Source organism: Grammomys surdaster, unplaced genomic scaffold (genome assembly GCF_004785775.1).
Source record: "Grammomys surdaster isolate TR1022 unplaced genomic scaffold, NIH_TR_1.0 126219, whole genome shotgun sequence".
Lineage (NCBI taxonomy): Eukaryota > Metazoa > Chordata > Mammalia > Rodentia > Muridae > Grammomys > Grammomys surdaster.
The window spans coordinates 8,207,060-8,279,148 of NW_021621022.1; the positions used below are offsets into that span (position 1 = coordinate 8,207,060).

The window sequence follows — 72,089 nt, forward strand, 5'->3', positions numbered from 1 at the left end:
TCTTGCTGGCTCTAGATTAAAAAGATCAGGAAAATGAGCAAGTTGTTGGCCTTGATCAAAGTTCACAAGGCGGCCTAACAAGGCTAGGCACCTCTGGATTCTGTTACCTTTAATCCTGGCATAGAGGATAGAAAGCTGGATCAGCTATCTAAGGCCATATGGGGGTTTCCAAGGGAGGGAGAAATGGAGTGAGGGAAGGAAGGAGAGGAAGAGAGACCCTGAAGACCAGCATGTCTCCAACTCCCTCTTTGCCATGTGCCCAGTCACTCACTTCTAAAGAGCTTTTCTTCTGTAAGTTCTCCCAGGACACAAAAGGTATTTTGGAGTACATTACACATATCCCCTTACACTGCTATTCTTCTGGCAAATTCAATCACAGACAAAATACGAAAAAGCATGCCTTCTCTTAACCTTGGCCACATAGTAAAGCAGAGAGGAGGTGCTGAAGGACTCTGTTAGGCTCCACTGGTTGAAAAGTTGTTCTCCCTTTGAAACATAAACAGCAGAGTCCAAGGCCCTGGTTATAAAAATAGATGGGGGAGTGTCAGCATCCAGTGACATGGTCTCCTCCTTGCCCTGTCACTCTCTCATGCAAAGGGTATGGCTGAAGAAAAGACTTAGTGCACCTTCCCTCTCTGTTTCCCACAGGACTTGGCTCAGCACTGGGCAGGGACAGCAATGGACCATTAGCAGCCCTGGACGTTCCCTAAGGACTAGACAGATGAGCAATCTGTTATCAAATTTCTCACTATCCAAGTACCCCAAACTCAGTTATTTCCCTACAGTGGTCCCCATGATGAAAAATTAACATCCCTCCAAAATGACCAAACCTGTAAGGCTTGTTCCACAAATTCAATGGGCTTTTTCTGACTCTTGCCCTGGACCAATGGAGATGATCAAAGCTTTTGAGAAAGCTACAGTACAGCTGGGTTTGACTTTATGCTCCTCATTGAACCTTTGACTTCTGCATAGGAAGTCTCCTGAAAGATGAATTTACAAAGCATCCAGTGGTTGAAATGTATCTTGATTTAGGATGAAACACTTTAACCAAATATAATATAGAGAGCTGGGCCCCACACACCAGGGCCTGAGCTCCATCTCCAGAACTCACATTAAAAAGCTGGACACAGTAATGCATATGAGTAATCCTAGCACCGTGGAGGTGCAAACAGATCCTCTGGGGCAACTTTTGGACTCGTCTGGTCTTGAGAAGCAAAAGAAGACTGGCAGTAAGAGATGCCAGCCAAACCTGTCCTCCAATCACCACACACACACACACACACACACACACACACAAGTGCACTGTATACATTCAAAGACAACATACATGGGGGAGGGTAGAAAGAGGGAGGGGAGGAGGATAGAGAAGGAGATGGGGATGGGGAGAGGAGGAGGGAGAAGGAGAAGGAAAGAGAGTCCTCTGCATGCCCAGCTCAGGCAGCTTCAGTGAGTTCAGCCAAGGGCTAATTTTCTATCACTTGTTCATCATCTATCCGCAGTGCTTCCCCTGCAATGGTAATTTTAAAGCAAACAAAGTAAAGCATGTCATTTTAACCCCCAAAGTACAGAGTGCATCTTGTTTTATCTTTATTTTAAATGACACATGCATGCTCATGACAAGGTACTCCATCACCCAGCCCTCAAGGCTGTTGAACTAAGACAGGCCTGCCTGCCATGTACCTTCACCATCTCAGGAACCCCAAACTCTTGTTTCACAAGCTTCTGAATCACCCCTCATTCCAGGATCCTACTCTCCGGGGGTAATGGTGTCTTAAGAGAGACATAAGCTCAGAAGCCAGACAGGTTAAGAGTGACTCTCAACTTTCCTAGTGCTGTGACCCTTTAGTATAGTTCTTCATGGTGTGGTGGCCCACAAGTATAAAGTTGTTTTGTTGCTACTTCGGAACTGTAATTTTGCTACTGTCATGAATCGTCACATAAGTATCTGAGGAGGGACATGACCCACAGGTTGAGAACTGCTGCATAAGAATCTGTGATCCACACCTTCCTAATTCTGTGATCGTGAGGCAGATGCTTTTTCTCTCTCTATGCTTCAGTGAATCATCATATAAAAGCTGGGCTAGTCAATGGGCTTACCTCACTAGGATACCACAGGGATTAAATATGTTAGGGTATAGTGATACAACCAGAAAATGGAATATTACTCAGAACTAACAAGAAGTGAGCTATCAAGGCTTGAAGAAACACGGAGGAAACCTAAATACACATTTCTAAGTGAAATAGGCTCATCTAAAAGGGACACATATCATATAACTCCAGTTGTGTAACATTCTAGAAAAGTCCAGGCAATAAAGAGATAAAGTGGGTTCAGGGTGGCAGTGATGTCACTGTAAGTTCATCAGCTGTAACAAAGGCGGCACTGGGGAGCGGGAAGTTGAGGTGTCGAATAGGAGACTATGGGATATCTCAGAGCCTTCTGATCCTCTTTATTGAGATACAAATAATTATTCCATTAACAGTGGGAAGCACTTTGAATGATACCAGGCCCATGATAAATGCCACATGTTAGCTCTCGCCACTCTTTCCATAGCACACACACATTTCTCCACGATAGCCACAGCCTCACTGAGGGCCTTAACACTGGGATAAAGTCCATGAAAAAAAAACCTGGGGAGGCAAAGCTTGTAACTCCTGAGTCACACTCCATCACTGAGGAAAATCAGAACAAGAGCTGGAGGCAGGAACCTGGAGGCAGGAGCTGATGCAGGGGCCATGGAGGGGTGCTGCTTACTCTCTTGCTACCAACGGCTTGCTTAGTTTGTTTACTTATACAGTCCTGGACCATAAGCCCAGGAAAAGCATCACCTTCGTATGATGGGCCCATACACATCAATCATTAGTCAAGAAAATGTCCTATAGGCTTGCCTATAGGCCAATCTGGCAGGGGTATTTCCTCAACTGGGGTCTCTCTTCTCAAAGGACTCCAGCCTGTGTCAAGTTGACATAAAAGTAGCAGTACAACCCTGCAAGAGACTTTCATCATAGTCTGGGGTACAGTCTTGCCATAATCTTTAAAGGTAGCAGTGCTGGGGCCTCAGAAGTATTACAGCTGAGCAAGAAAAAAACATCAAGGTTTGGCAACAGCCTTATTTAGGATGGGGGGAAATGAGAGCCAAACTAACCAGCTAAAGACATGAGACTGGCTAAACCAGAGGTAGCACATGTGTATGTTGTCCTATAAAAAGGAGGCTCAGCCTGTGGCTCATGGTGGAGTGCTGGCGTGCCATGCCTAAAGCCCTGGGTTTGAGCTCTAGCAATTTACACACATATACACATTTTGTCTGTCTGTCTGTCTGTCTGTCTGTCTGTCTCACTGCTATAAAAATTGTTTGCACACATGAATACATGAAAGAGGAAAGCTGGGGAAAATACAGAAACATGAGGCTGCATATTATTTGTGTGAGAGCATACTTGCTAAAAGACCAAAGATATGCATCAAAATATTGTTTGTCAGTTCTTGATGGAAATTATTTTGCTTTCTTTCTTGTGTTTTCATGTTCCACTTGTTACAGGATGGGCATGTACTACTCTCCAATAAGAAAAAAAACATGTTTAAAGGCAGGAGACACGATCACACACACGTTGCCATTCAGACACACCAAACATGAAAACAACAAAACATTGAAGAAGAGGATGTCGTTTCTAATTTCCTACTCTCAGAGCTCTGTCTTCACAGGATTATTCAGGTAGGAACCCTGGGCTATGAGGGGTTTTCAGACTGCACAGGGTTAGGTGTTACAGTCACTAAAAATTGAAAGCCACATAGGTCACATAACAACAGAGCCTTTCCTCTCCCTGTTGACTACAGAACAGTAAGAAGCCCCAGGAGAAGAAATGGGGCCCCAGGGACAGGGATGTTCAGCAGCCACCCCCAGCAATCTGTAGGAGCAGGAGGCCAGCCATCAGCTGTGGTCCACAGGTGGCTGGGCCACTCCAGATTTCAGTGTAGCACTGGCCCTCGGCAGTATCGCTGGGTTTCACTAGCTATCTGTTAAGGAAGGGTGAGCCCTGACGGCAGGCATGGGCATAACTGATAGCAACCCAGCTGGGCAGGCCTGATCTACTTCCCTGATGAGTGTGTCTACAACAAAACACAAAGTGGAGGTGGAGAGAGATAAGACAACAGGGTGGGTTGCCAGCCAAGTGTTTTTCTAGGCTTAGCAGATGGATCTGATGAGCAACCAGGAGGCTGACACAGTGAGACATTTCACAGCGCAGTGGATTTAGAAGTCAAGGCCAAGAGCTCTTCTCTCCCAACTTGCCCGTTACTATAGGATCCAAGACACAGTGTCCTCCCTGGCCAGAGCCTTGCTAGGGTGAGAATACTCTTACCCCAAGTATGAGAGTATTCTTCACCTCTGCCAGAACACCATAGAGGACTGTCTAGCTAGGCCTTCCTGTTCATATCTGCTTGGACCAGGCAGTCAGGACAGTAACCTACCATTCGTGCTGGCTGCTTCTGGGTCTATAAATGAAGAGATACCTTCCAGCTCAGTCATGTCAAAGAGTGGGGTTTCGGGCTACATCAGTTTCCAGTGCCTTGTATGTATGAGGAAATGGAAGTTAATCTGCATGTGGGAAAAACCAGCTCCATAACTTGAGAACAGTCAACCCTCTGAGTGACTGTCACCCATGGCCAGTCCTTACACTGGTCTTACATTTGGCCTCAGAGTCAAATGGTCTTTAGGTACTTTTTCTTCCAGATGGAATAGAATTCCACACCCCTCAAACACACACACACACACACACACACACACACACACACACACACTTTAAATTTTTTTCAGGTGAGGCTGGAGAGATAGCTCAGTGGTTAAGAGCACTTGCTGCTCTTGCAGAAGACCCTGATTCTATTCCCAGTAACCGGATGGATTGCAGGACTGGATATACTTCTATGGGCCTAGGAGAGCCCAGTAACAGAAGAATACAGTTCGATCTCATAGATCCAGAGGAGGTGATGGGAGTGAGTCAAAGGACAGATTCTCACTCAACTGATGTCATTCTAAGAGAGTACCATCCCCAAGATCCACTCTAAGCAGCACTCTGTACATCTGCCTTGGCCTGGACTGGGAATGAGTGTGCAGTGGATTCCTTTGCATTAGGATGCAGGAGACTTTGACCCCCCCCCCCCCACTTGATACCAGAATGTTCTTGAGGCAAGAAGCGGCAGCTAGGCCTTTCATAAATGATTCTGGTGATATTCACGGATGTCCTCCCAGAAGGACATGATAGAGGATGTTCACTGGGACCTCAGGCACCTTGAGCCACACTCATGCTGCTCTGGCCTGTCACATGCAGGCCTCTACTTACTTCCAAAGTGCCAGTCCAGATTTGCAGGGTGTTTGCTCTCCAGTGACCTAAGTCTTTTTCAAATGTTAGATCCAAGCCTCATGGAGCCACCGCCCACTGCCCTGCTGACATCACGATTGTGTGAAAACCTGACATCAATGCTTTGCAGTCAGTCTTTTGTTTGTGTGGTGGTTTCACTCCGTAAAAGCTGTGGTTGCAGAGGGAGTGGCAGTTAAGACTCCTGTCTCAACATGGGGTTACAAGAAAACTCTGACATCCGGTCATCAGGAAAATAACCACGAATGGCATGCTGAGTCCACAGCCGTTCTTCTTGTGCTGTCGCTATCCGAGGGCTAAATGAGCTCTTTGGCGGCTTGGCTGGCTGTTCTGGAAAGCAGGTAGCTCTCTCCAGAACAACACCCATAACTTGTATGCTTGACTGTGCAATTAGGTTTAGGGATTATATTGTTCAAACCCATATTTATCCACAAAAGAATTATAGTCCAGTCATTACTATAAATAGCAATTTGTATAGTCAGTGTTCATTCCTATAAGTTAACAGGTGTAACACACATTATCTTTATAAATAATAATTACCCACAAAGCACAATGAAACCCAGGAAATATTTCGAAGCTGAAAGCCACATGACTACTCTTTCTGGGAAAAGAGCAAACACATATAAACAAGCAAACAAAACGTTGTCTTTCAGGTACGTATCTAACTCAGCAGTTGATGTAAGATATTTGCCTTGGTCCAACATGATGCCAGTACTACAATGGCATCAGCCCCCAGAGAGCCAATGAACAACACCAGGGAGGCCAGGAGTACCCAATCCTACCTGGATCCTCACCTTCCTTGCCCTGACTATTTAACCACGAAGTAGCCCATGCCTGCAGCCCTATGCTAGAAGGTGGAAACAGGCTGATTCCAGAGGTTCACTTGCCATCCAGTCCAGCTGAAATGTCGCGCACATCTGGTTCAGTAAGAGAACCTATCTCAAAATATAAAATGGAGAAACCAGAGAGATGGCTCAGTGGGACTGACAACCTGAGTTTGATCCCTGCAATTTACATGGTGTAAGGAGAGAACCAACTCTTTCTGACCCCCACATGCATGCTGTGGTATGTGCATGCACATGTGCACATACAAATAAATAAATAAAATTTAAAAATGAAAAAGAAGCGTATGGGCAATTCTCCATCAGAATGAAAAGACACACAGAGGCAACACGGGGTCACTTTCCTATTTCTTCCTACCTCGCTAATAGTATTAGTCTTTGTTGACTGTACTAAGGAGCATTTCTTCCTAGGTACAGGTAGACTTAGTAGAAGTCTTATAGAGAGCTTTTTAAAAATCACTTTATTGTAAAGAACTTTCAAATAAAAGACTAACTTCTGAAGAATGACACCTAAAATTTATCTCTGTCCTCCATGAAGATGTGCATGTACACACACACACACACACACACACACACACAAATCCACCCCTCCTTTCCCTACCACACAAAACGTAAGGTGAAACACACACCAGGATTAATGTGGATAAGTCTCCAGCCCCTCTCTCTCCTAGGGACCCATTAAAGCCTTGTTGGGTATGAAGTTCTATTCTTAGTAAGAAAACAATTTTCTTTCTTTCAAGGGTGTAAGCTCTGTCTTTTGTTTGTCTGTCTTTTCTGGCTGTGCTCACATACTTCATGGGATATTCCTGACCAGAGGCCTCAGTTCCCCAACCTTTCCACTAAATAAAGCATGTTCAGAAGGCAAGTAGGATTTTTATGAGCATGATCTTGTTGGACAAGTTCCTCGTTTTGCAGATAAGGAAATTGAGGCTCACAGGACACCAAGGATATGGATCGTCTGTGTGCCTTTGGAAGTGGCTAAGCACACAGTGGGCTTTTGTGGACACCAGCCGATAGATGGTATGAGGCTTGTGGTCATACAGATAGCTGTAAGTGGCCTGTAAATTCAACACCATCCCTAAGGAAACATGAGGGGAGGGGACTTCTGGTTCCCATACACAGCTTTCAAAGGCAGGTTATTATTTCAAAAACTTCCAAAGCTTTGGTCAGTGTCTGTGTTGACCTGGCTTCACCTGCTATACCTGTAGATGGGATTTTCTCTAACAACACCTTCCTCTCACAGCTCCCTGCTCCCTGGCAGCTGATTCGGCGTGTCAAGCCTATAACTTCCTTCTATAATTTGCTTCCAGACCCAGAAAGATGCTTAAGGGACTCAGAGGCACTTCAAGGCACAGCTTAACCTGGAGATAAGAACGGCCATGACAGCAGCTGGATGGGCCATTCTGTTGGAAGGGTGGGGAGACCTGGGTGAGAGGTTCAAGTTCAATGATGTTGACTAAGCTATGGGGAGAGAGTTCCCTCTCACCCTGCTGTGGTGTGGCTGCCTGGGTGGAGTGAGCTGATAGAAGCCTCTACTCTAGCTCTCTGAGGTAGTAGACAACCTGAGGAGGGATCTCAGCCCTGAGCAAGACCTCTAGGGCCCAGACTAGATTGTCATCCATGTGTTCCATATGATAAAGGGTGACTTGGGGAGGCCCTGTTCTCGGCTGGGGGTGGGGTCACTGGGACCCTGAAGAACAGCAGCTTATCGTTCTGTCTCCACCCAACCCTAGGAGGTTCTCCAGAGACTGATAAACTCTGCGTGCCGTGTTTTCAAATAATTGTACATTTGTTCCTGTTTACATAAGTGGTTAATGATCATACCTGAAAAATGCTGACAAGAGAAAAGAGCGTTCTAAAGTTCCCTCAAGTCATGCCAATCAAAATAACCTGTATTCCAGGTTCATTCGGTGCATTGCTTTACGCATTTAAAATGGTGTAGTATTAATCAGAATATAAGCATAATCTATATTTTCTTACCTCATAGTACCTCACAAGCTATCTTTGCTGTAAAAAAACTTTATAGACACAATTTTCTTTTGAGACAGTCCCTCACTATGTAGATTAGGCTGTCCTCAAAGACAGATCTGTTTGCTCCTGCCTTCTGAGTGCTGGGATTAAAGGCACGCACCGCCATGCCTGGCACTATAAACACAAGCTTAAGAGTCTTCCTTTGATCTGGAGGAGGTGATATATTTTCTGTCATTTCTACAGTGTTAGATTATTTCAGTTTTACATGGTTACAAATAAGGTCATATTAACATACAATATTTTATACCCTCAATTACTTCCTTAGAGGAAATCTCCAAGGTGGAATTTGTCTACTTAACGCACATAGACATGAATAAGAATGAAATGTTTGGATCTGGACAGATGACTCAGCAGCTAAGAGCACTGACTGCTCCTCCAGAGGACTCAGGTTCAATTCCCAACACCCCTATGGTGGCTCTTAACTCTCTATAATGCCAGCTCAGGGGACCTGACACCCTCAGATAAGCATGTATGCAGGCAAAACACCAATGCACATACAATGAAATAAATCATTAAAAAAGAATGAAATGTTTAATACTATATATAGACATCTCAAGATATCTTCTAGTTTCTAGGGTGTATAGTATATTTTCAATGTAAAATATTAAAATACAAACATAAAAATAATAGAAAATGATTAATAATCCTACCATTGAGAAATAACTCTTTCATATAAAGGCATCCCTTAGATTCAAGATGAGTATGCATAGAGCATTCACAAAACTGACTGCATATTCCATATAGTCTAATGCTCAGATCTCTTACAGAAAATGGTGGCATGTCTGCCATAAGCTAAGCTCACTGTCCTGGGAATGTCAGATCTTAATGTTTAATGCAATGAAAATGCCATTCAAATGCCATAGTGTGCCCTTTAAGAGATAACAAGAAGAGATCAGTACATAGTCAATACAAATACAATCTCCTACCCCTGCATTTTCTATTCAAGATTCATTGATTTTCCACTCAAGGTTCATTGAATCCACAGATATAAAATAGTGACTACAAAAACATGACATGATGGTACCCTCTTCTTCCCCTGCTATCCTGGAATCATCTGGTATGTAAAAAAAAAATTGTATTTGCTTATTTTAATGTATTTCTTCATATCATTAAGAATGCTTCTAAAACATATTCTTCCTGCGTATGTGGTGTGTGTGTGTGTGTGTGTGTGTGTAAGTTTGGATCTATGTGTGTAAGTCAGATTGAAACACAGATCTTCTCATATGGCTCTCTACTAAGGCAAGGTCTTTCACTTAATCTCAAACAGAGCTCACCAACTCGGTTGGTCTAAGTAACCAGCTAGCTCCAGGTATCCCCCACTCCCCCCTCCTGTGTGCTGGGATTATAGGCTTGTGGACACACATGTATATAGGTTCTGAGTGTCTAAACTCCAATATCCATGCTTGTGAAGGAAGAACTTTTACTAGGTAAACCACCTCCCCAGCCCCTTGATGGAGATTTTAATCAGTATAGAATGGCCCATTGTATGTCCCTTCCCCCCCCCCGTAGCTGTTGTTACTTAACTCCTTCTCAACCCACCCCCAATTTCTGTCTACTACACACTACAGCAAATGTTAAAACAGTCCCTACATTCATGATGAAGGGACTGTCTTAGTGACTGTCACAGAATTACAGTTTTCTGAGCGTCTTCAAAGGAGCTGATGTCCTAAAGGTTTAAAAGCCAGATTTCACCCAGAGAAGGAGGTGGACAGAGTATTTAGGTGTGTGTGGGGGGGTGTACAAGAGAGTGTGGTGGTCTCCCAGTAAGCACTCCAAGAGGGCAATGACTTGTCACCCCAGAAGGGAAGGGTGGGGGACTCAAGAGATCCTCTTAGGACCCTCAGGTTCAAATGTCAGAAATGTCACTCAACTAGACTAAGCCAAAGAGAGAAGAATTCATTTGTTTGCAGGTTAACCAGAAGCCAGTGGGCAGCTGGCTTCAGTCTTGTTTAATAGATACAGAACACACACAGATCATGCTCCCAGGAGCTCTCCTGTAGCCTGCCTGCCTGCAGTCCTCTGACTGAGATCCCTTCTCAGGCAGCATCTCCTCAGGTGACAACAGACACCGTCCAGCAGCTCCAGATGGATATGGTCCCCATCCTGCTTTATCCTGGTTCCTATTCATGTATCCCAAGCTGGATTAGCCACACTGGTCCATGTGGGTACATTTGCAAGAGGCAGAGCCCACAAGAACCACATGACGTCCCCTGAGAAAATAGTTCTAAGGAAAACTCCTTTGCTGTCATGAAATGAAGGGCTGGATGCTGGGCAAACATCTGGTGTGTTCATCACCTCACAAAGCAAGATGGGATCAAGGGTCATCATTCTGAATCACTCCAGGAGTTGGTCACTCAAGAACACAGGATTAGTACGCATCAAGGTGGGCTTGCCTAGAGTTGTGGCGCATTGTACAGGGTCTTGCCCATGGCGCCACCTAGTGCTGCATTGTGCTATAGCAGAAAAACAGAAATGAAAGCACGAGCTTGGAGACTCCTCCATTCTGCAACCAGACTGGGTGCTGGCTGAAAAGCAAGGGGTCATTTCTCAGGAGTTTGATGGCAGTAGTGATGATTGAGAACACAAAGCTAAGATGTGAAAGCAGCTGGTAAGTATAGCTGGTATCCTGGAAGAGAGAAGAAACCCAGTCTACATGACTCTGGAATTGCACTAGCTGCCCTGAGCAAAAACTAGGAGAGCTGGTCTTAATATCACTTAGAAGGGCTCAGTGCAGGAGTGGGCCTTTCCTAGGGAGAGAGTTCCCTGACCTTATGGTGTAGTCATTTGATGGCTCTAACTTAGAGACGTAACGTGGAGACCCCTTATACTGAGTGTGGAAAGCAGCCATAACACGTCTGGATTTTAATGATACAATCTTATTCCACCTTGGAAGAAAAAGAAATCAACAGCCAAATGGTGCAGAGACAGTGGTATCTTCCTCCTTAGCATCTCTTTTCTGGAGTTTTCCTGTATCCAGGCACCCCTCCCCACTCCACCTCCAGGCAGCCCAGTACTCTCCCACTACTGTCTAAACCCTCAAATCTTCCTCCCCCACACAGTGTCTGTGCAGAGTTGTCCCCTTCTCTCCAACTTCCAGCATTTGACACAGCTCTCTGTCAGCAAAAGTCCAGACGTAAGCTCACACTGGAGCTCTGCTTTTTAAAAAATGACCAGTTTCATTCTAAATATCCCAAGTTCCACATCTCAGTTACTTTCTGTGTGTTCATTTCTGTGTAACTCTTAGGGTTTATTTTTTTCAGCTATTACTATTGTAAGTATGTACAGTGGGGGAGGGGTTGTGCCAGTGTGTGCATATGTAGACCACAGTACAACTTTGTGAAATACGTTCCCTTCTACTTTTATATGGATCCTGGGAGTGAGACTCAGGTCCCAGGCTTGTGGTAAGGGCCTTTATTACCTGCTGAGGCATTGCACTGGTCCCTTTGACTGCGTTTTAATTTTGTTTCAGTTGGAACATCAGAACTGTAACAGGGCCCCAGGCCTTCATAGGCTCACAGACTTCAGCTGTGACTGTAACTGTGACATGTAACTGACATTCGGCCTGTAAGATTCAGCACACAGACAGCACCACTTGCCTAAAATGAAAGCAAAGACCTAGTCCATCAAAGTCCACAGTTCTGAGAAATCTCTAAATGTATGAACCTTGCTTTTTGGCTTCTGTAGTTCTTCTTCTGGCTAACTTTTCTTGTTAACTTAAGTGGGTCAACCCAAAACATGGTTTTTTTCCTTAAATGTTTACCCTGAGAAAGGCTTCAGTCTACACTGGGATCCCAAAGATCCAGTGTAGTCGCTGACAGGCTAATAAAGACTTTCTATTGGCTTAAACCCAAGTCCCAGCAGTCTTCTCTGGTGGATACGGCAAACAAGAACCACAGTGGAAATCTTATAATATAACCTTCTTTGTCAGGGAAGAAGGTAAGCAAGTTCTTGTGTGTCTTGTAAGCTCAGGTTGGCTTTGTCTCAATATGTAGCTCAGAATAACTTTGAACTCCTGATCCTCTTGGCTCTGTCTACTGAGTGCTGGGACCACACACACACACTACCAAGTTAGCCTAATATAACCTGAATCCTCCGCAAATCTTAGATTTTCATCAATTAAAAAATAGTTGGGCCAGGCAGTGGTGGTGCACACCTTTAGTCCCAGCACTTGGGAGTCAGAGGCAGGTGGATTTCTAAGTTCGAAGACAGGCTGGTCTACAGAGTGAGTTCCAGGACAGCCAGGGCTACACAGAGAAATCCTGTCTCGAAAAACCAAAAAAAAAAAAAAAAAAAAGTTGGTTAAAATCCATGTGCTCTAGCTGTGAACAAGTTTGATTATTTGCTAAAAACACTTAAGGACAGCCACATGGCAAGCCCTGTGATGGTTAACAGGTGACAGCTGTAAATAAACAGCCTGGATCCCTCAGGAATAACAGTGAGAAAGCTTCTACTGAGTGTCACACTGGGCCATGCACACTATGTTAGGTTTTGTGTTGCCCTTAGTCCTCTCAGGTGAGAACTTCTAGTTTCATTTTGGGAAAAAGAATAAAAAAGAACTCTGGGCACCAGATCTGATGCTCAGCAGGTTTGATCCCTGTAGCCCTTGTAAAGTGGCAGAAGAGATTCAACTCCATAAAGATGTCTTCTGATCTCTAGGCACACACCAGAGCATGTCTGCCCCTCCCTAACACGCACACGAGCACAATAGTACATTTTTAAAATAAGAACCTTAGTTCTAGAAAAAAAGTAAAACAAGACCCAAACCTCAAACCCAGGCCAGCCTTCCCTCCTTCTGCCTACAAGCGAATAAGCTATTCACAATTAACGAACAATTGAATTTTCAGTAGAGAAAGAGACACCCTTCCTTTGATGACACATCCCTGCAGGGGGAGGGGGCGTATTTTCCTTACAACTGGATCCAGGACATAGAGCTAAACTTCCTGGCTTAGCCCTGGTGGGTCAAACATCAGGAACATTAGTGGCTAGGTTTTCTCAATACAGACTCAGGCATCTGGGAATAGAAATGAGAGGGGGGTTTGGAATGAATGACATGGAAAATTGTCCAGTGCTGAAGTGGGATTACTTCCAACGGAGTGCACTTGCTATCCCTAAAAACTGTCCTGGTGTTGATTTGGATTCCTCCACTCCGAGATAGTAACCATTGCTGTTGGCTTTCCTTGCTGAGCCGAGGTGCAGAGACACAAACGTCAGCGCCCTCTAGTGGCATATTCCTTGTCTCAGTGTACGGCTCAAAGAAGAGTTAATGGCAACACACCTTAGAGTCAGTTGCGATGGGGTTCTGAATCCCAGCCCCCCGCCCCAGAATCCATCAGAACAACTCGAACGATGTCCATGTCACCAAAAAGTCCAGATCCCAGAGCCTGGAAGCATTCCTCCACCACACGGTCACCTTCCAGGCTTCCAGAAGAGCTTCTGCACGGTCTGGCTTGCTCTCCTCTGTTTTCACTCAGTGTTAGTCAACTAATCAAACACAACTTCTCCAGGTATCTGTCTCTGAATATAGAGGGAGGCTGACAAAATCTCATTATCCCTGGGAGCACAGGAACAAACGCATGAGGACCACAAAGTCCTGTCCGTGCCAACAAAGCCTGGGACACAGGGCACCCTCAGCAACTGCTGGTGTCTGAGGGAGACGACATCTTGAGGGCTCCACTGTGCCCAGATCTCCTCTCCACCTAGAACCACAGTGCATCCCACTTTGACCTTGCCCCAACCTTCTGAAAGCCGCAGGCTGAAGTGCAGGGCTTGTGAGTGGACAAAAAGAAAGGACACAGGTTTTGGTGGAGGATCCTAAGTACAGTTCAGGGCACAGGATCAGAAGCAATAGAAAGCCCACTTGGTATCTCAGAGGAATTATGTGAATCAGCTGGGTGGTGAAGAGTTCTCTGGGGATACAATAGTCAGTAGTCAACCCATTCCTAAGGGTCACCTTTCAAGATCCCTGGAGCCAACCAACCAACCATACATACATATATACTAATATATACCAAGTGGTTTCTCCAAAGCTTATATGCCTACGATAAACCTACAATTGAAATGATGTTTTTCAATTAAAGAATATATACAGCCATTGAACACATAACATTATTCACCCACTTACTTAATGAGTGACCAAATTGTATGAATCAAGTACAAACGCTTTACAAGTAGTCCCTCACCCCCACCGGAGCTTAAATCTGATGTAGTTTTAGTTGTCTGTGGTCAACCACTGCCTGAAAATATCAAATGGTAAGTTCCAAAAACAGTACGAAAGTTTGAAGTTGCACACACTCTGAGGATTGCGAAGAAAACTTGCACCATCCTGCTCTGTCTCACAGGACATGAGTCACCATTTTCTCCAGGGTACTCATGCTGGGTACACTACCTTACTGTCAATATTTAGAGATCATCTCCGTTATCACATTGACCACTGTTGTGCTGCAGTACTTGTGTAAAAGTAATCTTTACTGTACTTGATAACAGCCCCAAAGCCCAGGAGAAGTAATGCTGAAAGCTTTATTCCAGTATACACTTTCATTTTACTTTTAAGTAATGCTAACCTCTTACTGTGCCTAATTCATAAACTTTATCATAGGTATATATGCTTTGGGAAAACACTTAGTATATATTAGTATGTATGTGTATGTATGTATATATGTATGCACGTATTGTCACATGGCAACAGAGAGCTCTGTTATAAAGATCAGAGATGGAAAGAATTTTTGTCATTGATCTTGGACACTCAGGTCCATAAAACTCCACCCTGGTTTTTCTGGATTCCAAAACAGATTAGGAAATCAATTGATCTTAAAACATGAATTCATTTACAGTTTGGATGTATGAGGAGAGACTGTTTCCTCTCTGTGTCTGTAGCAGTCTTAGAATTTATAGAAAGCACAAGACAAAGGCCAGGAGATACTGATGTCGGATCTTTGAGAGCAACAGAGCCTTTCTTGGCACTGGTGAGCTTGACCCAGGGGACTAGGGTATCAGAGCAACACTGAGAAAGTGTCTCTCAAGCTGATGAGGAATAAGGAACTTAGACAAAGAGCTGAACAGAGTGAAAGTTATAAAAATGAGAAAAGCTCCTGAGAGTAGGAGGGTCCCCAGGGAGGGTTGCCACTGAGCTGTGTCATCTGGAGACTTGCTATTGGACTTATGGCAGACACTGAACAAAGACTGCAGTAATTTTATTGAAATTGATTGTTTTCTGGGTATGTCACAGGTGAAGCCAATGTGGGCTCACACATTCCTGTTCGCCCTACTGGTCTTACCAGGGACATATTCGTGTGCTTTTTACCCAATCATGGGCATAGCCACATGCTTTGTCCTTTCTCTCTCCCTTGGCTTCTTTTACTGGTCCTTAATTAAACTATGTTCTCTCTTTGTTCCTAGGTTACATGACTAGCTTATAATTGGCCATGGGCCCTTGCCTTACAAGGAGCTGACTCCTACCCAATACACAGATTTGGCTGTGAGACCGTTTGTCAGCCTTCCGGTCGCCTCCACTGGCTCCATCCTCTACGTGGACAAACACAAGTGTCTCTCTTTAGACCTTAGAAAGTCTCCTCTGTCCCACCATTCTCCTTCAGCATGGGATCACAGTTACATGGTCACCCTCAGTCCTACAGAAAAACTCCTCAGGTTTTGGCGAGAGAGAGAGAGAGAGAGAGAGAGAGAGAGAGAGAGAGAGAGAGAGAGAGAGAGAGAGAGAGAGATCTGACTGCTGCTCGTTCTGAAAATGGAGGAAGGGGCCATGGACGAAACAAGAAATGAACGTGCAGCAGCTATAATTTCTGTAACCTCAACTTATTTCCACCAACGTAGTTGAAATTTACCAAAAAAAAAAAAAGATATTTACCTTGATTTATGGTAGTCTATGTTTTTTTTAAATATATATACCCATACTGCTTCCACACTGGAAGATGGAATTTGGGGTAGCCTGAATCTGTGTTCCTGGGCCATGGTCACATGAGCCTCATATTTGGCTCTAGAATAAACTATTTCTGTATCCCCTTTGAGGTGAAAGCTGTGCTCTTGTGTGACAACAGCAAGCCCCTAATGTTAATACCCATCAAGCTAGACTTGCCCCTGCCCTTATAGGCTGAGGTACGCCATGTTATAACCATAAAGATGGAACTGATCTGTTTGGTGGCAAGCAAAGGGCTAGCAAAGGAAGCTAGTGTCTGTGCTGTTAAACAATCTTAAAGTTTCTACTTAACCTTCTCAAGCCACCTTTCCAGTTATTTGTTAATATAACCATTATTATCTATCTAGTTAATATAATCTTATTATATTATATAGAGATATCTATATAAAGATATCTAGATGGACATGGATAATATATTATCTAGATAATATAATGTTATATTATCTAGTTAATATAATCATTGTAGTAGAAAATCCAGGCAAAGAGCAGGAAGAAACATGAAGCTTCTTGTCCCGATCTTGACAGCAGTACTGGCAGGCAGCAGATTCACTGGAGAGGAAGCAGGACTGTAAGCATTGTTTAGAAACACAACAAACAGCCTGGCAGGTCAGAAGGCCAGCCTCTTCTCCAGCAAGGAGGCAGGAAGCCAGCTGTACACACAGGGCACTTCCCAGAAGGGGTCAGCTTTGGGAGGCCCCACTAGAGACTGAACACATGTTCTCTGGGTATAGAAGAAACTTTTACTCTGTTAAACCTGGCCCAGAAGGACGACCACACCTGTCCCAGATCTGTCTCCCCAGGTTCTATGAGGTTAACTTAAAGCAGATGTGTTCCACTGACCCAGTTTTTATGCTGCTATTCATGAGAAGCCTCAGTTTCCCTATGTGAAGCTTTGAGGGACTGCAGTTGTAGTGTCTATGCTAGATCAAAAGGAAAGAATCTCAATTAAGGACACATCATGAACATTTATGATCTAACAATGAAATCGCTTTAATGATGCTGCAGACACCAGTGTCACTGGACTTAAGGTTACAGCCTGTGTCACAAGCCAGGTTCAGGCACCTATCTTGGATAAGTAGATTAATAGATCTAAATTAATAGCAAAAGCAGAAGAGGGAGATTAATTCAATATGAGTGCACTAGGAAGAGAGACAGAGAGGTCCAGCAACTTTCTAAGTCCATCTTCAGGGTCACAAGGTTACAGTTTAAGTGGAGGACTGGAATGTCGTCTGCGCAGCGGTTTAAAAGTTCCAGGATATAAGTTTCCTCTCTGGTTGGCTCAGGCTTTAATCTTTCTCTCCTTCCAGAACAAGAGTCCTGGGGAAACGGCAGTTTCTTCCGGTCCATTATTTGAACAGTCTGACACAGAAACGGAAGCACACGGTGTCTCTTTAGAACATCTTCATGTCTTCCAGCCTGGATTTACCAAGGACATTTAGACAACCATACAACTTATGAGGCATTTTTTTTTCTTCAAGGAAGTCTTCCTTGACAGCTAGCACGAGAATGTTCTTCTCATGCGTTGGGTCTGTTAGTGCCCCCTCCCAAGCCCATGTGCACCCAGAGCCTGTGAACGTGCTCTCATGGAAAACATGGTCTTTGCAGATGCAAAGTGAGATAGACTCATACTGGAGAAGAGTGAGAACTACATCCCATATGACTGTTGTCTTTATAAAAGGAGGTCAAGGTACAGAGAACAAGAGGCTGCAGAATGTTCAGCTCTAGGAGAACATATACACCATACTCTCTCCTTCAAAGGCTCGGGGATCATCGGAGAAGAGAGGACCGAAAGCTAGTAAGAGCCAGGGATGCTAACTACAAGGAAACATCTGCGCATCAGAGTGGCTGCACATATGAACTCACAGTGATTGTGACAACAAGTACAAGACCTGTGCAAACTCAAGCCAGACCAAATCCCAGTATGGAGGGGTGAGGTGGGCACAGAGGTTGGTCTTTAACAAAGGGGCTATTGGCAATAATTAGCTGCTAGGAAAAGGGTCAATTTGCCCCAAGATTTGCTCTAAGAGTGCAGCACCTAATAAATTGACTCCACTCCAGTGGAAGGCTACTCAATCAAGACTATTTGGGCAGCAAAAAATGACCTTGACAAAATTAGGTGGGAAGGAAAGGGGGTGGAGGCAAAAAGAGTTGAGTAACAGAAGGCAAGTATATTCAAAACACATTGCATGATACTTTAAAGTGTGTGTGTGTGTTATATAAATGTCAAACAAAAGATAAACGGTACCTGAGGAACACCCAAAATTGTCCTTTGACTCCCATAAACACACACACACACACGCACATGCACATGCACATGCACTTGAATCAATCTGCACTTGGACCTCACATGCTCTTGGACCCACACCTACAAACACACGCATAAATATACATATCTACACCCTTAGAGATACCGAGGACTACTAATGGTAAAAGAGACACAAAAGTATCCTTCTTCTCTTACAATCTTTAGCAAATGCACAGTTGTTGGGAGCCGACTCCTAGCCAAAAGCGGCTATCATCTTTGCAGCCATCTTGAGCCATATACCCTGACAAGAGACTTGTTTTCAACAGCCCACAACAGCTGAGCACACTCTGATAAACATCTTGTTTTTCTCACATACCTTGTTTTGCTGTTTAGTGCCGCCAGCAGCTAGGTGCATGTGGTCTCCTCACTGCCAGCTAGGTGCACGTGGTCTCCACACTGCTAGGCGCACATGATATCCACGCTGCAAGGCACATGACATAGTGCCTTCAGCTGTGCTTGTCCACGAGGGCAAGGCACGTGGTAAAGGGTATAAATACCCAGGATTTCCTTTCAATAAGCGAGGGACTTGAACAGACTGTCTTGTCTCCATTCTTCGGGTCTCTTGCCTCTCCATCCCCAGTCTCTCTCTTGCTAGACCCTGACCCTTGGACAGGAGCAGCAGCTCGGGCCGGGACATAGTGGCCCCCAAACATGGGGCAGAACAGGCAGTTACACACAGTCACATTGGCGCCTCGATTTAGAACCACAGCCTATAGCACTGGAAGACCATAGCTCTCTGTGGCTTGAAACTATCCAGTTCAGAGTAAGTGACAGCAACTCTAAGAAATGAACACCTATACGGTGTCATCTTTTCCTATATTTTTCTTCCATCTTTCCAAATAATTGTTACATATGAATGACTGGAAAATAATGTGTTGTATAACGATGCTTACTAGTCTAAACAACTAGTAGAGGTTCCCTTAAAAGATACTACATAATCCCAACCAGTTTATCAAATACAAAATAAGAATTTTAAAGGACAGAATATTTTGAAGTAGCCTGGTCCTGAAGTAAGAGCATCTCAGTGGCCACCTAGGTCAGTGTTTGAATGCCAGCTGGCCTTAGATACATGGTATGGGATTTTCTACTATGTAAATTATCCAAACTGGTGTTTTGTTTTGTTTTTATAGCAACAGAGTGTCAACAAATAGCATCAAACTAGGAACCAAAAATACTCATTTTGGAGTCCCTGAGTTCCCCTTGGGATCTTGCGCAAGTCTTTCCAATCTCCCCAGTTTCTAGGTTCCTTGACTGTTAAAGGAAGTGATAAGGGATGGGGCAGTTTCTTCTTTAGCTCTATTCACCTGTGGTTTTATGATTCTATTATAGATGAATAGTTCAAAGTTGGTGCACACAGATCCCCATTCATGATCCTTGGGTCCAATCAACAATGGACTGGAAATATTTCCTACACAGCACATCAGTAGTAAATATGTACAGATGTTCTTGTTCCTTGTCCTTATCCCCTGAAAATGAAGTATATATAGCAACTATATGCACAGACCTTATATGGTAGTAGGTCTTAGAAGCAGTTGAGAGATGAGTTAAAGTATTCATGAGGAATATACAAATGCTTCTTATGTAAGGGACTTCAGCACCTGTGGATTTTGAAAACTGACGAAGTCCTGGAGCTAATGCTCCCAGATCCTGAGGGACAAGTGTTATTCAACATAAAGCACAAAAGCCTTGGTCACTGCTATGCACAGCAACTCAATCTGCCACTGGCAACAGAAAATGCAATTCGAGGAGGCAGAGAGGGTGTGCTGCTGGGTCCTTAATAGCTTCTATAGAAAGAATTTCAGCATGAGTCAGAGCATTCATGGAGTTAGCAGAAAAGCAAGAGTCAGTTGGAGAGACTCAAGTACAGGCATCAAGACAGGAATGCACCTCAGCATCACAAAAGTAGAAGAAATGACTAGGGTTCAGCTAGGAGGAAATAGAAATCAGAACCAGGAGATGGGGCAGGGGCTTCCTTCTTTGTGACTCCTCTATTTCCTAGCAAGCTATCCTATGTCGATTCTCTCTTGTGGGACTTGGATGACTTAAATTTTAGGGCAGGCCATGGCTGAATATCAGCCTTTCTGAAGCCAGGGTGCTGAACTGGGACACCTACCGTGACTATCTAGGAACTGAAAGTCACCTTCCTGATGGAAGAGAGGCAGGATGTGAGAGGTCAGATCTTGAAGAACAGAAGGTCCTCATTCCATGGGATTCTGGAAGAAACGACACAGTTTTCTGATACGGTGGACTGTATAAACAATGAAGCATACCACAGATTGTTATGCCTACACTCAAAGTCAACAGCCAAAATAAAGGATCTTTTCCCACAAACAGAGCTTGAGAATCATGAACATTAGCCAATCACTAAACCACAAGACAGATGGGGCTGGAGAGATAGCTCAGCAGTTAAGAGTTCTTGCTGCTCTTGCAGAAGAACCAGGTTCAGTCCTGAGCACATACAGTGCCTCACAACTGTCTAGAACTGAAGTTCCAGGGAATCCAACACCCTCTTCTGACCTGCATGGGCACCTTGGTGCATGTGGTACACAGACATGCATGCAGACAAAACACTCATATACACAAAATAATAATTTTACAATTTGTATTTAGTGAGTATGAGTGTGTTGCATGCATGCATGTCTGTGTACCACACTTATGCAGTGACCTCGGAGGATATAAGGGGGCATTGGGTCCCCTGGAACTGTAATTACAAACAGTTGTGAGCAACCACGTGGGTGCTGGGTGGTCCAAACCCAGGTAGTCTGGAGAAATCAGCTCATGATCTTAACCAGTGAGCCATCACGACAGCCCAAAATTCAATCTTTAAAGGAAAAAAAAAAAAAAACAACTCAAGACAGAGTATGTCATAGTTACAGTTTAACATACCAGTCAAGGGTATAGCAGTGCTCATCAACCAGATTATGAAAATTTTATGTACATACACGTGTATGCATGTGTATCTGTCTGTCTGCTTTCTTATTGATTGATTGATGGTTCATTGAGACAAGGTCTCATGTAACCCAGGCTGGCCTTCAACTTGCTATGTAGCCAAGAGGCTGACCTCGATCCCCAATCCTCCTGCTTCCTCCTCCCTTATGCTAGGATGACAAATGTGATTCACAATGTCAAAGATTGTTCCTCTTCCTCCTCCCCCTCCTTTTCTTTCATTGTTTGTTTGTTTGTTTTGAGACAGGATTTCTCCATGTAGCCCTGGCTGTACTAAATTCACTCTGTAGACCAGGCTGGCCTCCAACTCACAGAGACCCACCTACCTCTGCCTCCAGAGTTCTGGGATTAAAGACTTTAGTAGAGACTGATTTCTAAGCAGTCTGTGGCTCCACCTCAAACAACTGTTCCACAGCGCCTCCGATTTGACCAGGTAATCACAGATACAGGAAGGACATTTCCAAATTTGGAATGGCCACAAATAGACTGCCTGTGACAGGACAGTTAGTTAGCTGGCTCCCTTCTCAGGAGAACAAAAAAAAAAAAAAACAAAAAAAAAAAAACACATTCCTTTGAAGAGTATGGAATATTCACCTGACAGTTCAGTTGGATCCTTGATGCTGATTGTAATTCAACCATGTTACTAAAGGAAATTGATTCTCTAATACCAAATAGATTTGGCGAACTGGAACAGAGAGGCTGCTCATAATGGTTCCAAGTGGTTTTGTGATAGTAAACTTTGTCCAGGAACAGGTATGTCCAGGATGGACTGGGCAATGGACTTTATGTCACCCTTGAATGCAAGGACATTAGATAAAAACCGTAAGTCCTCCTGCAAATCTCCCAGTTATACAACATAGACAGTGATCTGGTTTTCACTGGCAAAATGATTTCGTTCCCAATTCTATTCCTCAAGTAGGATTAGTAGATATTTTATGACATTTGGGACCACTAAGTTCACACAAAAAGCCCTTAATGATCCATCCCAAGGGATCTCACTGTTAAACTCTAATGTTAAATTTCTGCTTGTTGTTTCTTTTCTATTTTTTCCTTTTTGAGTCAGAATCTCTCTACATAGCTCTGGCTGTCCTGAAACTTAATATGTAGTCCATGCTGGCCTTGAACTCACAAAAATCCACCTGTCTCTGCCTCCCAAATGCCAGATGTATGCATCATCACTTAAAATGATGCTGACAACCATCTTACAAAACTGATTTTGACAGAGTGCAAGGGGGAACCTGTGCCACTTTTAATGTGGCATGGTGGGTATGTATATTACACCTCACAAAACTTACATACTGAAATGAAAGCAATGACATATTATGTTCTGAGTTCCAGTGATTGGTTAGCATGATAGCTCTCAAATACCAGGTAGTGAAAACATTCTACTTTTGGGGTCGACATTAAGACTAGCCAACCATAACAATCTGCTCTGTGCTTATTGTCTGCACAATCTAGTGTTCCAGATGATGACATCATTGCAGATTCCCGAAGAGTGACCCTCCAATCTCTAAACTGACCTTCTCATGTTCCCTTTAGATCATGCAGGCTAAAACTTTCAAACCCAAAGAGCTTGTAGCACAAGCATGAGACCTGGATTTGATTCTCAGAACTACATAAAATAAGCTGGGTATGGTGGTACACACTTGTAATTCCAGAGACGGGGAAGCAGAGACAGGTAGATTCCTGGGGCTCAGTGACCAATCCGAGTAGCTAAATTAGTGAGTTCCACATTCAGTGAGTGACCCATGTCAATAGATAGACAGACAGACAGACTAGATGGCATCCTGAGAAACAAAAGCCAAGGTTAGCCTCTGTCCTCTACACATACCTGTGGGTACACATCCATCCATTGAGAGAGAGAGAGAGAGAGAGAGAGAGAGAGAGAGAGAGAGAGAGAGAGAGAGAGAAGCAGACACAGAGACAGAGAGACAGAGAAAGACAGAGAGACATAGAGAGAATTAGAATCCCTAAAGAGGCAGAAGCTACACCCTATACAGAACACAGAAGCATTGGGCATCATCAGCTCTGAAGATTAAAAGATCAGAGTCTCAGCAGGGAACTGAAGCAGGATAGTTAGAAAGTAAGAGAGGACACAAAGCAGGAAAGGGCCCCTTCAACCCCCAGTTCTTATGTTTGCTCTTCCTGGAGCCCCAGGAATTTCTTCATAACTAACCAGCCACCTTCAAAAGAACTGCCCTTCAGTTCCAGAGAATCATCACAGACAAGACTGTTAAAATGGTGGTCCAACCTTCTTGTGACCTGTGTACAGAGAACATGCCTTTAATCAGGGCTTCTATCTGTAGTAGCACTCTCTCGTCTCTACTGCAAGCCCATAACATGTACCTTTAAAAAAAAATCCCTCGTCAAAGATACAATTCTGGGGGTAACAGAAAGAAATGTACCATCATGTGCTTGGTCTAGTATCTAAAGTTAGTTATATATGAGGTTGCTTCAACTCCCCCAAAGTCACATGTGCAGCTCCTTCTGGATGCTGAGGTACATTCCTGTCCTGATGCCTGCCCTTGGGGCTCTTCAGTTGAGTCCTGTAAATTTGATGGCTTTGCTTCACTCTGAAATTCTTTTCTGTGGAGGACATCAAGGCCCCAGCAGAATCTAAGTAGAAGTCACATGGCTCTAAGCAGGAAGGCTCCAGTTGCTCTGCCTGCAGTATTGAATTTCTTGCTGAACTGAATTTTAAGTCCAGTTGTGTAACATTACCAGAAAGGGCAGGTGATCCAAGTTGGTTCTAGACCCAGGACTCTGTTTTAAGATGGAGAATGACTGGCTCTGTGCCCGCATGTTTTATCCAATAAATAGGACTTTATAAAGTTCTAAACATAAAAATATCTTCAGGTGTCTAGTAGGATGGTCCCATCTGTGGTCTAAGCCCTATTTCCAGGTCTTCATTCTCAATTACATAGCTCTGCAACTTCAGAGCAATTAACTGAGCCATGGAGGTGCCATGGGCTGGGAATACATCATGGAGTCAGTATGCAGAAGCAAGCATTCTTCCTCATTTCTCCTCAAAACCAGGGCACAGGATGGATGTTTGGCTTGGGAAAGACAAAACACTCACTGACAAAATAAATTCCCATTTATAAAACAAGAACCAGCAGAATAAAAGCATGTGGAGAACTGATTGAGTGAGATGACCTAGTGAATAAAACTTGGGGGTCTATGTTCGGTCCCTGTAACTTAGAGTGGAAGGAGAGAACCTTTTCCAGAAAGTTATCCTTGACATGCCCAGACATGAGCTGCAGCACACGCGCCCCACCACCCCAATCATGCACATAAGAATTAATGAATGAATGAATAATAGTGTCCTGAGTTAAGCCACAAGGCCTAGACCTTGCTAGGCTGTGTTGTTTTCTAGAATCATCCGGAGTATGAAGAAAAGCTAAACCGTGGTCGCACCATCACCTTGCGGCGTGGGGCAACCTGGCTAGCCAGAGATGCCCAGGAGCCATGTGGACCTCCTTCACTCAGAGGCGAGGGAGCCCTGCAGGAGTCGGGAGGCTAACCCAGCACTCGGTGCTAATCATCCGTAGGCCCCGCCCCACGCAGGCCCGTTTTCCCACCCTCCCCAGCGCGCGAGCTCTCGCCTCCTACGTGCGCGCGCCGGCGGGAGCTGTGACGTGACGTTGGCGGGGGCGCGCAGCGTGGCTCCCGGAAAGGAGCCGAACCTCCGGGAAGCTGGTGGCCGGGATGCGGTGCGCTAGTGGCCGCCCGCCCCCCTGGAGCCGCGGCCCGCCCAGCAGGTGAGGCCGGGGTCCTGAGGGGCGAGGGCAGCGGGAGGCCACGGTCCTGTCCAGCCGTCGTCCCCGCCACATCCGGGCGACGCGCCGCAGCCCCGTGACCCCGGTGACAGGTGCTTGTCCCCCGACACCTTGCCGGGTCTCCGGAGCGCCCAGACCCCGTGGCGAGTGTGGGCTGAGGGAGAAGGACTGTTGCTCCCGGGGCTGGATGGCCTCTGCCTGCCTCCCGAAATCTGACACCGACGCATGTAGCATCACGTATTTGCTTTCCTCTGCGCTTTGGGGAAGTTTCCTGTTAGATTTCCCCCGTGGGAAAAAATGGAGCTGATCGAGAGATGGTGCACGATTATGTTTCTCAACTCGAGTCATGCGTGGACTCCTTTTAAAGGGACAGGTCTCCCATTCTCAGGAATATAATCCCAGAACCTGCAGGGCGCCTCAGACCCCACCTAGGTGAACACAGGTGCTGAGACCATATGTCACTAGAAAACAAAAGAGATGCTTTATAATTCAAGACCTGCATGTTACACAGTAAACTAAAGGTCAATAACATTCCTAAACTAGACACTCAGTTAAGTAAGGTTGCAGGCTTTATAAAAGCTTTTGTGAGAGGAGATTACCTACACTTCCCTCCTCAGAGGGGCCTAAGATCTGTATTGTGTTATCTTATGTTTAAGTTGTCTTTATTATCTGGCTTGTTAATTGTTAACATAGTTATTTGTTAATTGTTAATTGTTTGACATAGTTGCAGAACTGTGCTTATTTTATATGAGTGGCTAAATTTTTTTGCTTATCTTAATGTTGATTTACCATCTGTTTTAAAATTTATTATTATTGCATGTGTGTGAGTGGATGATGGGGAGGGGGGCATGTACATGTGACTCTCCCCATGACCGGCGTTTATAGGATAACTTTTTCTGGGGTTCCAGGAAATGAATTCAAATAGTTGTGCATGCACAATACTAAGTGTTTTTCCCTGTGGAGCTATCCTGCCAGCCCCCACCACTTGTTCTGGTTGCCCATTGAATTTATGGCTTATATTCTTTTAGCCTTTATATTCAGGAAATGTGTGATCTGAGACTTTGAGACAAACATGAGAATTGATCTAAGGGTCTGTCTGTCTTCCCTCTGTATGCATTCAGTTTGTTTCAACAAGGCTACATGTGAATCATGAGATTTGGAGTGCAGGAAGACATTAGAAAGTATAACAAGTTAAATCTAGACTTAAAAAGTATTACCCAGTGGCCCTGAGAGGTGTGCCATTGCACAAGCTGAATATGAAGAAGGAACAGCATTATTAAAAGCCAAAGGCCGGTATTAGAAGAGCTTGTGTGGCACAGGCCCACCTTCCAGGACAGAGAGATAGTATTTGAGTGAGGCTAGAACAGGCTGTTGGTAGTGTAGGAACAGATGATGAGTTGAGCTTTCACATGCTGTGTGGAGAGGCTGGTATTGATCCACAGGCTTTCGGTCTTTTCTTTGGTCGTACTTTGAAGGTAGCATTTCATAAAGAGTGTTTGCAGTGAAAGCAGAAGTGGCTTCCCACAAGATCTGTCTTGAAGGAGCATCGTCTGCTGTGGTCATCCAAGACATGTGGGCTGCTTGATGAAGAATTGACAGATCCTGAGGCTGGGGAGTTAGAATAGTTGGTAAGGTGCTTGCTGGGAAAGTAGGAAGACCTAAGTTCAGATTCTAGTGCTGGGGGAGCTGGGGGAAGGGGTACTTGTTGCTCATCGGCTAGCCAGCCTAGCTAGTTAATGAGTTCCAGGTTCAGTGAGAGACCTTGATTAACAAAGATGCCTCATGGTGACCTGGCCTACACACATGCGCACACACATGCACATGTGTACCTGCACATACATGAACATACAGACACAAAAGAATTGACAGACCTTAATGAATGATGGGATGTTGGTACAGGAGAAGTAAGAACCAAAGCTGGCAGAGAATTCAGAACTTGGTATGTTTTACCCAGACTTGGCTTAATAAGTTGGAGATGTGGACCTGGGACTGGAGGGAAGTCCCATTCTGGGGAGAGACCGCAGAGCTGGTGCAGGGAAAGTGTCGTCTGCATAAGGCCATTCAGAGTGGTGACCAGAGTAGCACCTGAGTAGTAGGGGTAGGGCAGGATTGACTGGGACTTGCTGTTTAACCCGGAAGAACTGTGGAGCCTGTGTGTAGCTCTGTGCACTCATTCTTCAAGTTGCTGTGTTGTATCTTTCACCAATAGCTGAGTCACTGCTGCACAGCGGCCATCACCTCAGAGCTCCCTGGCAGACTGTTGTTTCTTGCAAGCTCTGCCAGTGTTTACAGTTGTTCAAGGTTCCCCTTTAACCGTCTGATATTTAAATGATTCTGTTTTGAAACGCTCCTCAGGTCACCTCAAGTTTTCTAGCTCAAGAGTTAGACTCTCCTGGAATCTAACCTGTATTTGATTGATTGTACTCAAGCGTGTTGTGATGGGCACTCTTGATTGTTAACTTGTTGAGTTGGGGAATGCCTCAGATATTAGTAAGGCATGCAGCTTTCAGCCATGTCTGTGCGAGCATTTCCACAGAGGATTGACAGAGTGGGTTAGCCCACCCTGAATGTTAGGTACTATCCCATAGGCTATCTATATCGATGGAATAAAGAGGAAAAGGTGAAAGCCAGCTAGGGATAGCTCAGCATCCTCCTTCTGTCCCCTCTTTCTGTCTGCTTCCTGACCGCCATGGTATGCTGCTCTGCCATGATCTCTGAAACCATAAGCTAAAGCAAGTCCTTCTATTGTAAAAAGTTTTCTCCCAGGTGCTGACCACAGGGATGAAAAGTCTGACTAACCCAAATCCCATAATACTTGTTTACTCTACCTGTGTTTTTCACCAAATATGCTTCGTGGCTGATGTGTGTCAGCTTCATGGTTGAGGAGATGGCTCAGCGGCTAAGAGCACTGGCTGCTCTTCCAGGGGAGCAGGGTTCACTTTTCTGCACCCACATGGCAGCTCACAACTGTTTCTAACTCTAGTTCTAGGAGATCCAACACCCATACACACACATAATAGGAGAGGCTCATCAAGAAATTGCCCCATGGTCTAGATGGGCTCTGTCTTAGTCACTGTCCTGTTGCTGTGAAGAGACGTTCTGGCCAAGGCAAGTCTTACAAAAGAAAACATTTAATTGGCAGCATGGTTACAGTGTCAGAGGTTCAGTCCATTAACACCGTGGTGGGAAGCATGGCAGCCCACATGGTACTAGAGCAGTAGCTAAGAGCTACAACCTGATCCACAGCAGAGACACTGGGCCTGCCATGGGCTTTTGAAACTTCAAAGCCCACCCCAGTGACACCTCTTCTCCAATAAGGCCTCACCTTCTAACCCTTCTCAAATAGTGCCACTCCCTAATGACTAAGCATTCAAATATATGTGCCTGTGGGGGCCATTCGTATTCAAACCACCACAGGCTTCATTCCCTTACATAATTTTCTGCTAAGGAGGACCCTGCAGCTAGAATCACAAAGGTTCTTGCTCTCCCTGGTAATAGGCCTGCTGTACTTTAGAAGTTTGTTTAAAACATGACAGCAGTATTAGTTTGCTTGCCTGAGCTCTGGTGCCAAGAATTCTAGGTGCAGAAACAGCAGTGGGAGTCTACATTTTAAGATCAAGTTACTGTATTGTGACTTCTTGGCAACAATCAACCTTGCATCTGTCTTGAGTGAAAATAATAAGTAATTTATGGACTGTCCTTTTTGTCAAAATTCTACATGTCTTAAAAGCAAAGTCCTGGGGATAAAAAGACTTAATCACTTAGTGATTAATAGTGCTAGCTGCTGTCCCAGAGACCTCACAACCACTCCAGCTGCAAGGGACTTGATGCCCTCTTCTGACCGCCATAGGCACTGGTGCAGGCACATGCACTTGCACACACACTAAAGAAAAATAAAGGAAATCTTTTTAAAACTAAAAAGAAAGCCCTAAGACCAATACTAGATGCAATAAGGTTTGCCAAGTATGCTGTGATTCTTGGTAAGGTGGATCTCTCTTGGCCACACCCAAATTCTTTCCTACTCCTACCTCTGTATTGGCGCCAGCCTTCCTTTCTGGGCTCTGAGCTTTCACAGGGGAGAGTCTTAGAACTCAACATTGCCATCGGTTGCTTTCTTCATCCTCTGCTGGACGATAGTGCTGTTGGGAGTTTTCATGTTCCTATCATGTCACATTTATAATACTGAGGCATTAATGGCTTTTCTTCTCCCACATCAGTTCATGTTTAACACTCTTCTTGGCTCAACTGTTGTGCAACTGTCATTGATTAATTGGTGCTCAAATTACAGTTGCTATGTCTTTTGTTTTTTCTTCTTAGTCTAGATTATTTTTCTTTTATGTCTAAGAGTGTTTTCCCTGAATATGTCTGAACTACATTTATTCCTGGTGCCCACAGAGGTCAGAAGTCAAAAGCTTTGGATACTCTGGAACTGAAGTTATAAATGATTGTCAGCCACCATGTGGGTGTTGGGACTAGAACCCAGGTCCTCTCTGCAAGGGCAACAGTACTCTTAGGTCCTGAACCATCTTTTCAGCCCTTTTCAGCCTGAGTTTTTAAAGTAGTCTTTCTTCATATTTCCAGATGAGGGAGGGAATCAAACACAGGTAGTTTGTCAAAAATAATTCTGTGGTTTGTCCTGATGATGAAATTAATATATGTGTTTGAAAACTTAAGCAAGCCTAAGGAAGAGAGTAAAACTGGTTATCTGTCTCACTGCCACTCAGACATAAGCAACACTGCTAACATCTTGTTTATCAATTTTCTTCTCTTGGTGATGAAATGTTTTTATTTATACATGGTGGTGCTCCACCATATCAAGTACAGAGTGACAATCACCTTTAATAGTCATACCGTGTTATTGTGTAAAAGTGCCCTCACCCCCATGAGTCACATTTGCTTTCCCTGTGTTTTTATAGCTCTAGGAAGGAATCCAGGGTCTTACACGTGCAAGGCGTGTATTCATCTTCTGAGTGACATTCTGGACAATGTTTTGCTCTTAAGCACAGTTCTGTGGTGACCATCCTGTGCATGTTTCAGTCACAATCTATCCTATGAGTTCCCAAGAGTAAGTGTCTCAGTCAATGTTCTATTGTTGTGACGAGACATCATGACCACAGCAACTCTTATAAAGAGAAGTATTTAATTGGGACTTGCTTAGTTTCAGAGGCAGGCAGACATGGTACTGGAGAAGGAGCTGAGAGTTCTAGGCAGCAGGAAGAAGAGAGAACCATTGATCCTGGCTTGGGCTTCTGAAATCCCAAAGCCCACCCCCAGTGACACTACCTCAAACAAAGCCACACCCACTCCAACAAGGCCACATCTCCAGTCCCTCTCAAGTAGCCCCACTCCCTAATGGCCAAGCGCTCAAGTAGATGAGCCTCTAGAGGTCATTCATATTCAAACCACCACAGTAAGTTTCTAGACATGTAGAGAGGAGGGCAGGCACATTGAACCTGTCTACACATGTCACTCGAATGCCTCTAGTACATGTTACCCTCGACCCTCTGCCAGCCTGAGGGTGTTCAGGTCCTGTTTTCCCTCAGTCTGTCTGAACACCCTGGCCTTGCATCTTTTGTTAAGTGTGAGTATTTGCATATGAATGTGAGTCCCTTTGGAGACTCTAGCCATCAGAGACCCCTGGAGCTAGAATTAAAAATGTGAATGTTTGGGATTGAAGCTGGGTACTCCAGAAGAGCAACTAGTCCTCTTAACCACAGAGCGGCTCTCCAGCCTCAAGAATGGTTACCTTTTGTCTCAAGTATTACAAGTTCCTTTCCCAAGCTATTGTGTTTGAGAAGGGTTTGTTGTTGTTTTAACATATGGGAGGTTTAAAATTATACATAGTTATATTTTCTTTCTTTTGCAGTTTGAGACATTGATATCATTTAGAGACAGACCTTAATTATTTTAAGATTATGTCAGTATTTGCTTATATTATCCCCTTTCCTTTTAATGAATATTTTAAAATTTTAAATTTTTAGGGCATTGAATTTCTCACTATATTAAAATACTTTAAAAGAGTTATTTTATAAAAAAATACATTAAAACTTATTATTAAACATCTATTACATTAGAATGCTTTTTACATTGTATATGTTTTTTTGGTTGGTTGGTTGGTTAGTTCGTCGGTCAGGTGGTTTGTTTGTTTGTTTGTTTGTTTGTTTGTTTGTTTTGAGACTGGATTTCTCTGTATATCCTTGGCATTTCTGGAATTTGCTCTGGAGACCAGGCTGGCCTCTAACTCACAGAGATCTGCCTGCCTCTAAAGCGCTGGGATTAAAGACGTGTACCACCACCAACAGGCTATGAATTTTTAAAATATTTTTAATTATATTTATTTATTTTCACAGTGAGGAGGAAGGGGAGAGAATTGTATGTTCCTCTATACTGAGTTATAAATTCTTCTTTTCTTTTCTTTCTTTTCCTTTCCTCTTCTTTTCTTTCCATCCCAAACACTGCCCCCTCCTGCTTCCCACTTCACAGAGTCCCTCCCCATCTCTCTCCCTTTCTCCTCTGAGAGGGTAGGGCCCCCTGGCGAAGCAAGTCTCTGCAGGATTAGGGACGTCCTCTCCCACTGAGGCCAGATAAGGCAACTCTGTTGGGAAACAGATACCGTAGCCAGGCTACAGCTTTAGGGACAGCCTCCACTCCAGTAGTTGGGAGACCCACATGGAGATTGAGCTGCAAGTCTGCTACATATGTGTGTAGGGGGCCTCAGTCCAGACCCTGTATACTCTTTGGTAGGTGGCTCAGTCTCTGAGACCTCCAGGGGTCCAGGTTAGTTGACTCTATTGATCTTCCTGTAGAGTTGTTTTCCCCTTCAAGGCCTTCAATCCATCCCCCAACTCTTTCATCTTGTGTTTGTCTGTGGGTATATGCATTTATTTCAGTCAGCTGCTGGATAGAGCCTCTCAGAGGACAGTTACGTTAGGCTCCTGTGTGCCCCTGGTTAGAGGCAAGCAGAGCTGTGGTGTGGGGATGGTTATAAATTCTTAAGGGTTGGGTTTAAGTCAGATTATCTGTATAGTTCTCCCTCCTAGTGTAGCTGGCACTGGTTCTTGCCTGGGATGGCCTTGTAAAGAGAAAATCAACACAATTCTAATTCTAGAGCTCCCTGTTGTATTAGAGAGGTTCTTAAAAAGGATCATGCTCTCCTTGTGCCCCAAGGGATGCAGGAATTTCAGCCAGTAGACCCCAGAGAGGGGCATTCTACGGAGGCTGAGGACTCCACCACTGGTATTTGGTATAGAAATATCCTGGGATCTAGGATGCTGTCTGAAGAGCTTTAGTTTTGATGTCCACACCCCTCACAGACTACGCAGAAGCCGTGTGGGCCTGTCCACACCCCTCACAGACCACAAAGAGGCCATGTGGGCCTGTCCACAACCCTCACAGACCACGCAGAGGCCGTGTGGTGAAGATTTCAAACACTTCATAGTCACAGTCTTATATTTAATGTCACTGTTACTCTTCTAGTAGGTGTAAACTCAGGGCCTCACTCACGCTAGGCAAGCACTACAACTGCTATGTCCTCAGCCTTTTACTTTTTATATGAAACCGCCCCAGGGCACTGCTTTTGAGTCTCCTGTCTCAGCCTCCTAAATAGCTAAAATGACCAGCCTGTGCCACCACGTCTGGCTGCAGGGTTTCATTTTAGCTCCTTTAAGTAGCCACACATAGCCGCCAGCTAGCTGCTTTATGAGCCATGCGGGCTTAGGGGCCTTCTTTCACACCCAAGGAGTCAGGATGTTTTCCTCTCACTAAGAGAGAAAAGTAAGGAACAGAGGTCTCTCTTTGATTTGAAAAGACTTATCCAATGCAGAGGTTCTTATCCTTTTTCTTTCCAGAACTCTGACCCTTGTCAGAACCTTTCCCAGAGTCTGGTGGCTTAGTGCAGCAATCAGCATGCCTTCTACAGAAGGACTCGTGGGACAAGAGCAACAAAGACAGCACATGTGCAGTGCGTTAGAGGACAGGGATTACAGTGTGAGTCACACACTTGAATCCCAGCCCCGAATCTCTGCCCCATGGCCAAATATCACAGTAGCAAGTCCCTACCACAGGGTATCTGGAGACCAGAATAACCATAAACACTTGGAGCATAGCCTGAGCACAGTAAGCACTCCTATGGGTGTGTGTGTGTGAGGGTGTGTGTGTGTATAATAACGAAGTAAATGCTAAGCTAGGTGTGGTGGCACACACCTTTAGAGATGAAGGCAAATCTCTGTGAGTTTGAGGCCAGTCTGATCTACACAGTGAATACCAAGTTGACCAGGGCTATGTAGAGACCTTGTCTCAAAAACACAAAAATAAACAAAAAAAAGAAGTAAATGTAAAATGAGAAAAAAAATAAATCAAGGATGAGACCTGGATGGAAAGTGGTGTGTGTACTTACTGAGTAATGGCCCGCTGGAGATCAGGTGATCAGCTGTAAGGATTGCTCTGAAGCAGAGGGAGCAGGCAGGCTACAGAGCAGAGTGAGAGACTTCTAGAAGCTGGTGGGGGCTGCCAGTGCAGCCAGAATGCTGGGGAAAGAGGAGAGCAGGTGAGGAGGTCAGAGAAGAGCAGCTGGCCCGAGTCTGCAGGGCTGGAGGGCACAGGAAGATTGCAGCATTTGTTTGAAGGGCATGAGATGTCACTGAGATTCTGAATTCTGGCTTGATGTGATCTGAGTTCTGGGTGTGTCAGCCTCAGGGAAAGAATCCCTGCCTCTGGTGTTAGGAAAGCACCGGAGAGCCTCTGGTGTTAGGAAAGCACCGGAGAGCCCCGGATGGGGCTTCAGGGAGAAGGCAGTGCAGGTAAGAGGTGAGAGCCTAGCCTAAAACAGAGATAAGCGAAAGGTTAGGTTTTAGGTGAGCAGGAGTCTGGGAAGGATTCTGAGAAGTTGGATGGGGAAGATGGGGGGACTGGGGGTGAGACAAAGGACAAAGGAGAGGGGGTGGGATTAAATAGAATGAGGAGTGGGATTTTAGAAACACGGTTCATGGTCCATGCGGCATCCAGATACAGAGACTGGGGATTGATGGTGGATGTGTACATGACTCAGGAGAGGAGCTGGGCTGAAGAAACCAGTTACCTGATAAGTGTTACACTTATGAGCTGAGCTGGAGGCAGTAAGTTCAGAGGCAATGACTCAGAGCAGGAGTGAAGTCAGGAGAGAGTGAAGTCTAGGCAGAACGCTGGGGGACTCAAGGACTGACAGCTTTGGGACAGAGCCAAGGATCCTCTACAGGATTCCAGAGCGGAGACCATCCTCAGGCTCCGGCGAGTTGGAAGGACTTGTGATGTGAGGGCTGGGGCTAGCAGGAAAGCGGACAAGGGTGACGGGACTGAGGCACTAAGGCCAGGACACCTTGCAGGGCACTTTGGACATCAGAACAAGTGAATACATGCTTCCAGTTCCCACTGAGTTAATCCTGCGCACCCCTCACCTCTCCAAATCTTCTCTAACTTTTTAGTGCCCTGAAATTTTAGGGTTACAGGAATGCCTGCAGTAAGAACGTGCGCCAGGCTCTCAGCATCTCCTGACCAAGGCCTGTATCTCTAGCAGCATAAAATTGGTGTACAAGAGTGCCGCTCTCTCCCAGTAGTCTCCCCACAGGGATCACAGTCAGGTGGTGTACGGCTGAGTTTGAGCATCTGCTTGGTAGGGTCATAGATATTTTATCTGATTGTACTCTTCTTGATTTTACTCACGCTGAACCAGGGTGCCTCTGACTCCAGGAAGACCCCAGCTCTGATTCTGTCATTGTAGATGACGAGAACTGACTCCCATGACATCACCTGGACCTTGCTTGGCCTTTCAGTATGGGAAGGTGAGTGGTTGGCTTCATCACTAGCCCGTAAACCTGAGATTTTGATGCTGAGAAATGACTCTTAAGAGGGAAGATGATCTAAATCCTAAGAGGGAAGGGTTTGAAGTTGTATTGTACTAAACACATTGGCCCTACAGAGCCCAGTGGGGCACTTGTCGCAGAAAGAAAATAGCCAGGTGAGCACCACAAAGGTTAGCGTGCGCTGCAGTTTAGGCCTGCAAGTTGGCATCTTCAGATGTTTTATTAGCACAGGATAGCTGCCTTGAGCCTCTGAGGTGCAGAAGAGGAAGACACAGGCATGGAGTGTCCACCAAACTCCTGTGACAGGAAACAAGAGTGGAAGTTTCCAGGGTTTGGCTGTCTGTCTCCTTCAATGAGAGGTTCTAGTCCATGAAATACTCTTCAGAACAATGAAGTTAGAAACCATGAAGTGATGAAATGTATCCTACAGGCAACACCGCTGACAGCTCTATAGTTTGCCTCTCTTTGTGGCATACATTGAACTCCTTTCTGTTTGTAAAACATGTCTCAGGGGAATCTTTCTAAAATCATGGGACTCATCTGAGTTCCATTACTGACTCCATAAAGGAGATACTGTTGAAAGACTGTTTTTCCCATTACTGGGTCATCTGGGAGAAATTTACATTAGAATTGCATGTTAAGAAAATCTCACTTCTGCTAAGCCATTGACTCATTAATGCACAATGTTGGGTCCATTAGGCTGCTGGCATTTATGGGGTAGCTCACAGCATGCCATTTCTGTATCCTCCATCCCCCTTTGGTGTTATCATCCTTAAATTGGATTTCATTATAGATTTATGTGTTTATCTGGCTAAACTTATGAACTGGGATTCTCTTTTGGGAAAAGGCAGGTGTTTTTGTAATACTCCCAAGAAAGGGGGGAAATGTATGTATATTATATAATATAGGAGTAACCATTATAACCAGCAAAGTGTCATTCTCTTCTCGTCATTTTATAATGACACATTGCATAACCAAACAGCAATAACCTGGAACATGCTCAGTGCAGCCACCAGCAGCCAGGAAGCAGGGGGAGCTCATGCTGAACACTGGTCAGGTGAGGCCAGGTCTCATCCAAGCATGTTGCTTTAAAATCTGTTTCTTTGGAATTTCAGGATTGGCATTTCCTGTCTCTTTCCTGCCTCTTGGCATTTTAGCATCTCTCCAGTGGGCTGTCCTCGAATTCTGAACACCAATTTACGACAAATCGTTGTCATTAGTATCTTGGCTGCAGCTGTCTCCCTTTTATACTTCTCTGTTGTCGTAATCCGCAGCAAGTATGGGTGGCTGTCAAAAGAGAAGAAATTTCAAAGGTAAGAGATAAAGATTTGTGTTCCAGCCGCTGTGACACAACACTGGGCGGCTGATAGACGGCAAGAGTTGTATTTCGAATAGCTCTAGAGCAGGGTTCTCAACCTGTGGGTTACAGCTCCTTGGAGAGTCAAATGATTCTATACAGGGGTCGCCTAAGACCATTGGAAAACACAGGTATTTACAGTTCGTAACAGTAGCAACAGTACAGTATGAAGTAGCAATGAAATAACTTTTATAGAGACCCCAACATGAGGGGGCTGTATTAAAGGGCCACAACATTAGAAAGGTTTCGAACCACTGCTCTAGAAGCCGGGGGTCAGAGAGCAAAATGCCAGCAGAGTTTGTATCTGGTGAAGGCTTTGGCCCAGTTCCCACAGCAGGAAGGGGTTGGGTTGCTCTGATGTCTCCTCTCTCTTGATCTGATCACCTCCAAGAGGTTAGTTCTGTACTCGAGTTAGACTCACAACAATGATGATCAGAGGAGAGAGCAGTCTCTGGACCATCATGCGATGGCTGAACAGGCACAGGAACACGTGGCTGTAGGAACTGGACCCTGTGCTGACTACCTGTTAATAAATTGGACTGTTGGAAGTACCTGACAGCTGCCTGCAGAGTCCATGTTGTAAGAGACCCTGGGATAGTCAAGGAGCCCCTTCCATCTGTTTTAAGCTGGGTTCTGAGTAAACATTTTCATTTTGGAGACAATCGTCTCTGGAACCTGTGGTGTGTGCTCAGGGGAGGTGAGCATATTCCTGAGTAGGAGGTTCCCTGTGGGCAGGATTGGTTTGGGCTTCTTTTGACTCATCATCTGGCATAGAGAGAGATCATTACACAGCATGGAGGTCACTGACGTGGTGCTTCTGGAGTGAGCCTTCCCTGTTAGAGCAGGACAGTGGTCTGTTTAAATACTAACACTCATGTATTTCTAAATAAGGTACTTGGCCCGAGTCACAGACGTCGAGGCTACAGACACCAACAACCCCAACGTGAACTATGGCATTGTGGTGGACTGCGGTAGTAGCGGGTCTCGGATATTTGTCTATTGCTGGCCTCGGCACAACGGCAATCCTCATGATCTGCTGGACATCAGACAGATGAGGGACAAAAACCGGAAGCCGGTGGTGATGAAGATTAAGCCCGGTATGGGATGAGAACAGCTGAGGACTGGAACCAGGTTCTGGGCTCCCGTAATTCTGGGATCCACTCACTGCGATACCTCCCCTCTCACTCCACACTGCCTAGCCCTGTTCCAGGTTCAAGGCAGGGCCTGACGTAACAGCTGGCTTTGTTTTCCTTCCCACTTCCTTCTCTGTCTGTTCTGTGTCTGTGACCAGCTTCTTGATCACACATCCACAGCCTGTCTTTTCTGTCACCTATGGCCATCATCACAGTTGTCCCATGATATGTGCTCACATGCTAACACTGCTGAGAAGATTTTGTTTTGCTTTTCCTGTTTGGTAGCTCTTTCTTAAAGGTAGACATTTTCAGATAATTCTTGACAATCTATACTTTAAATATTAGCATATTATTTGTTTAAATGTTGGTATGTATTTGTGATTTTTTTTTAAATTACTACCCAGATGTCTACCTTCCTTTCATCCCCACCCTTTTTCTTCTCTTCCCTGCCCCCATCTCTCTCATTCCCTCCCTCTTTTGACCCTCTCTTTTTCTTTCGTGGAGCTGGTATTGACCCTAAGAGTCATATATGCTAGACAGGTGCTCTACCAGCACATTATATCCCTAGCACTTTTTATGTTTGAGACAATATTTTACTAAGATACCTAGGCTGACCTTCAGCTTACAATTCTTCTGCCTCAGGTCACTAGACTCCACTTGCCCAGACACATTTCTTATGTTCTAGAGTATTTATAAGGGCAGCCTTGGGACCTAAAAAGAAGGAATGTAAGCAGGCAGTGGTGGTGCATGCCTTTAACCCAGCACTCAGGAGGCAGAGGCAGGTGAATCTCTGTGAGTTCAAGGCCATCCTGCTCTACAGAATGATTCAGGGGCACACAGAAAAACCCTGTCTTAAAAAAAAAAGTGAATGTAAATACACTCAATTTTTAAAGATAGAATCATATCATGTCTAAGCCCGTGTGAGATGTAAAATCAAGCCTTGGTTTCCTCATTAAACAGCTTAAGCAGCGACAGTCTCCATCCTTCTCAGGGTCTCTCTGCCTTGTCCGTGGCTAGTACCCTCCTGGGAGCAGTGGGAATGGAACACTGTAAAATGAGCTTTCCATACCCAGTACTCACTAAGCTCCGATTTAAAACAGTAGACTCCACAGCATGACAGAAGCACTGAACTTCCATTTTGTCTCTCACTAGTGTGTGAGTGCTAAAATAGCAAATGCAGAGTATTCAATAAATTTATCTTTTAAAATGTCAGAGAGACACAAAGAAATGGTCCGTGCTCACAGAGATGGACATGCTAGGTGCTCGCTTTGATTGCTTTACAATGTGCCAACGGGTCTCGTCGTCACACTGTGTCCATAAATACAGATAATTGTAATGTGACACAGAAAGATTAAAACAGAATATTGATAAGTAATAACCAGTGTAGTTTATTACCCTCCATCTGAGAAGTGTAAATTACATCCATAAAGAAAGATTCTAATATTTATTTAGTGCTAACTTTTAATTTTCCATTGTTCTGACCCTTAAAATTGTATGTTCGCTTAATCTAGAAATAACTTCAGGTTAACCTGCTATTGCTCATATAAAAATTTACCAGGAGCCTCAGAACTAGAGCTCAGTAAAACACTTTGCCTTTGGACGAGCCTCACGTGACAGCCTCCAGCTGAAGGCCTTCCCCAGAAGTCTTTCCTAGTAGAGCCCTAATGGAGATTAGTTCTCCTTACAGCCCGTGGGAGGCAACTCAAGTCCTCATGGAGGTGTATGCCGGGATCTCAATCTGTTAGATCCGGCCTAGCATGGTTCTTACCCAGGTGGAAATCAGCGTACCATTTTTATAGCAATGACTCCTCGTCTCCCAGTGTTAATATAAACAAGGATCTAAGTATAGTAAAATAGATTCTGGTTAGTTTGGGATTTAGTTTTCCACTGAACTAGCTCTCTGTTTAGAGTCAAAAGTTTTGCCTTTTTTATTTTAACATTTAACGTTCTATTTTCTATTTTATCTAACTCTATTTTCTGCTATTTCCTTTCTGGGTCTACAATTCCCTAATGTGTAAAGCAATAAATTGTAGAACTTCTCAGGTCCCCATTGTTTTGATATTGTAGGCTCAATGACAGCTATAAATACTCATTTACTTTTTAAAGAGATGTATTTATTAATTATGTCTGTGTGCCTGGGTATATGCAATGTATATGCAATGCATGTATACAATTGCTTAGGGAGTCCAGAAGAGGGCATTGGAGCCCCTGAACTGGTTGGTTGTGAGCCACCATGTAAGTGCTGGGAAACAGACCTAGGTCCTCTGCGAGACCAGCCAATGCTTCAACTGCCGAGCTGTCTCCTTAGCTCCCATCCACTTTTAATAGTAAGTATTGAGCAGATTTTCCTGAGCATCTCCACTTGCCAGGCACTGTTCAGTGCTGGGATATGAACTGCACAAGACACAGTGCATGCCCTTCACCAGCTGTGATGAGGCAACTAAGGAATGTGGTGTGATGAACAGATACGTAGCTGGCACAGGGTGACGCACAGGCTGTAAGGATAGCTGGTGTCCTTTAGGGCTCTGCTAGGGAAGACTTCTGTGGAAGCTTATTAAACAGGCAGAAGTTGACTGGGTAAAGGAAGTGGAGGAAGAGAAGGCTCTTTCTGCAGGGGACTCAGAAGCCCAAAGGCCAGAGCAGGGTGCAGAAGAGTTAGTTCAGTGCTTTGAGGTGAGAGAAAGGGACTTGAGAGGAGGTAAGGATGGGCCGTTTTGTGTGTAGCTGTGTATCTCTAAGCTGAGTTTGTCTAGCTTGGTTAAAGGACCCATAGGAGGGTTTCAAACAAACAAACAAAACAAAAACAAAAGCAACCCTGGGGTAGGGAATGGAGCGATAAGTGGAAACGGAAGGCAGTGAGTTACTCTAGGCCAGCAGTAGTTGGCAGTATCTGAAGAAACTAGCATAAGCATACTCAGAAGTGGTCAGTGAAAATGGAAGGCAGTCTTGGGGGGAGGGGGAGGAGAGACTTTACCCTGGATGCCAGCCTAGGCATAGTGTGGGGAACAGGCAGCAGAAACAGATCTGTAGTACCAGCTGCAAAACTGTGTGTTTGGGGTGTCCGTGAGGACAGGCAGTGGCTGTGTGCATTAGACAGTCACCATGACCTGATCTGAAGGTTGGGGAAGAGAACTAGGGACTGATGCTGTGAGCTGGAGACCTGTGGCATGTGGATGGCATTACAGCCATTGGGATTTGCTTGAGGAGAGAAGGGCACGTTTCTCAAGGGCAAGAATGTGCTCCTGTGTGGACACATAGCAGATGCTCAGTCAGATCGATATCCTGATGACAGCGAAGAGGGCATGGAAGTAAACCCTTCATACCACACAGCAGTGTGGAAGTAGAGGGATAGGCAATGCTAGGAGGATACAGAGTGAAGCCCGAGTCTCTCCCGGATGCAGCACACTGAAGACATTTTCTCTTAGCACCATGACATCCCTGCTAACCCAGCTGTCCATTTCTGCAGGTATCTCAGAGTTTGCTACCTCTCCAGAAAAAGTCAGCGATTACATTTCTCCGCTTCTGAGCTTTGCTGCAGAACACGTGCCTCGGGCCAAACACAAAGAGACACCTCTCTACATTCTCTGCACAGCCGGAATGAGAGTCCTTCCTGAAAGGTGATCTTCCTCAGCCTGGAGGGCGGGTGATCTGTGCAAAGGAGGGGTGGCTCACTGCTCTCTCCTCCTCGTCGTTGTTACTGTCTGTATTGTGGCGCTGAAAGTCCTTTCTTGAGTCAAGACTAGTCTCAGAGCTATTCTCTTATGGAGACTTCATCAAAGAGCTTTTAATCTACTTTTTTATTTTTTTACTATAAATTATAAGGTTAACTTTGCAGGGATTGGGGGGACGGAGTCTCATATCCCAGGTTGGCCTCAAACTAAATATGTAGTAAAGCCTGACCTTAAATTTCCAGTCTTTCTACCTCCGCCTCCTGAGTGCTGGGGTTGTGGGCTTACACCACCATGCCCAGTTTATACACTGCTGGGGATGAAACTCAGGGCTTCGTCCATGCTGGACACGTACTCCGCTCACTGAGCTGGAAATCACATGATTCACATAACTTTTTCATTTGGAAAGAACATTCCTGAGATAAGCAATCTTTTCAATGAATCACTTTAGTTTTACAATTAACTCTTTCATGTAGGGTATAACAGAATCACAAGGTGTCTTTGTTTTTGTCTTTAAAAAAACAAACAAACAAAAAAAGGATATTTGGTGGTAAATTTTGGGACTGCCTTACAGCCAGCAGAAAGCCATCCTGGAGGACCTCCTGACCGACATCCCTGTGCACTATGACTTCCTGTTTTCTGACTCCCATGCCGAAGTCATCTCAGGAAAACAAGAAGGTTGGTATCAGACCATCAGTTTGGAGTGTTGGAAGCAGCACCTTCAGAGCCTCCCTCCACACTGTGCAATGTATTGAGTCACTGGAAACCATAGCCCTGAGATACTCTTAAAGACTACACAAGTCTCTTAGATGACTGGTCTTATTGGATAGCCCTAAAACTGTTAAACATAACTCATTTGTCCTCACCACATTTAAAGAATGTATTTTGGACAGACTGATGGAGGAAGTCTGTGTCCTTGCCCAGCTGAGAGATCCTTCTGGGCCATGAACTTCTGACTTACTTCTGCCAAAGAGGAATTCTTGCCTTTGATGAACTGAGAAAATACTAGTTCTGTTTTAGAGAAATTCTTCCACTTGAGTGAGAAACAACCAATCAGTGAAATGATATTCTAGGAGCAGAGACCTAGATGTGTGGTATCTGTCCTCTGTCACTCACCATCCAGCCAGGGTTCCTGTGGAAATGCACCAGGAAACACAGACTTGAGCAGATCAGCCACGAGCTCCTTACAGACAAGTACAGCCCTCAGAATTGTAAGAGATCACTTCCGGCACCCAAAGGAAGTGAAAAAATACCCTGGGACTGTGAAAGAGAAAGTCATCTCCTTCCCTCTGCTCAGCTAGGAGTATTCTAAGTGTAACCTTTGGGAAGAAAGTACATTATATCAGTAGGTAGAAGAAACTTGGGTGGGGCAGCAGTGATCACTGTTACTGCGGTTGGGAAGGAGTGCCACTGTGGACCAACATGGGCTTTTACTTGGCCAGATCATGGCCCTGTGGAAAGGAAGTGGTGATGTTGAAAGCTGGACACATCTTGAATTATCAGCCTGTTACTTTGGACATTGTTCTTTGGCCCAGCCCAACAGGATAGGATAGAGGAGGTTGTTGTCAAAGATTGATTAGCTTGTCACCTTCACTGCATGATGACACAAATCAAGGTAGCAGTGGGCTGGATAGAAATGGGCTGTAGGGAATGTTGACAGGTATAGGCTGAGACCTAGTAGCTATGTGGGTGACAAAGATACAGGAAAGATGAGAGGAAGTTAGTGTGGAATCACTGTGGAATTTATATTTTCAACATCATCTGATATAAAGTATAAGCTTTAAAATTGAGAGGTCAAAAAAAGGTGGGAGGGAATTGAGAGTTCTTGTAAAACCATCTAGGGCAAGATAGAACAGCAGAAATGTGTTATTTGGTGATTCTGTCTCAGGCTGTCAGGGGTTAAGTGAGACAGCTCACACAGACCAAATCGATCAGAGATTTTAAACTTCATTTTTTTTCTTAATTTTGCTCTGAAATGTCTAGGTGTGTATGCTTGGATCGGCATCAATTTTGTCCTTGGACGGTTTGAGCATATTGAGGAGGGTAAGTGCCATGTTTCTACTACCATCTGGTTGGAAGTTACAGCCACAGTTTATGGTCAACCCAAGGGCAGAGAAGGACCTAAGTGTTATGAGATAGTTCAGTACAAAGGGTTGGGTGAGCAGAGCTGCAGTCTAAGCTGTAGTTGAGTTCATGGGGAGGAGTGGCCTGAGTGCTCTTCAAAGAGAGGGGACACTTCTCTCTCCAGATGATGAGGCGGTTGTGGAAGTCAACATTCCCGGCAGCCAGAGCAACGAGGCCATCGTGCGGAAACGGACAGCTGGTGTTCTTGACATGGGAGGCGTGTCTACTCAGATAGCATACGAAGTCCCCAAAACTGTAAGCTTGGCCTCCTCACAGCAGGTTATTATCTGTATAGACTGCCTTCTGTGTGGTTCCGTTCATTTAACATGTCTCCATCCATCTCTGTTTTGTTTCCTGAGTCTGGACACATCCTTACTCTGCTTGCTGAGGTTCACCTTCTCAACCCAGGAGGAAGGAGGCAGGAGAATGAGGCAGGCCTCAGCCAAGCCGATTGCGTTTGTACATTGAGACTAGCTGGTTTGTTTTCTGAGTTTTTCTCTGGTGTATATGTCAGTCGCATGCTCGAGCTTCTGTTTATATTTTCACTTCAGTCACTTTAATAAATAATATAGCATTATATATCATTGGGAGATTATGACCAGCACAATTTTTTTTAGTTTTGGACTGGAAAATATTGAGGTTGGTACCCAGTACTCCACATCTGGTTCACCCCATCTTTCCTCCAGCCCTTCGGTGCTCTGTCAGGGTCTGTGGTCCTCAGCAGGCTGTGCCTTCCAGAAAGGACAACAGAGCCATTTCCATGTGTCCCAAAATCATCACGTCTGTCATTACTATTTCCTCCAGTTGTAAGCTGACACCAAAGCATGGCCTCCTACATTGTCTTCCCCACAGTAGGGATCGTGTACCAGGTGGTAGTTCAGAGTTGGAGCTGAACAAGCCTAGTTGGCAGCATCACCCTGTTCCTCCTAGCTGTGTGACCTTATGCTGGTCCTATAACTTCTATGAGCCAGACCCTTGTGAAAAGTCCCTCCAGTGTGGAGCCATTGAATGGCCGCTGTGTGCCTAACACTCAGCCCCTAGTGTGTGCTGAGGAGGCCTCATTGCTGTCATTGTTAAGCTCCTTGGAAAAGTGCTTTAGAAATTCAAGTATTTGAGCCTGTGTTTCCTACTTCCCATCTCAGCTATGCCTCTAGAGGCTGCCTTGCCTGCTTTCTCCCTTCACTGTAAAGCAGCAAACTACAAAGGAAGCTTAGGGCAAACAGGAGAATAAAAACTCCCCCTGGACTCACCATCATTTAAAAACAGCATTGTTAGTGTTTTGGTGAATTTTTTCCATTATTTTTATTCTTGTCATAGTTTAAAGATGTGGTTGTTATGATTTTGCCTTTTGTGTGAGTGTGCCCTTTATCCACAGTGCACAGTGTATCACAGTGTATCCCTCTATAACTGACTACTGCCATTAGCCTAACCCTCTCTTAGTGTTGACTTCTCAGGCGGTTTCTTTTTCTTTTTTCTTTCTCTTTTTTGTTTTGTTTTGGTTTTGTTTTTTAAATAAAGGTGTCTTTATTATCAGGACATTGCTGTATTTGGGTCTGTGTCCACAGCAGGAGGTAACATAAATAGATCTGTGGGTCCGAGGGGAACTGTAGTACTGACCTCCTTTTCAGAAAGCCCTAGCCCCACTCATGTGCAGCAGCTGCAAGTCCCTCAGTTAGCATCATGCTGCATTATAAACGAGGCCTAGAGCATTCTTAGGGAGTGGAGAGAGAATCTCCTGCTCTTCATATAACTCCTTTTAGGCCCTTCTTTTTTAACTGGAGCTAAAGTTGCTTTAAAATACCAAAATGTGTCATCCTTGTGCCTACAGGAAGAAGTAGCTAAAAACTTGTTAGCTGAATTCAACCTGGGGTGTGATGTCCACCAGACTGAGCACGTGTACCGAGTCTATGTGGCCACATTTCTTGGGTTTGGTGGCAATGCTGCTCGGCAGAGATATGAAGACAGACTATTTGCCAGCACAGTTCAGAAAAACAGGTACAGCCGCTGCCCCTCCTCAGCAGGCACCTGCAGGCTATCTTGCTCCTCATCAAAACTAGAGTCAGGTCAAGTACCTTCTCTTAGCTGCCACCAGCCCCTGTCTCACCCGTGTGTGTGCTTACCTTTTCTCTCTCTCCATCTGATAGAGTGGGACCCTCGCATCACTCTAGATGACATTGCTCCTGAGTGACTGACACTGTGGCTGATTGAAAGGCCTGGGAAAGCTCAGACAGTGATGCCACACTGCTGACCCCCATGAGGCTCACACTAACCACTGCTCTTGACCTCAGAAAGTCTCAAATAAGGAATGTTCTAGAGATACTGGACACTGTCACTGAGAACCACAGCAAAAAGGGATTAAGAGTAAAGTAATACCTTGAAGTAATTTTAGGATATTAAAATATTTTTAAGCTGGGTATAATGGTACTTGCCTATAAACCATTACATCATTAATTTAAGGCCTATTAAGGCCCTATCTCAAAAAGTATAAACCTAAATAAAACTAAAAATTCCTCACATTTTTATGAGTGAAAACTTAAAAAAATCTGAGTTTATGTGAAATTCTGGTGTAGAAAATATGTGAAAGAAAAACAGGGGAAAGAGCATCACTCCTGTCAGATTGATGCTTGTGAGGTTAGCTGGGCATGAGGGTGCACACCTTTAGTTCTGCCCCGTGGGAGGCCAAGACAGGAAGACCTCTGTGAGTTCAAGGCCATCCTGGTCTACATGGTTTAAGGCCACACAGGAGTACATAGCAGGACCCTGTCTTTTTTTTTTTTTAAAAGAAGAAGAAGAAAGAAAAGAAAAGAGCCAGGCAGTAATGAAGCACACTTTCAATACCAACACTCAGGAGGCAGAAGCAGGCAGATCTCTGTGGGTTTAAGGCCACACTGATCTACAAATTGAGTTTTAGAACAGACAGGACTATTAACAGAGAAAGCCTGTCTTGAAAAGAATCCAACAAATGAATGAATGAATGGATAGATGAATGAATGAATTAATGAATTACAGTAATAAGCTTAACAGTATACCAGTTAGTTATATGAAGTATGCCCATCAGAACAGACAAATGGCTTGAAACAAGGACAGAGTCTGTGTATGTAAAACACCTTGCTCTTCCTGTATCTGGTTTGTTTGTTTGTTTTGATAGAACGTTTTTAAGAGGAAATCATCATTTTAGAGCTAAGTAATAGTATATTTACTTAGCCAATTTAATCTTTTCCAAAAATTTTATTAGTTATTTTTATGTGTATGGGTGTTTGCCTATGTGTATGTCTATACAGTGTATACAAGCAGTATCCGTAGAAGCCAGAAGTGGGCACTAGATCCCCTGGAACTGGTGTTACAGGTGGTTGTAAGTCTCCATGTAAGTGCTGGGAATCAAACCTAGATCTTCTAGAAGAGCAATCAGTGCTCTTAATTTAAAAAAAAGTTTTGTATAATGTATATGCTCCTAAGCTAGACACAGAACACAGAAATAGTAGTGTGAGACACACATTTAGCTGCTTAAAACTCCTGATAATTATAAGCATGCCATTAATTGAGCCTTGAAATTCATACCTGTCTCTGCTAGTTATAGTGGTAGTTCATTTCTTTAGAATAAATAATTTTATGGCAAAGACCATTGTTGATTGCACTCAAGTACATTATGAATAACTCTGATGGGAGGAATGCACAGCTTGTTAGAAAAGATTGTCAGTGAGGGCAAGTGACTCCAGCAGGGTTCAACTCCTAACGGTCAGACCTGGGAGTCCATAGTACCCAAGTAGTACCAAAGACAATCAGACCTGGGAGTCCATAGTACCCAATACAGTCAGACCTGGGAGTCCATAGTACCCAACACAGTCAGACCTGGGAGTCCATAGTACCAAAGACAATCAGACCTGGGAGTCCATAGTACCTGACACTAGCATCACTTCCACTGTAAAAAATTTGGTTTTCTGTTTATCGATTGTGTAAATATTCACACATACAGTAGGAGGATGGGTTAATTAACAGGATAACTCTTGGATGTGACTAGCCTCATGTATTGCAGTTACAACAAGGCTAACTGTTCTTTTCACAGGCTTCCTCAGAGCTGATAGTGCAGCAAAAGTAGCTACTGCCTCCTGCCATGTAGGCCAGCAGTTGACTATTAACAACAACAATAATAATGCCTCCTGCTGTCTAGGCCAGTAGTTGACTAACAACAACAGCAATAATAAAGCCTTCTGCTCTCTAGGCCAGTAGCTGATTGGTGGTGATGACAGTGGGGATGATACAACCAGATGAGGAGACTCAAGCCTTCCTCGTTGTGTTTTTGCTCCCATGCTCACTGGATGGTCTTGCCTGTGGGTTACTGTCTCTTCCTGGGCTCCGTCCATCACCCCCTGCACACACTGCGTCTTCACTGACCTGTCAGTTTGGCTCAACTGTTGTAAAGAACATCTGCAACTGACTGACATTTTGCCAAGCAACTTGATCCCACATCCTTCTAGGGTTTACTTTTCCCCAGTTCTCTAACTTTCCATGCATAATCTGACAACAGCTTTCTGTCAGTCTGTATGTATCTTATTTTTATGAAACAGCCAACCGGGTTTTCCAGGACAAGTTGGTTCTTTTCACAGTCACCCTACACCCAACTCTGTATGGTCCAAGCAGTAGTGGCAGAATAGGGGTGTGGCCACATGGTTGCTGGGTCCTCAGCAGACATCCTGTCAGATTATATTGATGGGTCTCAAAAGCATCAGGTCAGGCCTCGAGGGGCCCTGTGGCTGAAGGCACATGCTGCTCAAGCCTACTGACTTGAGTTGCGTCCTTGGGACCCACATGTAGAAGGAGACAGCCTACTTGCTCAAGCTGTTCTCTGATCTCCATAATGCATGCTGTGCTGCATACCCGTTCACACACACACACACAGTAAGTAGATGAAAAGTCGGGTCGTCTCACTCCTTGTTTACCTGGATTCAGCATGCTTTTGTATGTGACTGTGGATCTCTGCGAGAGGGTTGGGTGACTGTTTTACTAACTTTGTTTGGAACACTTTGTATTCCCGTGCTCAAGTCTGTGGGACCCATGTTAGGAGAACACTGGCTTGCAGCCACTTGTCCAAAGCACAGTGTATGTAGCATGGGTCTCATGGTAAATTATTCTTTGTCCCACAGGCTCCTGGGCAAACAGACTGGTCTGACCCCTGATGCTCCGTTCCTGGACCCCTGCTTGCCTCTGGACATTAAAGATGAGATCCAGCAAAATGGGCAGACCCTGTACCTTCGGGGAACAGGAGACTTTGACCTGTGTCGAGAGACCCTCCAGCCTTTCATGAACAAAACCAATGAGACACAGACTTCCCTCAATGGTGTCTACCAGCCTCCAATCCACTTCCAGAACAGTGAATTCTATGGCTTCTCTGAGTTCTACTATTGCACCGAGGATGTCTTGCGAATGGGGGGAGACTATAATGCTGCTAAATTTACTAAAGCTGCCAAGGTAATGTCCCAAGAAAGTCTATGCTGTCTCCAGAGCATAAACAGAGACCGTGAGGCTGCAGGTCCTGACTCCATTGTTCTTGTAGGGAAACATCTGTCCTCTCCCTTCACTTGTCCTGTAGGAAGTAGTCATAGAAGAAAGCCTAAGCTCGACTAACCGTGTCATCACAGGAATGTACACAACAAAGCCTTGAGTTCACTTTTGATTGCCACATCTCAAAATCCTTTCAGCAGCCAGGACACGCCTATGATCTTGTTCCCTCTGTTCTCCCTCTTTGACAGAGGTTTGCCCTGTCATATGTCATCAGCCTCGATGGCTTTTGTCTTCAGCCACAGCCCATTGCCCTTCAAGTTCTTCAGTTCATCGATTGTCCCATGTGTGCTGTGGTTGTCTGGATGCTGACAGTCAGTCTCTGATCCTAACCCATTGAGTTTCATGATTCTAGACAAATCAAGTCCTCTCTTTGTCTGTCTCTTTTGTGCCATTTTAGTGATTACCAGCCATCCAGTTCCCTTCCTCCAGACATGGCTCTTGTATTATTTTATTATAGTGCTGAGGATAGAGTCCCGGGCTTGTACATGCTGGGCAAATGCTGTCTTACTGAGCCGTGTCCCGAACCCTCTGCCTCTCTGTCTTCCAGATGCCCCTGCCCACCCCTATAGTCAGTGATAGTTTCTCTCATGAGTATTCCTCAAGCCGGTCCCTGATTCCTGTTATTGACAGTCCTTGCCAACCCTCTGGCTCACCAGGAGCTGTCAGTGTTTGGTCTCTCTGGTGCTCACCTGCGTGCTGTCCTGGGGTGTTCTGTCTGAAGCTCTCATGCCGTCACCTTGCTGTACTATGTAAAGTCTTAAGCCGTTTCACAGGCTGAAGTCTACTCATCTCAGCCTGTCACACTAGCTCAGTGTCCTCTGAGCACAGCGAGCAGCATGACCTTACACTGTGCACCCCCACCTTGCTTCTTCATTCCTGATGTTTTCCCTTCCTCTTGCCTCATTCCCTCGTGCTCCCTGTCACAGCATTTCTCTAAGTCCCCGCTCCTTCATCCAGTAGAAAGGTGAGGAGGAGTCATGTTGGGAGGTCAGTGCCCTTCAGAAGGACAGTGTGAGTGTGTGACCAGTTAATGTGACTCCAAGTGACTTTTCCATCACCATCCTCCCCGAGTGCTCAGTCTGCCCCAAACCCAAGGACTCAGTTTGAACAGGCCAAAACCAGTTTCACCTTGCCAGAGTTTGTTCTGGTGCTGTGAGGATGGGAGAACTAAATGAGTTTGGAGAGTTTGGTGGTGGGCAGGATTCCTGGGTAAAGGGCAAATACAGTTAACTGGTCTGCAGGGACTCACAGAGCCCAGGCCTCGAGTTGACTGTACAGACATCTCTCTGCTTGTGTGTTTTCTGTGCTTGGTATGAATAGGAACTTGGTAAGCCATTTGTAAGTGGAAAAGTTGTTTTAATAAGCTTTTATAAGGGATGATTTATTTGGGGTGAAACTGTTTTCAGGATTACTGTGCAACAAAGTGGTCGATCTTACGGGAACGCTTTGACCGAGGACTGTATGCCTCTCATGCTGACCTCCATCGACTTAAGTAAGTGGTGGACACTTGAGTCCTAATCTGCCGGGTGACCCTCCTTATCGTCCTTCTCTACCCTTGGCCTCTTTCAAATGGGACACGTTTTTGTTATGGGTTTTCTGCTCAGTTTTGAAATTCTTTCCACACAAATTCCTCTTTGTACCTGTTTGCTCTGAACATCAGAGTTACATGGGATGCTGCCCCTTTCAATTTTCCTGTTCCTTCAGCCTGACTCCCCAGGACATTAATGATATGGTTTATAAGATCCCTTTGTTTAAGTCACTTGGGTAGGGACTGAGTCTTGTTTGTTACCATGCTTTATCACTTACTTAGTCCAGTACTTCGTAAGAGGGGGAGGGGACTCTAGTAAACATTGAGGATGGGCCGAAAAGGATCCTCCTGCCTTTTCCCTCTGTCATAAAGAGACTGGGGTTTCAAGGAGATGGAACGTGGAAGCATCTGTTTATTAAATGATGGTGTGCTGAAGGCATGTGGAGGGTAGCATCCCACAGTAGTGATTGAATGACACTGTTTCAGGCTGGTCAGTTCTGACAGGTAAACTGTTCTCTGTGTAGGGCAACAACCTGAGGGGCAACAACCTGAGCTAAATAATCACTTAGCAGCACATATGTGTCACCTTCTCAGAGCTGGTCTGCTGCAAACTGGGGACATTCTGTCTAGTGACTGTCTGACCCATGCCTGTGCTTGGTATTTGTAGGTATCAGTGTTTCAAATCAGCCTGGATGTTTGAGGTATTCCACAGAGGCTTCTCCTTTCCTGTCACATACAAAAATCTCAAAACGGCCTTGCAGGTGTATGACAAGGAAGTGCAGTGGACCCTGGGGGCGATCCTTTACAGGACCCGCTTTCTGCCCTTGAGGTAGGCTTGGGAGAGTCCCAACCGATGGTTCTCTGGAGCACACTGCCTCCTGGTGGCTGTATTCTGTGGCTGTGTTGTCAGAGCTGTGAGACGAGCCAGACTCACTTGAGTTAGTTAACTTGGATCTTCTCCATCTCCCTCCCCAGGGCTTCCTTTTCTCCCACAACATAACAACTCTCTGTAATGCCAGCCTGTGTCCCATGTGTCTGTTCCCTAACCCTGCAGAAGGGCCCGTTTAGTGGTGATCCTTATGACTTTGGGCTCCTTCATATAGTGTCTAGGATTGCAAAGGAAACCATTGCATTGAAACGCAGTTATGACACTGTTGTAGCAGACAGATTTGTGATGCAGGAATACATCTTTATTAACACACACTCTTGTCATGTCTGGTAGCAGAACCATCATGTCTGTTCCTTCAGCATGATGATGACTGACAGCTGAGGCATCGCCCTTCATAATGGGTCCTTATCACCGCAGTGTCCATTAATACTTTTCTTTAAGACTGGCATTGTCTGTGTAGATTCATGACCAAAGGAGATACTGGATTCCAGTCCACACTTGGTCACATAAAGACATACCGCTCTCTTCATTCAAGTTCGCAGACCTAGCTCAGATGATCCACATTTATAACCATATTTATCTAGTATTCTAAGTTGGATCACCTCCAGAAATTCTGTTTAGGAGTTGTTACTGATTATACAAAGTTCCGTGTGAATGTGTTTGCCCCATTAACTTCCCTGTAAGAACAAAACCTGGGACCTGCATCTATCAGATGTTTGTTGATGAAATGATAATGCTAGGGTCTTAAGGACATGCCTCAAAATGTCATTGTTCTACTATTAACAATGTAGTTGACAGGGAACCCTGCTATCCCGTTCTGAAGGTAAGGAAAGCCAGGAACAGCAGGCCCCTCCTGTACCCTTCTCACTATTGTTTCTGTTTGTCTCTATGCTGCAGAGATATCCGGCAGGAGGTCTTCCGGGCTGGCCATGCACACTGGCGGGGCGTGTCCTTCGTCTATAACCACTATCTATTCTCTGGCTGCTTCCTGGTCGTCCTTCTGTCCATCCTTCTCTACCTGCTGAGGCTGCGACGCATCCACCGCAGGGCACCCCGCACTGGCTCTCTGTGGATAGAGGAAGGCCTGCCCTCCCAGAAGGGCCCTGGGCCCTTGTGACAGACACTGAATCAGCCTGAAGAAGACTCTACAGGAAAAGCCATTCTTGCCTCAGGGTTTCTCGTATGCTCAGACAGTTTTGTTTGTCCCTTTCCTTTCTGTTACCAAAACCCTCTGATTGTAAACCCTGATGTCTAGAGGTACTACCATTGAACACAGCTTTAAATGGAGGGGTGGGAAAAAGGACTTTACTTGGCTCGTGCTGTATAGTATCTGCCGCACACCAGTAAGGCTTGTAGGACATGCTGCACTTTCACGTACTTGGATATCTGTGCAAGGGAACAGTGGGCAAGTTTCCATCAGCGTGGGTGGGACTTCAGAGTGTCCTGGGACAGAACCAAGCCGTGAGTTATACCCTCTTTCCTCTCCAAACACCTCAGCCTAGAAGGGAGGTGTTTGGTTTTATTTGCTGCTCAGGTCTGTCGCCATCGGTGTTTTGGCAGATTTAAGACTTTAGTCCTTCATATGAAAAATCGACAAGATGGTGGCACAGGGAGGTGACACTGAAGAGTAGTCAGTGATGAGAGCTACTGAGGAGAACTGTGCCCTGCTGCAGGCGAGCACACACCTATAAAGTAGCCACTCTTGCCCTGTGCTTGGGGTCTCTGTTGCCCTCTCAGAGCAGCCTTGGGTTTTGTTTGTTCATTTGTTTTGTTTGTTTGTTTTTAAACCAGAAAGTTTTTAAAGCTCCTGGTCTAGTGGTCTGAGAGCAGAAGTGTGCCCTGCAGATGTCCGATGCCGCTGAGCGGCCGCTCTGTGCTGTCGAGCTGCTCCAGGCTCTTCCACTTCTAAGCTGTCACGCCACTGTTCAGATCTCTTCACTGTTTTTCTTCAGGATGCCCCACACATTGCTTGACAGTCACACTGTGGTTGCAGCTGTCGTTGGCAATGGCACTGTAAGCCCACACGTGGAAGAGCCTGAATTTAAAATAAAAAATAAATGCACACATTGAAAACAAATTTGACATTTTAAGCAGAAACCTGAAAAGGACAACCGGGATGTGTGAGGCTGGTGGGAGCTTCGTTCGTTCGTGCGTTCATTTTTGTGCTGTTCATTTAGGTCAGAAATGTGGGGGATCCCTATACATGGAGGTGGTTTTGTTTTGGTGGTGGTAGTGGTAAAGCACATATTTCCTATTTCCATAACTCTTAAGTTGAAGTAGTCAGCAGCAGATGGATATTTGAAGAACCTTCAGCTGCTTAGTCAGAACTCTGAGAGAGAGAGAACAGTTACTCCAAAGCCCTGTCACCCTTAGAGAAAAGGTGTGGCGTATGTCACATCAGCCACATAAGACTTCACATTTATGAAAGAAACCCAAATTCCTCATCTCTTCAAAGTGACTGTTGTAGATGAAAGACACTGGTGGGAGCTAGGGCCATGGCGTTGGCCTCTATGTGGATCATGTCCCAGGGGACATACACTGGAATAAATTTGAGAGGGTGAGTTTCTAAAGCCAACAGCAGCTTCAGTCCTGCCACAGGTAAGCTGGTCATTGGAGTCCTTAGCTGTCACCATGCTGGCACCTTTCCCTTGAATTTCTGAGCAGGTGTGTGGGTGTGTGTGTGTGTGTGTATGTGTGTGTATGCATACACTTGCATACATGTGTCTGTGTGTTTGTGTGTGTGTGTGCCCTGTGAACTGTCTGTGGCCTTGACGATGAAGAGGAAGGGTGGTGTTAGACTTTAGTTGTACCTCTCTCCTGATGCCAGGCAGGAGGAATGGTGAAGCCCCATAATCTGAAAATATGTAAACACCATTTCAAATTTGGGGCATTTGTCTTTACAACAAAGGCAAGAAAAAGCCAGTATAAGAACTTGCTGAAACCTGCCTTCTTTAAGATTCCTCCTCTACTTTAGGTAAAGAAAAGATGCTGGTCTGATGCTGCTCTTGCAGTTTGGGGACAGAATGGGACCAAGCAGGCGCTCTGTTTTCAGCCTGTAATGGGACCCCTGCTGCAAGGACCAGTCTGACTTTTCAAAGTAATCCTGACTCAGTTCCCAGGGCTGCACTGCTGAGAGCTTCTGGAGTAAGACCTAATGAGCATATCGAGTCTGGAAGGCCTTTGAGCTAAGAATATTGTTCTCAACTTCTGAAGGGATTGTTTTAGCAGGACTTGACATGCACACTTTTAATCCCTTGAGGGGCAGGGTAGATAAATCTCTGTGAGTTCAAAGCCAGCCTGATCTACGTAGGAAGTTCCCAGCCAGTATCATCTCAAGAAAAAAAAAAATTGTTTTTTAAAATAGAAAAAAAAGTTAGGCAAAGTGGCACACACTTGTAATCCCAGCATGGGGAGGCTGAGGCAAAAGCATAAAGCTTCCAAGGCAGACTGAAATCTAAGCCCCACCACAAAAAAAAACAAAAACAAAAAAAACAGAGACTTCGTGGCCTTGTAAGATCTGAAAAAATGTCCCTTTATAGAACATTTTGCTGGCTGTTGTTGTGTTGGCTTCCTGTTACTACAACAAATTCCTGAGACAGCTTACAAAGAGAAAGATTTCATTCATCTCACGGCCTCAGTGGTGTCTTGTGCTCTTTGGCCTTGTTTGGGGCCAGTGCTGAGACAGCACAGTGTGGCAAGAGCAAGGACTAACACAGAACCACTGCTTCTCAGCCAAGAGAGAGGGGTGGGGGCCCACCTCCCTTCAGAGGCACAGTCCTAGTGACCTGAGAACATCCTGCTTAAGCCGGATCTTACAAGGTCCACTCCCTCCTTAACAGCAAGTCAGGGGCCTAGCCTCTGACACAGAAGCCCATTTAGTTGTTCCTACGTTGGGGGCGGGGGGGGGGGGGGACATTGCAGACTCAGACTCTGCCTGTGAGAACAAGCTGCTGCAACGTTGTAACTCAGCAAGCTACTGTTCAATCCCCAGATGGGAAGTGACCACAAGTCAGTCCTAAAACATCTGCTTGATACATTTCACTTTGCATGTGATCACTTCCAGGGTTTGGTTGTTTTTTGGTTTTGGGGTTTTTTTTGGGGGGGTGGGGGGGAGGTGTTGGCTAAACCAGGAAAACTATGCTTCCCCAAATTTAAGAATAACAACAAACCTTTAGAAAGCTCCTGCAGTGTTAAGGGGGTTCTGAGCCAGAGAAATCCCTGCTCAGAGGGGCCCTGCAGCTTCTCATAGCTGTTGATAACATGTAGAAGGCCACCCTGTGTTCTGAAGATGGCCATGGGTGAGAGATAGCCAAGGATAAAGCTGCTTTGAGACAGGGATTCCTGCCAGGAAGCCAGGGAACTGCACATCTGGGGTAGAAAGAAGACTCTGGCCTGGGAAGTTGCTAGGAAGCTTTGTCAAATGAACACATTCTGCATGAACTCCCGACCAAGAGACAGCAGTGAATTGTTCAGTTACCCTGCCCTATTCCAAGTGGCTGCATTCTAAACCACCCGGGACTGTGCTCAGATTTAGGTACTTCATAAGAAAAGGCAAACCTAGAACTGCACTCTCCAGGCTTTGCACATTTTATCCCTAAACCTCTGGCTCTAGCTGAGTTCCCACCTCAGGCATAGGTGATGGAGAAGCTAGTGTCATAGGTCTCAGCCTGACAGTCCTAAGGTAGTCCACTGTTACCAACCCCTGTGCACCGCAGTGCAACCAGCCTTAACCGACATCTGTTTTAACCCAGGTCTACATGGAATAGTGTTCCTCATGAGAAGCGTCTGTCCGCAAAAAACCAAAAAGTCAAATGCGTTTGTTTGCCAAGCTTTAGAAAGAACACCATCGCCACTTGGGAGTCCTGTATGATAACATGCAATGCAGCAAAAGTACTGTTACTTAAAGCATGTCATGTAGTCCAGTGCTCTGTTGCCTTCAGTGTTGAGTTTCCCTCTAGGTCGGTGGCTCTCAACCTTCCTGATGCTACAATCCTTTATACAGTTCCTCATGTTTTGGTGACCTCCCCAACCATAAAATTATTTTTATTGTGACTTCATAACTATAATTTTGCTACTGTTATGAACCGTAATGTAAATACAGATAGTCTTGGGCAACCCCTGTAGAAGGGTCCTAGCCTCTAAGGGGGTCGGGACCCACAGGTTGAGAAGCACAGCTCTAGGTGCTGGTGAACAGTGTGAGCAGCCTGGGAGAATGTTTTGTGCCTGAGATGTTTTACAGTTAGGGATTACAAAACTAAGGGGACACATTTAAATGGTTTTTTGTTGTTGTTTGTTTGTTTGTTTGTTTTTTAAGTGATAGATTTTTTTTTAAACTAAAAGTTATTGTTTTGGGAAGCATGTCTGTGTCTACTTTCCAGGTTAGGCAGCCTCCTGTCATACACTTGGACATGGATAGATGCTAAAAATAAACGTCACCCAGGGAACCAGAGCCCATGTATGCGTTTCTCCTTGTGATTTAAATAGACTTCTCTATGACGTCTGAATCTTGTTAGAGTGACTGGCTGAATTTGAGTCTAAATTCAGCAACCTAAGCTGAATCCATACACTTTGTTTGTGTTACGTTATGCGGCAAGAAGAAACTGTAAGAACTGTAGGCAACATGTCCTCTAGCACAGAAACCAGGAGCTTCACAAGGAGCAAGACTTAGAACATGCAGTGTTAGGCCTTGAATGGCCTGACTGAGGCAGCTGCTTATAAGGTCACTGTGGTCTGGAGAGAGAGTTCAGGTGGTAAAGCTCTTGCCTTGCAAGCATGAGGACCTGAGTTTGACCTCCAGAACCCATGTGAAAAGCCACACACTGTGTCACATGCTTGTGCTCCTAGCATGGCATCAGAGACAGGGAGATCCCTGGAGCTTGATGGTCAGCCAGCCCAGCTTGGTGAGTAAGAGGTTCCGCCTCAGAAAACAAGGTGGTCAGCATGTGAGGAACAACACAGGAGTTGATCCCTGCCCTTCCCACACATGGGCACATGTGTGCATTCACACACAAAAGTAAGGTTTCTGTTTTGAAGTACCTGTTTACATATAGACAAGAAAAAGAAATGACTGGGGGCTGGAGTAATGACTCAGTAGTTAAGAGCATTTGCTGCTTTTGCAAAGCATCTGAGTTCACTTCCCAGCATCCACACTGTGTGTAACTCCAGCTCCAGGGAATCTGATGCCTCCTATGGCCTTCATGGGCACTGCACACATGTGGCACATACATACATACATACATACATACATACATACATACATACACACGTAGACAAGGTTCATAATTTTTTAAAAGATTTATTTTTTATATTTGAGTACACTATCACTGTCTTCAGACACACCAGAAAAGAGCATCAAACCCCATTACAGATGCTTGTGAGCTACCATGTGATTTCTGGGAATTGAACTCAGGGCCTTTAGAAGAGGAGTCAGTGCTCTCAACTGCGGAGTCATCTCTCCAGCCCCCATAATTTTTAAAAAATAACTTAATTGTATTGTCAATGAAAATCAAAATGGAATAGGATTGGTTTGGGCACTTAACGTGACATTGGGAGGCCATGGTTCACCAGATCGTAGCCACTTGAAAGTGAACCTTTGAACTGAGCAACAGTTACATGAAACATGGTTAACTTGGGCTGGCCAGTACAACAGACCTCTTCCACCAGAATGCATAGATACTGAGCCCCCAGAATCTTTTCTGCAAGACAGCTTTAACTTTTTCCAGCATCAATCATAATTTCTAACAAACAAATATGTGACTTCCAGTTTTCCTGTCAGCAAAGCTATCAGTACAGCCACCATTTTGGAAAGTCTCAGATCCAATTTTCAAGACTGAATCTGTATCTTTCAAGTTACAAGCCTGATTAGCCTCAAATTAGCTTTTTTTCTTTGTTCTTGACTGGTTTGATTTTGCTCTCAGTCACTACCCATAGGTAGTAACAGCAAATACCTTTCTAGCTCCTTGTTTGGAGCCAACTTCTAGCATATTCTAAGAAATGCCCAGTGGACTCTTGCTGTTCCCTTGGGTTTGCCAGTGGTAGTGTGAGTCCTACCTTAAGCCAGTTTGAAGTTCTAAGTGTTCTAGTTTGCTTTCTGTTGCTGTGAAAAACACTATGACCAAAAACAACTCTGGAGAGGAGAGAATTTATTTTAGCGTACACCTCCAGGGACTTCCCTCAGAGTAGTCACAGTCCACCTCTGAGGGAAGTCAGGGAAAGAACTGAAGCAGAATCGTTGGAGAAATGCTGCTTACTGGCTTGCTCTCTGGCTCATGCTCTCCTGGCTTTTTCATGCAGCCCAGCACCAACTGCCCGGAGGTGCAACTCGCAGTGGGCTGAGCCTTCCACAAGAAGACAATCAAATCAAGACGATCCTTTCATAGCAATTCTCTCTTCCAAGGTGACAAGAAAAACTAACAGGCACTAAGCTTAAAGCCTTTACTTCTAGAAAATTGCTAATATCATTACTATTACTAACATGGATGCAAAATACCACTATGCTGGTTGGTTTTCGTTGTGAGCCCAGCCATCTCTCCAGCCCACTGCTTGATTTTAAATCTCATCTTGCCACAACTTAGAATCACCAAAGAGAGTATCAGCTGTGGAATTACCTATATCAGGTTGGCGTGTCTATGGGAGATTGTCTTGATTGTTAGTTAATGTAGTGATATCCAGCCCACTGTGGGCAGCATCATTCCCTAGGTTTGGGTATAAAACAGTATTAAAGAGGAGAAAGCTAACTAAGAAATAGAGCAAGCAGGAGGTGTAGGGTACATCGTTCTCTTTGCTCTGGGCTGTCAATGTGACTAGCTGCTTAAGTGTCTTGCATGTTTGCCTTCAGTAGTGAACTCATAACCTAGAATTGCAAGCCAAATTATCTCTTACCCTCCCCAAAGTTGCTTTTTGTCAGGTTATTTATCACAACAGAAGTGAAACTAGAACCATCACTTTTGGTCTGAGTTTGTCGTGAGCTAAATATGAATAGCCACAGCCTGGGAGCATGGATTTGTGTTACTCTGGATGATATGTTTCGTTGAGGAAGTAATCATGACCTTTCATAGTCAGGCCCCATATGTTGGTGGTAACAATAACAGTTGAATCTTTCAGGGGAGGTTTTCCTGCTCTGCTATAACCTGCCTGTTATTGTTAATCCCAAGATTCAAGAGAGAAGAAAAACCAGTTCCACAATTTTGAGTCAAATTTGAAACAAGCTTTAATTAAACACTAGCCAAGTTCACCCCTGGGTTCCCAGGGAATAGCCACAGGTCACATTTGGTAGGGTTTAAAAAGGTAAAATTCACAACTGATTGCCTTTCCCATCATGTTCAATCAGGGGCAAGCCTACACCCTGACATATTTCCTGCCTACATACCTCTCACCCACATGTGATCAAGCACATCCGGTGTAGATGGGTCGAACAAACTGTTTAACAGAACGAAAACATGTGAGTTGTTATTTCCCAAGAATGGCAACTCACAGCATTCCAGGCAGGTACCTTGTCCTTAGGCAGGGCATCGGGCTCAGAGGTTAACTTGGCTCTTTCATTTATAACATTCTTAGCTGTAGAGTTGGAGGCTAGCAGTATGCTAAGGTTAACAGTACGTTCCCAAAGTTGTACCCAATAGTTCCACAAAGATGTGGAAGGTGGTAGTAAGTGGCCAGCGAGAAGACTAAGGAATACAAGATAACTTCACCTTTTAATCTGCAACATTCCACCAATTCATAGTCAGAAAGCCATAGTCCATCTGTCTGACGGATCTTCACCACATATTTGGCTTCTTCAGAGAACTCCAGTTCCAACCACCAACTGCCAGAAAAGATCAAATTAGAAGCTAAACCTCTTTCAGCCGTTCTTAGAATATATAAACAGATTTTCTTGAAGGCGGAGGGTAGATCTGAACCATGCTTAAAAATAGACATAGAGACAGATGGCAAGGGAAGACGGCTGGTTGATGAGAACTGCAAGGAAAAGGGGGGGGAAAAGGCCTAAGGCATTTGTTTGAAAGGATGTGAGAGAAAAAGGCAAAGAGAAATGGGAGTAGGGAGAATATATCCTAACACAGGGAACCTGCACCAGTGTGGGGAAGAAGAGTATAGGAATGTCAAAACAGACAACCCTATTTAGAGACAGTGCTTAATACAGGATTTAGGGCTTAAAGTGACTATCTGAAATCAGCAGGGTGGTACACACCTTCCTTAGCACTTAGGAGGCAGAGGCAGGTGGATCTCTGTGAGTTTGAGGCCAGCCTGGTTTACAGAGTGAGTTCCAGGACAGCTAGGACTACACAGAGAAACCCTGTCTTAAAAAAAAATCAAAACAAAATAAAAAAGATAAATACCCATGTTGGGTAGAAGGGAGGTGCCAGATCCGAAAGCTTAACAATGTTAACAGATCACAAAACAGAAGTTTGTTTTGTTTTTGTTGCTTGTTTTAAATATTTTTGCATTTGCCCCATGAGTTTAGATTGTACTTTGCCTGTTTTTATTGCTTCATTGTTTGGTTTGTTTTTCTAGATCATGAAATGCTCATAGTTCACATGGAGGGTAGAGAGTTGTGGCTCTCACTGGTCAAGGAGCAGACAGGTTCCTGCCAGACCTGGTAGCATGTCTTCTTTCAGAAAGGTTACCAGAAGACAAAGGGGCACCCTTCTAACCCCCAAACACCACTTGGAAGATGCAGTCAACTTGGAAACACAATACCACAGAGAGTCTTTGCCAGCCCACCATGTCTGGGGGCTGAAAGGCTCAACCTTCTGCCTACCTCCTCTTCACAGAGGAAGAATTAGTTGACATGCTTTCATTGTCTATTAAAATATCCATTAGGAATGGCTGAGGCCTGCTACCAGGCTGCTCTCTTGTCTTTGATCTTCACTCCCTACCCCCATCCTGTTAGGCTGGGGGATCATCCTGGGCCCCAGACTTCACAGCCACTTGAACACTTCTATCAACAGCTTGGGTCTGTAACATGTAAGAGACTGAAAACAAAACAAACAAACAAAAAAGTCAGACCTTGGAGATTTCCACCCAGAGAAAAGTCCAGAAAGCTCCTTTATAGAATAAAATGTTGACAGGTTTCAAAGACATACTCTTTGTTTAAACGATAAACTCAGCTAAATGGAGGGTAAAGGACGGCCTTCCTTCCTGACAGCCACTCATCTGAGAAATGTCCTAGGTATCATGTTTTTGTGGGAGACCAGAATTCTAGTGACCCTGATTGACAGAAAGGGGACACAGTGGTGATTTCCGAAAGACAAAGGCTGCATGTACCTTTGGAGTTCTTAGCAGAGAGCTGATGTTTGTTGAATTACTGCATTTGTATTACACTGATTTATGTGAATGTGGGAGTGTGCACATGTGGAAATCAGAGGACAGCTTAAAGGAGTTGGTTCTTTCCTTCTACCGTGTAGGTCTCAGGGATGGAACTCAAGGCACCAAGCTGGCATTTTTGGGCTGCATCATCAACACTGAAAACTAAGACTATTATTTAGGGGAATTTCCATTATTGAGCAAATTGTAAAAACACGTAAGTATTTTGGGGACCACTGAGCTTGTTGCCTTTTCCTGATGAGCCCTATCACTAGCCCTTATAGTATTATCTCTAAAAAGTTCCAGTTCTCTCAGGTTTACTGATGGCTGTAAGAATTCCATGGTTCACCCCAGATTACCCACCCTGTCTTTGCCTGGCTTTGTTTTGTACAGGCCTTGAACTCCAGGAACCAGACTTGGCATTTTCTTTTCTTAAAGAGTTTATATTCTCTACCCAGATTTTAAAACAAACAAACAAACAGATTCAGACTCTTAACATTTAATGAGCCCTACCTGGCATTGTGAAATCTTTTTATTCTGGTTATGGTAGCACAGGAGAATTTTCTGAAACCTCCAGCCATTTTTCTGCTTTGATATGAATATGCCCCGTAAAGTTCACACATTAGAAACTTAATCCCTAACTAAAATGCATTCTTGATCCTCTGCATGACTGAAGGCTCAGAAAAATGCAATTCTAGGAAAGAAGGAACTCAGAACTTTTGAGATAATCCCTAAAATACTTAGGATGTGTTTTTAGAATTTGCTCAATATAAAAGGATGTATATTCCCCTAAATAATAACCCAGCATAGTTGTAGAATGGGGAAGGGGGTCTTGGTTTTGCTTTGGCTTCACTGGAGAATGGAGCCCAGGAATGCCAGACAAGCACTCTCCCACGAGGCCACAAGGCCACCTCAACACAGCCCAGAGCACTCAAAGGATCTGATACAGCCTAGCTTGCTTTACAGAAGAGTTGGCTTTATCTTTGCAACTATGGTTTGTAGGATGCTGCACTAATACAACTCTAGTTCCAAGCTGTTTGCTATCACTTTAACAATGGATTCTAGGGATACTTTTCCTAAAGAATGCTTTCTAAACTCCAATTGTTAAAAATTTTTAAAGGAAGTCTCTTCTTTATACTGCCTTCCTCCCATATAATATAGGACTGTCTCATGTACATGCCCATTCCCCTGTGTGAAGAACCAAAGCAGATTAATCAGTGATGATTCAAGAGAAAGAATCCTCTAAGGACTGAGTCTGAAGAAGGAAAATTGGGCCCGTGAGATGGCTCAGGGAGAAAGGTGATTGGAGCTCAAGTTTGATGATCCACCCAAGTTTGATCTCCAGAATCCAGGTAAAGAAGATAGAGAGAATTGACTCCATGAAATTGTCTACTGAGCTCCGTGTGCCATGGTACAAAAGCATGAACATACTTTCTCCACACACCACAATAATAAGAGAAAACGTGAAGATCAGATTGTTCTAATAAAAGCAGGAAGCGCAACCCTAGTGATCAAAGGTGGGCACCGTGGGGGAGGGTCTTGGGAGGGAGTTACGTAGTCCTTCCACTAGGTGGAGCTATGAAATATCTTGACCCCAGGGCCTTGTGTTCAGATGATGATATTTCTCTCACACAAAGATTTCTCTCCTCTCCTCTTCTCTCCCTCTGTCTCTCTGTCTCTCTCCCCTCAGCCCATATCATATAATCCAATCTAATAAATTTCCTTTATTGTGTGTGTGCACAACACACACACACACACACAAATACTAACATTATGGTTCCTCTAGAGACTCCTACTTAATAACACCCAGTTGTCTGTCTTTTAACATGATGGGCTCAACAAACTTAATTCAGATCATGTGACTGACTGGCCAGAAAAACAAAACAAAACAAAACAAAACAAAACTGATTCAAGCTGATTCAAGCTCTGAAATTGTACTTGAAGGAGTAGCTGTCATAGAAATGGCCTGTAAGGCCCTATACAATACAAATTCCCATAGTTACAAGAGATAATATTTGAGATATTGACTTAGTCAGTGTTTGTATTCCTGCACAAAACCTCATGATCAAGAAGCAAGATGGGAAGGAAAGGGTTTGCTGTCCATCACCAAAGGAAGTCAGGACGGGAACTCACACAGGACAGGAACCTAGACGCAGGAGCTGATGCAGAGGCCATGGAGGAGTGCGTCTTACTGACTTGCTTCCCCATGGCTTGCTCAACTTGCTTTCTTATAGAGCCAGGGACTACTGGCCCAAGAAGGGCACCACCCACAATGGGCTGGGCCCTCCCACCTTGATCACTAATTGAGAAAAAGCCTTACAGCTGGGTCTCGTGGAGGCATTTCCTCAAAGAAGCCTCCTTTCTCTGTGATAACTCCAGCTTGTGTCAAGTTGACACACAAAACCAGCCAGTACAGATATATTGAGTTAAATAAAATATGTATTTATTGGGATGAATGAATGAAGACAAATTTTAAACTACGTTAATTGATTGTTTTTTCTTCATGTTGACAAACCAAAACCTTAGTAGTACCTTCTAGTTCCGATAGACCTAAGGTAAAATTGCTATACACTTTCACATTTGTTGTTTCTTGGAAAGTGACTTGAGCCAATCTTTGAGACAGTAATCACCTGGCTCTAAAATGAAACCATGCATACATTTTGATAGATCATGCCTTTCCCAGAACTCTCCTAAAAAGTTGAAAACAAGCCAGGTGTAGCAGCTTCACTCCTCTGGCCAGCCAAGAGCTAGGTACCTAATGACCCTGTCAAAAGAGAGAAAGGGAAGAGAGAGAGGAGGGGGAGTGAAAAAGTGGGGAGAGGGAGAGAGAGGGGTTCCATTGCAGGGTAGAGAGCTGGTTTTTCTGAACAAGCACAAGTCAGCCAGACACAGAACTGCCTCCTTCCAGACATGGGTGAGCTCAACCAATAAAACAAGCCTAGGAGCCAACAGTTATCATCCTTCTCATATTTGAAGTATAGAGTTGAAATTTTGGTGAGACACATGACTAGTGAAGGGAGGGCTGGGGCTTAAACCTGGGCAATGTCACCACAGCAAACGATCTCAGGTGCTGCACGGAACTGCTTGGAAATGGCCAAAATGGAATGGTCTGTATGTTCACCTCCAGTGTACTAGTCCCCCCCCACTCTCCCCAAATATGGTCAGCCTTCACTTTCCTGTCTCCCTAGCACTATGATTTTAAGCCTCACCATAGCCATGGAGTGAACCAACCACGATTAAACTTTCTAAAACCTTGAGCCAAAATAATTCCTTCCTTTAAGTTATTCTTTCAGGTATGTGGGTCAGAACTTCTGGAAGCTACCTACCTTGGCATTCATCCTTTTGGCTTATGTTTCTTACAAGTATTGGCTCCCATTTACTACCTCCACTTTCTTGAAGCTCAGTTTTGATGGGTAGTTTTTAATTTTAATGCAGTTAAAACATACCATTATTTTTGTTGGTATTGCTTTTAGACTTGGTTTAAGAGGGGAAGGCTTTCTGATTGCCCTAAGGACTTAAAAGACAGTACTAAGAGCCAGAGACATCAAAGTAGCCCATTTACTCAGTCGATAAACCGATTGGGTGCTGGGTACTTGAAATAATAGTGAGGAGAAAGAGAAGATAAAAAGAAAGAAAACTGAAACCTGGGGAGCTTATCTTCTAGAAAGAAAAAGAACCAGAACATGCTAGGGAGATTAACCCCGAGAGCAAGAAAGTCAGGAAATGGCTCGGGAATTCCAGGAGAGTACCAAGCAGTTTGCATAGGCAGCCAAGAATGTGCTTCCAGATGAAATGTTATCAAGCAAAGATTTGAAGGAGGAGAGAGAAGGAACCCAAGGAGATCCAAGGAAAGAGCCGATTGAGAGAGAGCAAGATGTGCAGAGACCCTGAGGCAGGAGCAGTTTAGGGTGTTGGAGTGTGGTGGAGCGTGTGCAGAAATCAAAGCAAGCAGAGGCTGGGAAAGTGCATAGGCAGAGCGAGGAGGAGCCCGTGAGCACAAGGAGGCTTAAAAACTGGATGTCATTGTCCACCCCAGTCCTGGGTGGGTTGTGATTAAGAGATAGATGTCTTTACTGTGGAAGACTCTAGGGCATCCTAGGGGAGCCATGTCAGGGCATTGTGGATAATTGTGGAGACAGTGAGAAGAGCAGCAGAAGTGGTACCCGGCAGCTATGGCTGGGAGGCCAGGGCAGACGAGCATCCCTTGTGGATATGTCTGTCAGCTCAGGATGCTGCCATTGAACACCATAGGCTGGGTAGTCTATACAGTAGACAGGTCTATGTCACACTTCTGGAGACTGGGAAGTCAAAGGTTAAGCTACAGGTTCACTGAGCTCTCTACCTGGTACATAAAGGCTGTCTTTCCCTGGCAGCAGAGGTATACTTTGTCCCTCTCCAACTTTCTCTTCTTACACGGTTGTGAGTCCTACCAGGAAGGTTTCTTCTAAAGATCCCACCCAACCCTAATTCCCCTGAAAGCCCTTCTTCCAGATCCCACTCCAATGGAATTTAAGGTTTCATCACAGGAATTGCAGTTCCTATTCAAACCACATGGTGTCCCTGATGCTTTGGTGATCAATGCTGTGAGGTTTGGCAGTTTCCTCTTTCTATCCCCCTTGTTCCCAGATTCTAGCAGAGCAGTGGCTACTTCAAGTAACTCAGCTGTAAGGCTCATCCTTGGCTATGGCACCTAGAACATGTCTGATTTCATCTGCTTTCAGAAATTAAAGGAGCCAGGGGACACAGAGAAGGACAGGATATATAACCTCCAATCTCTTCTGTGGTGCTGAGCTGGCTCTGGGCACAAAGCAACCTCATAAATACCAGCAACTGGAATGCAAGAGCCAGACGCTGTCCTCAGCCAACCCTGAGCCACCTGGGCAAGTTTCTGGCATACCTTGGAGAACCCCGGGGCTAGCTGGCCTGAAAGCCGGAGCATGGGCCCTGCTAGATGCCAACACATCTCTCTTGGTAGAAAAACTCTCATGATTCCTCCCTGTTTCAACGCTGTCTCAGAGTTGGCATAAATCAGGGGTCTAGAATAATTTGAACCAGTTCGTATATACAATAGAACCCAATCTAGTCAAGGCAGACACATTTGGACCAGTTTTAAGTAGCAGGACTTCCCAAACAGCAATTTTGTTGTCTGAATAGCATTGATTACAAAAGTCAGCTTGACTGGCTGCTTTACAAGGTGCAAGTCTCTGTGCAAACTGCATAAAAGAGCACTCACTGGTTACTTTGCATGCATTAAACTTGCAAGCTTTTTACTCTATCATCTTTCTCATGGTATTAACATGAGGTTCCTGTGTATGAGGCTACCCACTTCCAGCCACAGATACTTTGTGTTTGTTCTAGTTCCATTCCATTGCTGTGACACCATGACCAAAAGCAACTGAGGGGAGGAAAGGATTTATTTGGCTTACACTTCCAGGCCACAGTCGATCCATGGAGGGAAGTCAGGGCAGGAATTCAAGACAGGGAATTGAAGGCAGGCCTGCTTGCTATTCCATAAAGCATTGCCTCTAAACAAGAAACTCACCCAAAGCCAAAGTAGAGCAGGAACCACGGAGGAATGTTGTTTGCCTCCGTGCTCAGGGTCATGCTTAGTTAGCATTCTTATATAGTCCAGGACCATATCACCTATCCAGGGAATGGTGCTGCCCCCTGTGGACTGGATCCTCCTACATCAATTAACAATCAAGACAATCCCCCCGAGACATGCTCACAGGCCAGTGTGATCTAAGCAACCTCTCAATTGAGACTTCTTATTCAGATGACACTAGGTTGTGTCAAGTTGACAATTGAAACTAACCAGGACAATGTTGTAGTACAGCTTTCTCCTTTAGGCATAATACAACCATTCCATCTCCATTCTGGAGTAAAAAACATGTCGGTCTCAGCTGCGTGTCTTATTACCCATAGCAACAGCCATGCAACTGCCCTAGGAGGGGCTGTAATGTATTCTCTAGTCCTTCAACTGTTTTCAGGGTATCTCTGCGCTCACACACACTACCACTTCTTACCACAAAGACGAAAACAACCACCCTGGGGTTCTTCCCCTGGTCATTTCACCACCACATGGCTCTGCTTCAGTTACATGTCTTACTATGTACAGCGAGGTCCACGTGACCACTGCTGTGGTAGGAAAGCCTACCACCCCGTACCACAGTGGGGGAAACAGCCATGTCAGGATTGTCCCTGCAAATGCTGCACTGTCAGATCGTTCAGCCTCAGTCTCATGCCTTACTACCCGCAGCAAGGGCAACATAATCGCTCCTCCCAAACTCATCTTTGGTTTTCATGCCCCATATTGGTGCACCAATTTGTCGCATTCACTTTCCTAGAGAGATACTAACAGACATCTATTCACCTAAATAGGAAACCAGTGGCCATTCAATCAAAGCACAACTGGGTAAACCAGCGGCTTTCTTACAGAGGACTGGTATGGAGTTACTTAGAGGAGCATGACAGCTCCCCAACCCCCAACAGCTACATCACTGCCAAGTCCCACTTCCAGCACCTCATGGAAGACACATCACGGAGTCTCTCAGTCAGCCTTTTATTTCCGATGTAATCCAGCACCTCTCAGGATCACTTCCAGCTATGGTGGGCAGGAGGAAGTCATAGCTGGAATCTCCCGGGAGGGTACCGTAACACTTCTCTTGGCTGCTACTGCATTGTTCTGTTCCTTGAGTTAATCCTATCCTACAGTTGGTGTCCTAACATCCCCCATACACGCTCCCTGTTTATTTTGTTGGAGTTGCGTTTCTGCAGAAAGTCAAGGGCAACAGTTATAAAGTGTCACAATAGTGACAAAGCTAACTGAATTATTGTGAAGAAATGACTGTGGGGTGGCAAGGTTGCCCAAAGCATTTATTTCCTGGAAACACACATGCGACAAGAGGACATTAAATGCATTTGAGGCCACCTTAAATCAATGGTAGTTTATAATCTGGACATTAGGAGGCTTTAATATACACAAGTAATTACATGAACTTTGACTGTATTAAGATTCGGGGGGAGTGGTGTGTGACTCTGGCCTGAGCCTCCAGCTCTTCACACACCCCAGTACTTGGAGGCTACTGTAATCCTCAGCTCTAAGCAGCAGTATGTTGGCATCAAGCAGAGTCAAACAGTAGTAGGTGGTACTTCTGTCCTGCTTTGCTATTAGTTGTGATAAAAACACCACCATCGAAAACAACTTGCAGAAGCAAGGATTTATTTGGCTTACACTTCAGTCACTGAAGCAGGTCAGAGCAGGAGCTCAAAGCAGAAACACAGAGTCAGGAACTGAAGTAGAGACCTTGGAGGAATTGTGCTTACAGGCCCCCTCTCCATGGCTTGCTCAGCCCACTTTCTTATACAGCCCTGGAGCATCTGCCCAGGGGCAGCACTGCCCAAAGTGGCCGGACCCTCCCATGTCAACCCATAGAAACTCACTGGTTTGCCAAGTTGGACGTCAGTGCAATCATTAATTTGTTTTGCTGTGGGTGTTTAATTAAGGGTAAATTGTGTGTGTGTGTGTGTGTGTGTGTTCCCTAGAAAAACTCTTTCATACAACAGTGGGGAGTCAAGGATTGGCCTTATCTGAACAGAGGTGACAAAGAAACAAGGGGTAAGGCAGGGCCTTATGTTTCAAGCAACAGTGCTGGGCTGTTTCCCCACCATGCTGCTACCCACAGAGGAAGACAAGCCTTTCTCCCCTTGGAGGATTAACTTTCTCCTCTGTAAACGAAATGCTTTGGATTCTGTGATCTCTAAGGTCCTTTGCTTCAGGTCAGGGTCAGGGTCAGCAACCCCTACACTCATGGGATTGAACAAGATCCAACGAGTGGGGGATGGACATTATTGAAAAAGACATAATGACATCCCTGGCCCTGAGGTTCACACTGGGGGCGGTGGGACACAATGAGTCACCACAGGAAGACAGGAAAAAATAAGGGAACATGGAAAGCCACTCCTCAGAATCTGTACTGGAGTATAAAACCTTACCACAGCTGATAAAATCAAAATTGCCTACAAAAATAGTGCTTGCTTTCCCAACGACATTCAAGAAGGATGTTAAAGCAATAAACCGAGCTTGTTTGGGGTCAGAACATTTGCAATGTTGAGTTTAACTGTGTTATATCCCTAATCTAAATAATGTACCTCACGCAGAGATCTAACAGTTTCGTTTTTAAAGGAGTTTTTTTTTTTGTTTATCAATTTAATGTTATGAGTTTGAATGTTTTATCCATGTATTATATACATCACAGGGATACCTGGTGCTTATGGACATCAGAAGAGGGTGTCAGATTCTTTGAAATTACAATTACAAATGATTGTGAGTCACTATGTGGGTGCTAGGAACTGAACCTGGATCCTCTGTAAGCAGCAAGCACCCTTAACTACTGAGCCGTCTCCCCAGTCCCAGGAAATTTTTTTCAGATAAGCAAAGTAAGCTGGATGAAGTTCCTGCCCTGACTTCCCCAGTGATCGAGTATATTTTCTACTCAGTTTTTAAATTCAATTTCGAAATTATTTTTAACTACTGATGTTGGTCTGTGTGGGTGTGAACATGAGTGTGGGTTGCTGTGGAGGCCGGAGGCATTGGGTTCCCCTGAAGCTAGAGTTACAGGAGGTGTGAGCCTCTTAAAGTGAGTGCTAGGAACCAAACTGGGGTCCTCTGAAAGAGCTGTGAAGAGCAGCAGGTGCTCAGACTTCTCAGGGAAGGCGGTGATGGTGGAGGCTATAGCAGGCTGGCAGTGGCCCACGCTGTGGACCAAGAAGTAGCTGCAGTAGTTTGCTGGGCAAGTGGAAAAGTGATGATAAGTCTGTAAACTCTTGGGTTGATTCTCCCAAAGGCTACCTGTAGAGAAGTACAGCCTTTGGGGAATTTGGAGCTAACTGGAGGTCATTTCATTATCTGTATCTCTTTCTGGCCGTGGTGTTGGGCTTTCTGCTTCTGTAAACCTGGGGAGAAGTCTCCAAATCTTACTGAGCTGCATGAGCCTCCTGACTTGAAGTTTCCTTTCTGTTACTTTGATAAAATATCCTGAGCAAAAGCAAGTCTTGGAAGGAAGGGTTTATTCTCATTTATTAGATGTAGTCCATCATTGCGGAAGTCGGGGCAGGAACTCCATCCGGCAAGACCTTGAAGCAGAAACCGTGGAGGAAAGCTGTTTACTGGGTTGCTCAAAGGCTCGTACTTGGCTAGCTTTCTTACACAACCCAGCACTACCTGCCCAGGGAATGGCACCCATGGTGGGCTGTGTCCTCATAAAGCAACTAATAGACTAGACGATAACCTACCAGTGGTTATGAGTCTGTAGGATACTATACACAGCAAAAAGAAGTTCCCTTCCATGATGGATTGATCACAGCTGACAGCAATACTGTGATCAATAGCAATCCTTCCCCCCAACCCCCTCCTGACATGCTGCCCCTGAGCGTCTATCACCTCCCCAGTATTAGGTTTTGTCCTGACTTAAACAGTACCAGATGTGAACACCCTCCTGTGCAGTCTCCAATCCAGTCAAAAAGCTGCTGGCCTTAGCCATTATAATCATGACACTACTGTACAAGCAGGTATAGCTTACCTGGCATTTCAGTACCGTGACTCACAGGATCCATAGCTGATTGGGACTATTCCAGACCACTCTCCACAGCGGCCCACGGAGCACTCTCATGGAGCACCATGAAAGCCAGCCCGACCCTAGCTTTATTTTCCCGTGTCCTGTAACCAAAGAACGTGACATCTTCATCCATAGGGTCTTTCTGTCAGTTTCTGGGATGGAACCAACAATAGCAAACAGACCCTTCATGTTTTGTGGGGCCTCAGGGGCCTCCCTGGCCAAGCATAGAAGTAACCCACTTCTGGTAGTAGGGATTTCTATCTAAAAGCTTTATAACCACTGGAGTCCCTGTTCTGCCTCAGGCAGGGAAACCTTCTCAACTTAAGCTCTTTAGTTGTCTTTATATTATTACTTAGCTAATTGTGTGTTTGAACATTTGTGTGTGGTATGCATAGGTGGGTGCAGGTGCCAGGGAAAACCAGGGGAGTCCCCTAGAGCTGGAATTACAGGTGACTGTGAACTGGAGGGGGTGGGGCTCTGAGAACTGAACTCTGGTCTTCCAAGAGAGCTGTGAGCATTCTTTTCTGATCAGCCCTGTCTCTCCCTTGCTGATGTTTTAATAACCCATTCCCCCCACCCCCGGTTAATCCAGTACTAGTATGATTATAAGCTAGGTGGAAGAACCATTGCACTCGGCTGCCTTCAGCCCAGTTCTGCACATCAGGGCTTATGAAATGACTATCCAAGTCACTGTCAATTTTCTGTGGGTCCTTTTACTTAACACTCAGTTGGGTGAGACCCTTGATGGTGGCTTTACCTATTGCTCATTTGCATAGAGATATTTGTAATAGGTGAGGACATATTTGCATCCCTCACTGATAGGCATAGCCCCCGTAGAGTTTGTTTGCCAGTCTCTTATGAGGCCAGTCTCGTATA

General features: G+C 44.8%; 1 protein-coding gene across 2 annotated transcripts; it reads left to right on the forward strand.

Moving 5' to 3' along the window:
• Positions 1–25,044: 25,044 nt before the first annotated feature.
• Positions 25,045–53,371, forward strand: Entpd4 (ectonucleoside triphosphate diphosphohydrolase 4). 2 transcript variants are annotated; one of them, XM_028758781.1, is made up of 13 exons: positions 25,045–25,182; positions 34,907–35,015; positions 36,152–36,349; positions 37,285–37,490; positions 40,993–41,143; positions 41,769–41,872; positions 43,178–43,237; positions 43,443–43,597; positions 45,147–45,313; positions 48,460–48,784; positions 50,284–50,369; positions 51,073–51,234; positions 52,192–53,371. In XM_028758781.1, the coding sequence occupies exons 2-13, from the start codon at positions 35,008–35,010 to the stop codon at positions 52,409–52,411; spliced, it is 1,842 nt and encodes a 613-aa protein (XP_028614614.1). In that variant the 5' UTR covers positions 25,045–25,182; positions 34,907–35,007; the 3' UTR covers positions 52,412–53,371. The 2 variants fall into 2 exon arrangements, with proteins under 2 accessions (XP_028614614.1, XP_028614615.1); XM_028758782.1 differs by having other exon boundaries at positions 43,443–43,573.
• The last annotated feature ends 18,718 nt before the right edge of the window (positions 53,372–72,089 follow it).

Bases quoted from the DNA above. Each gene is read 5' to 3' on its own strand.
- Entpd4 (XM_028758781.1), top strand. The intron at 43,598-45,146 runs GTTATTATCTGT...TTGTGCCTACAG, and splicing joins GCTTGGCCTCCTCACAGCAG to GAAGAAGTAGCTAAAAACTT. The intron at 50,370-51,072 runs GTAAGTGGTGGA...TGGTATTTGTAG, and splicing joins GCTGACCTCCATCGACTTAA to GTATCAGTGTTTCAAATCAG.